A 72089-nucleotide genomic window follows, 5' to 3' on the forward strand; every position below is an offset into this window, starting at 1 on the left:
CTACCTGTTCATGTAGATCAAGGTGAACTAACGAGAGCCTTTTCTTAAGTGCTCAGTTCAGCAGGTGGGATCCCAGTAAGCGAGTGGGGTCTCGTGCGGTAGCTAAGCAGGACTCGGTATAGGCGAGTCTGCAGTGAGCCTTCAGTTACCCTCTTCAAGCCTTGCTTGATAGTTTGCACTGCTCTCTCTGCCTGACCATTGGACGCTGGTTTAAACGGGGCAGATGTGACATGTTTGATCCCGTTACGGGTCATGAATTCTTTGAACTCAGCACTGGTAAAGCATGGCCTGTTGTCGCTCACCAGAACATCGGGTAAGCCGTGAGTGGCAAACATGGCCCGCAGGCTTTCAGTAGTGGCAGCGGACGTGCTTGCCGACATTAGCTCACATTCAAACCACTTGGAATACACGTCTACAACCACAAGGAACATTTTACCCAAGAACGGGCCTGCATAGTCAACGTGTACCCAAGATCACGGTTTGAAGGGCCAAGATCATAAACTTCGCGGTGCCTCCCTGGGTACATTGCTTAACTGCGAGCATGTATTACATCTGTGAATGCAGGACTTTTAAGTCCGCATCGATACCGGGCCACCACACGTGGGAGCTGGTTGTCGCTTTCATCATTACGATGCCTGGGTAGGTACTGTGGAGGTCATTGATGAAGGTGTCTCTGCCCTTCTTGGGGACCACTACTCGATTGCCCCACAGAAGGTAGTCTGCTTGTATAGACATTTCATCTTTGCACCGCTGGAACGGCTTTATCTCTTCTTGCATTTCCACTGGGACACTGGACCAGCTCCCGTGAAGCATACAGCTTTTGACTAGAGATAATAAGGGGTCCTGGCTTGTCCAGGTTTTGATCTGCCGGGCAGTGACGGGTAATTGCTCACTCTCAAATGCTTCCATGACCATGGTTAGATCTGCGGGCTGCGCCATTTCCACCCCCATGGTGGGCAATGGCAGCCTACTGAGAGCATCGGCGTAGTTTTCTGTGCCTGGCCCGTGGCGGATGGCATAGTTATATGCGAAAAACGTGAGCGCGCATCTCTGGATGCGGGCCGATGCATTGGTATTTATCCCTTTACTCTCAGAAAACAGGGATATAAGTGGCTTATGGTCAGTTTCCAATTCGAATTTTAGCCCAAACAGGTATTGATGCATTTTCTTTACCCCATAGACACACGCTAACGCTTCTTTCTCAATCATGCTGTAAGCTCTCTCAGCCTTAGACAGACTCCTGGATGCATAAGCAACCGGGTGCAGTTTCCCAAAATCATTAGCTTGTTGCAATACACACCCAACGCCATATGACAACGCATCACATGCTAGTACCAAACGCTTATATGGATCATACAACACAAGCAATTTGTTTGAGCATAACAATTTTCTCGCTTTTACAAAGGCATTTTCTTGGCTTTTGCCCCAAACCCATTCGTCCCCTTTTCGTAGTAAGACGTGCAGTGATTCTAACAGTGTGCTGAGACCCGTTAAGAAGTTACCAAAGTAGTTCAGGAGTCCCAGAAACGACCGCAGCTCTGACATGTTCTGTGGCCTCAGTGCGTTCTCGATTGCCTCCGTCTTCACGTTGGTGGGCCTGATGCTGTCCGCCGCAATCCTCCTTCCCAAGAACTCCACTTCAGGTACCAGGAAAACACACTTCGAGAATTTTAACCTGAGCCCCACGCGGTTGAGTCGACTAAGAACCTCCTCCAGGTTCTACAGATGCTCGACTGTGTTCCGACCTGTGACCAAGATGTCGTCCTGGAAGACCACGGTGTGTGGGACCGACTTCAGTAAGCTTTCCATGTTTCTCTGGAATATCGCCACCGCTGATCGGATTCCAAACGGGCATCTGTTATAAACAAAAAGACTTTTGTGCGTGTTGATGCAGGTGAGGGCCTTCGATGATTCCTCCAGATCCTGCATCATGTAGGCTGAAGTCAGATCCAGCTTCGTGAACGTCTTTCCTCCCGCCAGCGTTGCAGAGAGGTCGTCGGCCTTTGGTAGTGGGTATTTGTCCTGTAGGGAGAAACAATTGATAGTTGTGCCGTCTCCCATGAAGAATGGGATGATAGGACTGGCCCACTCGTTGAACTTGATCGGTGAAATGATGCCCTCTCTTTGCAGCTGGTCTAGCTCGATCTGTACCCTTTCTCTCATCATGTACGGTACTGCTCTCGCCTTGTGATGGATGGGTCGCACCCCCGGAATTAGGTGGATCTGCACTTTTGCTCCTTGGAATTTCCCGATGCTTGGTTCGAACAGCAAAGGAAATTTGTTTAAGACCTGGGCACACAAAGTACCATCAGCGGGCGATACTGCTCGGCGTCGTCCCAGATCCAGCATATCTTTCCCAGCCAGCTCCTGCCAAGCAGCGTGGGACCATCGCCCGGTACCACCCAGAGTGGTATCTTGTGCACCGATCCATCGTAGGAGACCTTTACGGTAGCACTGTCGATTACAGGAATCAGTTCTTTTGTGTAGGTTCTTAGTTTCGTGCAAACTGGAGTTAAGACTGGCCTTGAGTCCTTGTTGCACCACAACCTTTCGAAAGTCTTTTTGCCCATGATGGACTGGCTCGCGCCAGTGTCCAGCTCCATTGACACCGGGAGTCCATTTAGTTCAACATTCAGCATTATTGGGGGACAATTCGTGGTGAATGTGTGCACCCCATGTACCTCTGCCTCCTCGGTCTGAGGCTCTGGTTCGTCGTGATCCTCCGTGGATCTGTCCTCCTCTGCAACATGGTGGTTTGCAGGTTTAACAGGATTTTCAGCTCGCCTGCACATTCGTTGGAGGTGTCCCATTGTTCCACAGCCCTTGCAAACGTACCCTTTGAATCAGCATGAATGGAAACGATGATCACCCCTGCAACGCCAACAAGGTGTTAATGGCCTTGCATTCATCACCCTTGATGGTGGACTCTGAGACATCTGCGGACTTGCAGCTGCAGGTATGTGTGACCTGCCCTGTACATTACGATCCGAAAACATCACTTTGTTCACAGTACTTGTAGCAGCACTTGTGTGCTGAGAGATTTGCTTCGTATTGTCACTGGTGGCAATGAATGCCTGGGTAATCGCTGTGGCCTTACTCAAAGTTGGGGTCTCCACAGTCAAAAGTTGGCGAAGTATAGTTTCGTGGCCAATGCCAAGTACGAAAAAGTCTTGTGCTCCAAATGTCCTTCAAATTCACAATGTCCTGCAAAGCGTCTTAGCGGGTGCAGGACATTCTGAAATGGGAGGGAGAACAGCCAGTTGTCGTGGTGCACATTGGTACCAACGACATAGGTAAAAAAAGGGATGAGGTCCTACGAAACGAATTTAAGGAGCTAGGAGCTAAATTAAAAAGTAGGACCTCAAAAGTAGTAATCTCGGGATTGCTACCAGTGCCACGTGATAGTCAGAGTAGGAATCGCAGGATAGCGCAGATGAATACGTGGCTTGAGCAGTGGTGCAGCAGGGAGGGATTCAAATTCCTGGGGCATTAGGACCGGTTCTGGGGGAGTTGGGACCAGTACAAACCGGACGGTCTGCACCTGGGCAGGACCGGAACCAATGTCCTAGGGGGAGTGTTTGCTAGTGCTGTTGGGGAGGATTTAAACTAATATGGCAGGGGGATGGGAACCAATGCAGGGAGACAGAGGGAAACAAAAAGGAGGCAAAAGCAAAAGACAGAAAGGAGATGAGGAAAAGTGGAGGGCAGAGAAACCCAAGGCAAAGAACAAAAAGGGCCACTGTACAGCAAAATTCTAAAAGGACAAAGGATGTTAAAAAAACAAGCCTGAAGGCTGTGTCTTAATGCAAGGAGTATCCGCAATAAGGTGGATGAATTAATTGTGCAAATAGATGTTAACAAATATGATGTGATTGGGATTACGGAGACTTGTCTCCAGGATGATCAGGGCTGGGAACTCAACATTCAGGGGTATTCAACATTCAGGAAGGATAGAATAAAAGGAAAAGGAGGTGGGGTAGCATTGCTGGTTAAAGAAGAGATTAATGCAATAGTTAGGAAAGACATTAGCTTGGATGATGTGGAATCTATATGGGTCGAGCTGCAGAACACCAAAGGGCAAAAAATGTTAGTAGGAGTTGTGTACAGACCTCCAAACAGTAATAGGGATGTTGGGGAGGGCATCAAACAGGAAATTAGGGGTGCATGCAATAAAGGTGTAGCAGTTATAATGGGTGACTTTAATATGCACATAGATTGGGCTAGCCAAACTGGAAGCAATACGGTGGAGGAAGATTTCCTGGAGTGCATAAGGGATGGTTTTCTAGACCAATATGTTGAGGAACCAAATAGGGGGGAGGCCATCTTAGACTGGGTGTTGTGTAATGAGAGAGGATTAATTAGCAATCTCATTGTGCGAGGCCCCTTGGGGAAGAGTGACCATAATATGGTGGAATTCTGCATTAGGATGGAGAATGAAACAGTAAATTCAGAGACCATGGTCCAGAACTTAAAGAAGGGTAACTTTGAAGGTATGAGGCGTGAATTGGCTAGGATAGATTGGCGAATGATACTTAGGGGGTTGACTGTGGATGGGCAATGGCAGACATTTAGAGACCGCATGGATGAATTACAACAATTGTACATTCCTGTCTGGCGTAAAAATAAAAAAGGGAAGGTGGCTCAACCGTGGCTATCTAGGGAAATCAGGGATAGTATTAAAGCCAAGGAAGTGGCATACAAATTGGCCAGAAATAGCAGCGAACCTGGGGACTGGGAGAAATTTAGAACTCAGCAGAGGAGGACAAAGGGTTTGATTAGGGCAGGGAAAATGGGGTACGAGAAGAAGCTTGCAGAGAACATTAAGGCGGATTGCAAAAGTTTCTATAGGTATGTAAAGAGAAAAAGGTTAGTAAAGACAAACGTAGGTCCCCTGCAGTCAGAATCAGGGGAAGTCATAACGGGGAACAAAGAAATGGCAGACCAATTGAACAAGTACTTTGGTTCGGTATTCACTAAGGAGGATACAAACAACCTTCCGGATATAAAAGGGGTCAGAGGGTCTAGTAAGGAGGGGGAACTGAGGGAAATCTTTATTAGTTGGGAAATTGTGTTGGGGAAATTGATGGGATTGAAGGTCGATAAATCCCCAGGGCCTGATGGACTGCATCCCAGAGTACTTAAGGAGGTGGCCTTGGAAATAGCGGATGCATTGACAGTCATTTTCCAACATTCCATTGACTCTGGATCAATTCCTATGGAGTGGAGGGTAGCCAATGTAACCCCACTTTTTAAAAAAGGAGGGAGAGAGAAAACAGGGAATTATAGACCGGTCAGCCTTACCTCAGTAGTGGGTAAAATGATGGAATCAATTATTAAGGATGTCATAGCAGTGCATCTGGAAAATGGTGACATGATAGGTCCAAGTCAGCATGGATTTGTGAAAGGGAAATCATGCTTGATAAATCTTCTGGAATTTTTTGAGGATGTTTCCAGTAAAGTGGACAAAGGAGAACCAGTTGATGTGGTATATTTGGACTTTCAGAAGGCTTTCGACAAGGTCCCACACAAAAGATTAATGTGCAAAGTTAAAGCACATGGGATTGGGGGTAGTGTGCTGACGTGGATTGAGAACTGGTTGTCAGATAGGAAGCAAAGAGTAGGAGTAAACGGGTACTTTTCAGAATGGCAGGCAGTGACTAGTGGGGTGCCGCAAGGTTCTGTGCTGGGGCCCCAGCTGTTTACATTGTACATTAATGATTTAGACGAGGGGATTAAATGCAGTATCTCCAAATTTGCGGATGACACTAAGTTGGGTGGCAGTGTGGGCTGCGAGGAGGATGCTATTAGGCTGCAGAGTGACTTGGGTAGGTTAGGTGAGTGGGCAAATGCATGGCAGATGAAGTATAATGTGGATAAATGTGAGGTTATCCACTTTGGTGGTAAAAACAGAGAGACAGACTATTATCTGAATGGTGACAGATTAGGAAAAGGGAAGGTGCAACGAGACCTGGGTGTCATGGTACATCAGTCATTGAAGGTTAGCATGCAGGTACAGCAGGCGGTTAAGAAAGCAAATGGCATGTTGGCCTTCATAGCGAGGGGATTTCAATACAGGGGCAGGGAGGTGTTGCTACAGTTGTACAGGGCCTTGGTGAGGCCACACCTGGAGTATTGTGTACAGTTTTAGTCTCCTAACTTGAGGAAGGACATTCTTGTTATTGAGGGAGTGCAGCGAAGATTCACCATACTGATTCCCGGGATGGCGGGACTGACCTATCAAGAAAGACTGGATCAACTGGGCTTGTATTCACTGGAGTTCACAAGAATGAGAGGGGACCTCATGGAAACGTTTAAAATTCTGACGGGTTTAGACAGGTTAGATGCAGGAAGAATGTTCCCAATGTTGGGGAAGTCCAGAACCAGGGGTCACAGTCTGAGGATAAGGGGTAAGCCATTTAGGACCGAGATGAGGAAAAACTTCTTCACCCAGAGAGTGGTGAACCTGTGGAATTCTCTACCACAGAAAGTAGTTGAGGCCAATTCACTAAATATATTCAAAAGGGAGTTCGATGAAGTCCTTACTACTCGGGGGATCAAGGGTTATGGCGAGAAAGCAGGAAGGGGGTACTGAAGTTTCATGTTCAGCCATGAACTCATTGAATGGCGGTGCAGGCTAGAAGGGCTGAATGGCCTGCTCCTGCACCTATTTTCTATGTTTCTATGTTTGTATGTTTCTATGTTAGCTCGGTGACATAACTCACCACTTCCCGGCCTTCAGACCTTTTGTAGGTGTAGAACCGGTACCTCGCCATCAGAATGCTTTCCTTCGGGTTCAAATGCTCTTGGACCAGTGTGCACAAATCATCATACGATTTCTCCATGGGTTTCGTTGGAGTGAGCAGATTCTTCATGAGGCCATATGTTGGTGCCCTACAGACGGTGAGGAGAATCGCCCTTGGTTTGGCAACATTCTTTTCCCCATCTAGCTCGTTGGCCACGAAGTATTGGTCGAGTCGCTCCACAAATGTTTCCCAATCATCTCCCTCCGGGAATTTCTCCAGGATGCTCACTGTTCTCTGCATCTTTGGGTTCTCTATCTGTATCTCATCGCCAGTTGTTGTGTATGGAGAAAGAGTCAGACTGAACACTGTGAGCTCAAAGTAAAGTGTGACCTTAGTATTTTATTGCAGGTCTCCAGAGTGCCTCTCCAACCTATGAGGCCTCCCTAAATAGAAACAAAGAAAATAGGTGCAGGAGTAGATGATTCGGCCCTTCGAGCCTGCACCTCCATTCAATAAGATAATTGCTGATCATTCCCTCAGTATCCATTTCCTGCCTTCTCTCCATACCCCTTGATCCCCTTAGCCGTAAGGGCCATATCTAACTCCCTCTTGAATATATCCAATGAACTGGCATCAACAACTCTCTGCGGCAGGGAATTCCATTATGGGATCCCTTGGGACTCCAGGGGATGACCCCTCTGGTGGCTGTATAGAGTAAATACAAGTTTACATATATAACAAGGTAAGACTTTACTTTTCAGGACGGTCGTTAGGCCCGGCAGTAAATGGATATTCGTGATCAAATTTGCATTTTTGGGCCTTCTCCGATGGGTGGGCAGCATAGACTACTGCTGGCGGTAAATATTTTATGAACTTACTGCCGGAGGGAATGTGGGCAGTAATATTTTTTAATCAAATTCGCATTTCTGGGCGGTAAGTGGACGGTATTATGATTAATTTCTGGCCCCAAAGTCTCTATGCACTGTGAATTCTGCTGAAAAGATGACGAGGAGTCTCCTTGAAACCAGAAGAGGAAAAACAATTCTTAGAGACCCAAATAAAGGGCAAATTGTCCTCTGCTGCTGCATTGCATAATATGAAGAATAAGTAAAATATGAAAACTAGTAACCAGCAAATGTTTTGCTACATTCTGAATTCACTTAGTTTCGGATAATTGTTACATTGATACTTAAAACATTAGAACCAGTACATTTAAGGTGAAATTAAAACCAGAGGTTCCAAAATGCCTCATCACCCTAGTGTGATTATGTGAGCAAATATTTTTAGAAATTAAAGATATTATTTGTTGGGTTTTTGTGCTCATCAAGGTGAAAAATGCCATGGAACAAATATGTTTTTATTTGTTCATTCATTATCAATACTGAGCACACTCGGGTTAGTAAAAATATGGGCAATATGTAAAATTAATGTGTTCTAACCTCAATCTCAGAAGACCTTCTACACTGGTATGACTTGTTTCCTATTTTTCCACGTCAGCCACACTTGAGCACTTTGGCTGAATCGTGGGAAATTTCCTGTTGTAAACCTATACATATCAGGAACCAAGTTGAGGCAGCCAAGTTTAATTTAATGGAGGACCCACATAGCCAGTGAAGAGACCAGATTTTTATTCCATGAACTAGATATAAAACCAGGATCCAAAAGTGAAAGAACAATTTGTGAGGAGTAATGGAGTGTATCAGCCTTTTCATTTTTATATGCTGATTGAGAGCTGTGTGTTTTTTTGGGTGTTCTCTGCCAGTAATAATTTACTGTACAAATTGTAGGTCTTGATTGGCATATACAGAAATGATGCTGAACTCCAGCATTTTCTGTGAAATGTCCTCTAATAGGGCACAGCCATGTCGGCAGTGGACAATAACTCAAAATATCATTCTATTAGATGTGGAGCAACTTAATACTTAAGTAATAAAAACAGAAAATGCTGGAAATCTCAACGGGTTAGACAGTATCTGTGGAGAAAAACAGAGTTAACGTTTCAGGTCGATGACCCTTCGTCAGAACTGGCGAAAGTTCAAAATTAACAGATTCTTAAGGAGCTACCTGGACTACACTTCCTCCCACAACGCATCCTGTAAGGACTCCATTCCATTCTCCCAGTTTCTCCGTCTCCATTTCATCTGCTCTGACGACGCCACCTTCCAGACTAGTGCCTCTGATATATCTTCCTATTTCCACAGCCGAGGATTCCCCTCCGCCGTGGTCAGCATGGTCCTCGACCGTGTGTTCTATTTCCCGCACCTCTGCTCTCACTGCTTCCCCTCCCTCTCAGAACCATGACCGGGTTCCCCTTGTCCTCACCTTTCACCCCACCAGCCTCCACGTTCAACGGATCATCTTCCGCCATGTCCAGTGTGATCCCACCACCAATCACAGCTTCCCCTCCCCTCTCAGCATTCTGAAGGGACCAACCCCTCAGCGAAACCCTGATCCATTCCGCAGTCACCCCCAGTACCCCCCTTCTCTTCCCATGGCACCTTCCTATGTAAGCGCAGGAGATGCAACACCTACCCTTTTACCTCCTCCCTTCCCACTGTCCAGGGCCCCAACTACTTCTTCCAGGTGAAACAGCAATTTACTTATACGTCTTTCAATTTAGTATACTGTATTCGCTGCTCACAAATGCAGATTGGGTGTCGGTTTTGCAGAATACCTCCATTCAGTCCGTAAGCGTGACCCCGAGCTTCCGGTCGCCTGTCACTTTAATTCGCCGCTCCATTCCCACTCTGACCTCTCTGTCCTCGGCCTCCTACACTGTTCCAATAAAGCTCAACGCAAGCACCTCATCTTTCGTCTAGGCACTTTACAGCCTTCTCGACTCAACATCGAGTTCAACAATTTCAGACCATAATTTCTGCCCATATTTTGGTCCCTTTCCTCTGATCTGCCCATCCACACCCCCACCCCACACCCCCAATCTTATGTATTTTATTTCTCTTTGTTTCCCATGCAGCTGGTAATCCATCATTCACATCCTATCTGGACTCATCTTTTTCTAACTTCTGCCATTACCATCTCAAGTTGGCCTATCATCCTTTTGTCTCTCAAATCTCTCCTGTCTCCCGCCCTGTCACAGACCTTCCCTTTTGTTCTTTCCTCCCCTTCCCCTTTCAGTGCTCCTTAAGAATCTGTTAATTTTGAACTTTTACCAGTTCTGATGAAGGATCATCGACCTGAAACGTTAACTCTGTTTCTCTCCACAGGTGCTGCCTGATCCGCTGAGATTTCCAGCATTTTCTGTTTTTATTTCAGATTCCAGTATCTGCAGTATTTTACTTTTGTATTAATATTTAAGTATTTGATACATTACAGTACACAGCTATTATAATTTTTGACAAAAGAGCAGTTAGAAATGAGGCAAGGAAGGGAAGACGCACTGGAAATATTTTTCCTATACCTGTCGTAATATTCTTTGAACAATGCTGAAAAACCTACATGAATTTTTTGTTGTGGTAACTGAAAACAAAGTTGATAAAAAAAGAAGCCCGAATATACATAAACATATTTAGTTGTTCCTATGAGTCAGGAAATACAAGCTAATATATTAATAAATTCATCTTCATTAATTTACATGCAATATTATCCAGCACATTTGTTAACATTGTGTACTAATTATGTTATAAAAGGTCAACAGGTATTTAAAGTGTCATTAAGTAATAAATTTATCAATAATAACACAGGGAATTAACTAACACCCTAATGTACCATTATGCCCCAGGCATAATTTGTAGATTAAAAAACAAAGTAACAGAGCTTCAGTACTATTATACTCTAATTGGCAAGGATATCTCACAGAAATCTTTAAAGATTTTTTAGTACAAGGATCTTTAAACTATAACCCATGAGCTAAGTGCATTCCCAAGACCCTCTAAACCTGAACAGTTCAGTCCTATTTGCGCTTATATTTCTTATTTACTGTTTGTCCCTACTTGAATTTTGTGGACGTGCTGGTTTTTAGTGCTGTTGCCACATTGGTGGATTAATCCTAAACCAAAACACCAAAATCTGTTGGTATCAGAAATTTTAAATACATGCCATCCTCCGCCTGCTCCACGACGACATGTAAGCCCTGATCCTGACCAAACGGATCCACCACAGACCCAATCAACGTCCGAACCGGGGTCAAGCAACGTTGCATCACCACGCCAAACCTCTTAATCTTCCTCGCTGCAATGCTCCACCTCACACTCAACAAGCTCCCCGCTGGAGTGGAACTAAACTATAGAACCAGTGGCAACCTGTTCAACCTTCATCGCCACCAGGCCAGATCCAAGACCGTCCCATCCTCTGTCGTCGAGCTACAGTACGAGGACGACGCTTGTGTCGGCGCGCATTTAGAGGCTGAACTCCAAGTCATTGTCAACATCTTCACTGAGGCGTACGAAAGCATGGGCCTTACATTAAACATCCGTAAGGCAAAGGTTCTCCACCAACACTGCCCCCAGTCATCAAGATCCACGGCGCGGCCCTGGACAACATGGACCATTTTCCGTACCTCGGGAGCCTATTATCAGCAAGGGCAGACACTGCCTCCAGTGCGCCAACGCAGCCTTCGGCCGCCTGAGGAAGAGACTGTTCGAAGATCAGGCCCTCAAATCTGGCACGAAGCTTATGGTCTACAGGGCTGTAGTGATACCCGCCCTCCTAAATGGCTCAGAGACGTGGACTATATACAGTAGACACCTCAAATCACTGGAAAAATACCACCAACGATGTCTTTGCAAGATCCTGAAAATCCCCTGGGAGGACAGATGCACCAACATCGGTGTTCTCGATCAGGCCAACATCCCCAGCATCGACCAGCTCCGTTGGGCAGGCCACATTGTTCGCATGCCCAACACAAGACTCCCAAAGCAAGCGCTGTACTTGGAACTCCTACACGGCAAGCGAGCCCCAGGTGGGCAGAGGAAACATTTCAAGGACACCCTCAAAGCCTCCTTGATTAAGTGCAACATTCCCACCGACATCTGGGAGTCCCTAGCCAAAGACTGCCCTAAGTGGAGGAAGAGCGGAGGGGCACTGAGCACCTCGAGTCGCCGAGAGCATGCAGAAAACAAGCACAGGCAGCGGGAGGAGCGTGCGGTAAGCAAGACTTCCCATCCACCCTTTCCTCCAACGACTGTCTGTCCCACCTGTGACAGAGACTGCAGTTCCCGTATTGGACTATTCAGTCACCTGAGAACTCACTTTTAGAGTGGAAGCAAGTCTTCCTGGATTTCGAGGGACTGTCTTTGATGATGATGGATTAATCCTAAGCCAAAACACCAAAATCTGTTGGTGTCAGAAATTTTAAATACATGCAAATTAACAGGAACATGGATTTAAACTCCATGGTATAATGACAAAAGGCTTGGACACCCCACTTCGAGTAATGTGCAATACCCAAAAGACAGACATGCTTTATAAACAGCAAACCATTGTCCTTGTATGTGAAAACGAGGACATGGGCTGAAGTAGGTTGCAGAGGTAGGGTGGAGCAATGAAACATAGAAACATAAAAAATAGGTGCATAAATAGGCCATTCGGCCCCTCGAGCCTGCTCCACCATTCAATAAGATCATGGCTGATCATTCACCTCAGTACCCCTTTCCTGCTTTCTCTCCATACCCCTTGATCCCTTTAGCCGTAAGGGCCATATCTAACTCCCTCTTGAATATATCCAACAAACTGGCATCACCAACTCTCTGCGTAGGGAATTCCACAGGTTAACAACTCTCTGAGTGAAGAAGATTCTCCTCATCTCAATCCTAAATGGCTTACCCTTTATCTTCAGACTGTGTCCCCTGGTTCTGGACTTCCCCAACATCGGGAACATTCTTCCTGCATCTAACCTGTCCAGTCCCATCAGAATTTTATATGTTTCTATGAGATCCCCTCTCATCCTTCTAAACTCCAGTGAATAAAGGCCCAGTCGATCCAGTCTCTCCTCATATGTCAGTCTTGCCATTCCGGGAATCAGTCTGGTGAACCTTCGCTGCACTCCCTCAGTTGCTGTGTAAATGACTTGTAAATGAGAATTTTAACATAAAGAATGAAAGACTTGCATTTATATCGAGCCTTTCATGACCACCGGACATCTCAAAGTGCTTTACAGCCAATGACACAATACGGTGCATGGAACTATATTGACTTTTCTGCTAATGTTTAACATACTTGTGCACAATTTCCACCCAGATATTTGGGGTTGTATATCAATCATCACAAATAGGCTCCCACAATGGCTCAGTAAAGCTATCCAGTGATGCAACAGAGCTATACAGATTTGGAAGGTTTCAGGTTTAACATTCAGTCTTGTGCTGAGTTCGTAATCTCCAATACAGCAGCAGTAGGGGCACCACAGTTGGCTTCAACATGCTTAAGTTAGGTTGGACAAAATCAATGAGGGATTTTTAATACTTATTTTAATGAATACAATTCAAGCTCACCAAATAGTAATGATGGGCAAAACCTACCTCCAATGGAATCCACATCCAAAAGTAAACGAGATATAGGGGATATAAACAGAAAATGCTGAAAATACTCAGCAGGTCAGGCAGCATCTGTGGAGAGAGGCACAGAGTTAACATTTCAAGTCAATGACATTTCGACAGTTCTGACAAAAGATCATCAACCTGAAACGTTAACTCTTTCTCCACGGGTGCTGCCTGACCTGCTGAGTATTTCCAGCATTTTCTGTTTTATTTCCGATTTCCAGCATTTGCAGTATTTTGCTTTTATAGGAGATATAGGGGGTTATTTTGGCCAAAGGTCAATGAGTGCTGGAGTTAGCACACAATTTTTGCCCTAATTGCTGATTACTATCATTTGAACTTGCCTGGAGGAGCTAAAACAGACATCTGCAAGTTCAGCACTAAAGTGCTGATTAGACGCAATTTTCATGGAGCAGTCAGTAGATGTGGGCTCTTTGCACCCATTTCAACTGAAGATGTGGAATGCACCAGCTGGCACTTAACGGCACGTTGCAGGATGGCTCAGGGACCAAGGAAGAGGACATGTAGATTCTCGGATGCGGCACTAGAGGTCCTGGTGGAGGAGATCCAGAGGAGGAGAGAAGGACGCCACCTCATCCTCCTGTCCCTCTCACCTGCAGCCTGGCCTCATGTCCTCTTCCTAGTCCTTGTCCAGACCTATGCGGACCCTCCCTAGCAAAGTGTCCATGACCAAGCACTCACTTGCTCCTGGTGACTCCTATTAAGGTGGAGTAGCACAGCACTCTTTTTAGGTGAAGTCCTCAGAGAATTTGCAGAACAATTGTGGTGAAGTCTTGACAAAGTGTCCTGGAGGTCCTCTTCATAGCTCCAGCAGCAAGTGAACATGAAAAGGTGAGTATCCCTTTTAGTAATGCTTGAAATCGACGTCAACACTGTGTTTACTCCCAAACAGCAGGTCACTGTTAGGAGAGGGCATTAGGACAAGCGCTAGCCAACAAAATGCCGTGAGCATCTTTAATAAGTGCTAGCAGGCATTTTAAGTGGCAATCAGTTCCCTATCCGAGTGGCTGTTCCTAGAGCAGGCTTCATCTCCTTTACCAAGATGGTGACTTGCACTAAACGCAGGCTAATCCAGCATTTCATCTCAACAACCCACTTTGGCCACCTCTGAAGATCGTTAGCGCCTGAACGCACTACTGAAAATCGCCCCCAAATCTAGTGTTATTCCTAATTTAAGGCTCATACATGCCTTGTTCTGTTTCAATGATAGACAGGTTAAAGCAAGTATTAGTTAGCCTGCGAACCCAGGGCAAGGTATTTATCTTAGTCAGGAGGAGGGGTTTCAATTTGGGTGAACTATGTGAGTTTTGTTTGTAACCATCGCTCTGTATATGCATTTGTTATCTATAAAATAAAGCAGTTTAATGATTTTGTATCTGGCCTCCGCTCACAAAGGTGTTTTCAATCCACTTAATAAAAGATTGGTTAAGTGCATGTGAAGGCACATGTTAAGGACATAGGGTCATTTTCAACTTTGCCACCTTTCCGGTAACCTAGCAAAGCAGATTGCTTGTCCAATTTTCGTTCCATTGGGTTTGCCGCCCAGGTGGAGAAGTTGATAATTGCTCCTATAATATCCAATTTGGATCATAAGGGGCGGGGGTACTATTGTTACACTCTAAGAATTAAGAGCAGGAGTAGGCCATACAGCCCTTCGTGCCTGCTCCGCCATTCAATAAAATCATGGCTAATCTTCAGTCTCAAATCCACTTTCCCCGGGCAGCTATTCCTAGTGCAGGCTTTAACTCCTTTACCAAGAAGGCATCTTGCACGAAAAGTGGGCTAATCTGGCATTTCGGCTCAACACCCCACCTTGGCCACCTCAGAAGATCCTTAGCGCCTGAACGCACTACCGAAAATTGCCCCCAAACCTAGCGATATTCCTAATTTAAAGCTCATATATGCCTTGTTCTGTTTCAATATTAGACAGGTTAAACAACAACTTGTATTTAAATAGCACCTTTAACGTAGTGAAACGTCCCAACGCGCTTCACAGGAGTAATATGAGACAAAAGATTTGACACTGAGCCACATAAGTAGAAATTAGGGTTGTGACCAAAAAGAGGTAGGTTTTAAGGAGCGTCTTAAAGGAGGAGAGAGAGGTAGAAAGGTGGAGAAGTTTAGGCAGTGAATTCCAGAGCTTGGGGCCGAAGTTTCCACAAGAAAGAAAACGGGCGCCCCTCCGAGCTGGGCGTCCGTTTTTCGCGCCTAAAACGGCGCCTAAAAAAATCCTCGGTATTCTCCACCGACTTACAGGTCCTGTGGCACTCGGCGCAGCCAGCACAAGCTGTGGGGGGGGCGGAGCCAGGTCCCGGCGCTGAAAACAGTGCTGGGACCTCTGCACATGCGCGCTACAGTCGGCACGCAAGTGCAGTAGCTCCAGGCGCCGAACTGTGTGGGAGGGGCCCGAAGCACGCAGCCCCCCCCCCCCCCCGACCAGACACCCGCCTTCCCCCCCCCCCGGATCAGACACCCGTTCCCCCCCCCCCCCCGCCCCGACCCGACACCCGCTCCCCCCCCCGCCCCGACCCGACACCCGCTCCCCCCCCGCCCCGACACCCGCTCTCCCAACCCCCCCCCCGCCCCGACCCGAGACCCGCTCCCCCCGCCCCGACCGAGACCCGACACCCGCTCCCCCCCCTCCCCGAGGCCCGCTCCCCCCCCCCGACCCGACCCGACACCCGCTCCCCCCGACCCGACACCCGCTCCCCCCCCCCAACCCGACACCCGCTCCCCCCCCCCGACCCGACACCTGCTCCCCCCCCGACCCAACACCCGCTCCTGTTCCCCGACCCCCCCCCCCTCTGTTCCCCCCCTCTCTCTTCTCCCCCCTCCCCTCTCCCTTCTCCCCCCTCCCTTCTCCCCCTCTCCCCTCCCTCCCCTCTCCCCTCCCTTCCCTCTCCCTTCCCTCTCTCTCCCCCCTCTCCCCTCTCCCCTCCCTCCTCTCCCTCCCTCCCTCCCTCTCCCCTTCTCTCTCTCCCTCCCTCTCTCTCTCTCTCCCTCCCTCTCTCGCTCAGCGGCACGAACAGCTGCAGAATTCTCCCTGGCTGAAGCACTTTCACACAGGTAGGAAGATGGTTTATTTAATCTTTTCTTGGCTTATAAATGTTTATTCAGGTTGGATTTATTTGTATAATATTTGTAGAAGTATAAATAAGGATTTATTGTCGAATTTAATGAGATCCCTTCCCCCCCACCTCGTTCTGGACGCCTAACTTGTAACCTGCGCCTGATTTTTTAATGTGTAGAACAGGTTTTTTCAGTTCTACAAAAATCTTCACTGGCTCCATTCTACTTTAGTTTGGAGTACATTTTCACTGTGGAAACTTTCAAATCAGGCGTCAGTGGCCGGACACGCCCCCTTTTGAAGAAAAAATTCGGTTCTAAACTAGAACTGTTCTACCTGACTAGAACTGCAGAAAAAAAAATGTGGAGAATTGCGATTTCTAAAATAGTCCGTTCTCCACCAGTTGCTCCTAAAAATCAGGCGCGAATCATGTGGAAACTTGGGCCCTTAGAGTCTAGGCAACAGAAGGCATGGCCACCAATGGTTGAGTGATTATAATCAGGGATGTTCAAGAGGGCAGAATTAGAGGAGCGGAACATCTCAGTGGATTGTGGGGCTGGAGGAGATTAGAGATAGGGAAGGGCAAGGACATGAAGGGATTTGAAAACAAGGATGAGAATTTTGAAATCGAGGCATTGCTTAACCGGGAGCTATTGGGTTCCATAGGGTTCCATTGGAAACACAGGGGTGATGGGTGAGCAAAGCAAGTATTCGTCAACCTGCCAACTTCGTCATGAAGAGGGGTATCAATTTAGGTGAACTAAGTGAGTTTTATTTGTAACCGTCACTCTGCATGTACACAAGCTGTCTATAAAATAAAGCAGCAATAATGATTTTGTATCTGGTCGCCACACACAAATGTATTTTCAGTCCACTTAATAAGAGATTGAATAAGTGCACGTGAAGGCACATGTTAAAGACATAATGTCATTTTCAACTTTGCATCTGGCAAAGCAGATTGCTTGTCCAATTTTCGTTCCATTAGGATTACCGCCCAGATGGCAAAGTTGAAAATCTATCTATCTCAGCCTTGAATATACTCAACGATTAAGCATCCACAGCCCTTTGAGGTAGAAAATTCCTGGGTTACGCTATTGTATAATTAAATATTTGGCAATATGGGAATACTCCTGAATGTAAGATGCAGGAACCCAATAGAATATCTAACGATATCCAAAAATTGTAATATTACATTTAACTCTTAACACTGTATAAGTAAATATCCTTTCAACTCATAACAGTTCCCACTCATAATCCATCGATTTATGCTGGAAGAGCATTTGTGTGGATGTTGGGTGACATGGTCAGGTTCAGCTGAGACTCTTCTTCCATGGTTGAGTAGCTTGCCAACATTTGTCTTCAAAGGTTATGAATGAATAATTGTCCCTCGTGTGAAGTACTAAAGGTTAATTAGCATGTACTATACCCTAGCAAGAAGGGTCCTCCCCTTTAGGCAGAGAGGGGAGGAAATTGATCAGCATACATAGTCTAAGGTCATGGACCAATTTAGCATATTGTTTATTAATACAATAACTAAAAACTAACCAACATTCAAGCTTACAATTTCTATTTCCTCATTATATAATTATTTATACCAGCATGTTGCTCCTGATTTTTCATACAAACATTTATGCATAGATTTGTAGTTTTATTTCCCCATAAGGTGTTTTTTAGTATTCTTCTCTGGCTTCAGTAAGATAATGTAACATTTAGGGACAAATATGCAACCAAGAAGACCAGTGCTTGAAGAAAGAATAGCAAATATCTCTACAGCCACTGTGTACTTTCCAGGTGTACTGATATAAGCAGGTACAAAAATTAGCCAAACCACACGAAAGATAATCATGCTGAAGGTTATAAATTTAGCTTCATTAAAATTATCTGATAGCTTTCGAGCAAAAAATGCCAAGACAAAGCACAGACATGCTAATAACCCTATGTATCCTAACATACAATTAAAGGCTGTTACAGACCAACATTACATTCCAATATTATTTTAGCACTATTTTAGTGTTTTGTGTTGGGAGTGGAGGAGAGGTGACCAACCACAATAAACATATTATAACCTGAACACCAGTGGCAACAAACACGATGCCTCTCTGCTGTGTAGGCCCAAATCATTTTCGCAGATTGTTGTTAGGTACAGTAGCCTTAAATGCCATTAAAACAACAATTGTTTTCCCAAGAATGCAAGAAATGCAAAGGACAAAGGAAATTCCAAAGACGGTGTGTCGTAACATACAAGACCAGACTGAAGGCTGCCCAATGAATGCAAGAGAGCACAAGAAGCAAAAAATTAAAGACAGCAGGAGAAGAAAACCCAGTTCAGAATTGTTAGCCTTTACAATGGGAGTGTTCTTGTGAAACAAGAACACTGCTGCAACAGCTATCGTGATGCAAGTACCAGACAACGCGACTGTTGTTAATGTGATTCCCATGGTGGCTTCAAAAGTGAGGAACTCAATTTCTCTTAGAATGCATTGGTCTTGGTGTTCATTGGACCAGTAACGTGAGGGACATTTTATGCATTCAATGCATAATGCATCTGTAACATTCAAAAATCCACAATCAGACTGATTAAAGTGGTGTGCTTATTTTGCTCATATCATATAAAAGAATTCCAATTCCATAACAAATATATAGAGAAAGATCTGTGGCCATCAGTGTAATACTATTTTTCTCCATGGATATGGAGTGCTTACTTTTGCTTGTTTTGTTATTACCATGTGAAGGATGCACCAATAATGCCACCTCCACTTACGTGTAGTCAATACTTTACTGTTCATTTATATGGAACATTGTTCTCTTAAAGGATAGTTTGGACTAATGCTCTCAGTCTCTTACCTTATAGCAGAAGTTGCAGTTTGGGCTACATCCCAAATCGGCTACCTTGTAGATGGTGTTATAATTCAGACTATTACCTAATACACTTCAGCTTCCTTAGACAACGCGGTGCTTCTCGTGAACCAAAACTTGACCTATTGTGCAAAATATCTGGGATTGTGGGGTGTCAGGATGAACAATTAACTTTTTTTTTAACCATTGGGTATAAACTTGAAATTGCCACCATACACTCCAGAGCCCATATTTTCAGACCGACAGAGAGAGGAAATGGGGTGCGGATCGATTATGCTATCTCCTTGCATAATTCAATGATATTGCAATTTTCTGTAATCATTTCCCTCAGATGGCAGAAATGCCTGGTAAAAATTAAGCAAGTATATTTAAAGGAGGAGGCAATGAAATGGTGACATCAGATTTCCCATTTTCTGTCATTACCGCCTCCTTATAAGCCTCTTTGAACAAAGATGGCCCTTGTGTCATCGCAACTAAATCCTGAGATGGACCCACTCGAGGCTGCACCTCTTCTGTTGCTTTTACAGCTTGCTTCTTGCCTGGTGTGCAGGCATTGGAGTCTGGCAGGAGGACACCTATATTGCCGCTGGCCTGAGAAACACTTCCCATCATGTAAATATATTCTTGATATGCCTCTAGTATCAGGCATTCACCTTGCATGGCCACTGATCGGTGGAAAAGAAGACCAAATGGAACTAATGAGATCACCGAAGCCCTGAAAGATAATTGTCTGTATTTCAGCTTCAATTGTTTGGAGGCCAGTAGCGATAGGTCTCTCCAATCTGGTGCCATTGATCTTTATGGCAGCAGTCTAAACATCAATGACAGAAGCACAAACTGCCCTTACCACCCCTGTCATGTGGCCTTTGCTGCAGACATTCCTGGAGTTGTCACTTGTTCCAAGTGGATTATAGTATTGAGATCCATCATTCAGGATGCCACAGAAATGAGTTGTGGACCTCCAATTGACCAGTTAAATGCTTCACATTGTTGGAGACCATCTTCAGTTCCTGCACATAAGTTTCATGCTCTGCAAGCATACTTTTAAAAATAAGGCTATGAGATCTGCACCCTAGCTCTTCAGCTAAGAGATAACGGAGCCAAAATTGCCTCCCCTCCATAAGCTCCATTACCTAAGAGGCAGGAATGGAGCGGAGAAGCCTTACCGACCGAGGGCGGACGAATGGGCCGACCCGACCGAAATTGCCCCTGGGCCGGAAGCAGCAGGAACAGGTTACCACACCGCCCGTTTTCCTGCCGTGTTGGGTACGTGCCGATCCCTTACCGCCAGATGGTGACCCCCCATTCCGACCCCCGTGCGGAATTACATCACAGGAGTGGCACTGCCGCCAGTTGGTGCCACTGACAGCTTTCCCCAGAGGAGAGCCGTCTGGTTGGGCGGCGCATCCGCCCTCAAAGGGGAGGTCGCGCTACCGGCGATTACATGTTATTTTTTATTGTCGTTCGACTGCCAGGTCAGGCTGACAATTATGCCCACGGGTTCGGCTGTGGGTGTCTGGCCGCCGGTCCAGCCGAAACCCTCCCTGGTGGCCTAGTGTTTGCAGAGTTTGCAGCAGCCCTCCCCTTTAACTGAAGGGGAGGGACGTTGTGACGTGTCAGCACGGCGCTGATGACTTAGAGCAACGGCCGCTCCGACCCGCCCGCACTTCTGCCCGGTGACGATGGCTGCTCCAACCCGCCCGCACTTCTGTCCCGCTGATGATGGCTGCTCCGATTCGCCCGCATTTCTGCCCCTCTGAAGACTGCTCTGACCAGAAAAAAAATAAAGTCCCGAATTTTGTCGGATTATCCTTGCATTGGGGCAGACAGAACACTTACAAAATGGTAAGTGCACCCCATTTGGGGCGGAGTGCAATTTCGGACTCGACATCTCCTGATCAATGTTCCCTCTAATTTCTTTATTTTGTGCGTGGTCCTCTTAAATTTGCTTAATGACCATGTATGCATGGTATCTTTTCCAGGGGCAACAGCTGGTGTGTGGCATGTGCAGGACCTTTTAATTGCTGCACGGTCACACAGCTTAGGGGAAATGTTGCTCTTGACCCTCCTGCCAGCAACATCTTCCTCCTCCTATTTAACCCACAGCTCAAGTTAATTCATGCACTATACATCACTGTGTGCACTCCTCCCTTAGTTCAGGAGCCCGTGAGTAACAATAAGTGCTGTTGCAGAGAAGTTTGATGAAGAAAAAATATGCAATTTAGTTTCATATTTTCTTAAGCTTTTAAGTTTTGGGGGTCGAAATTCAGTATCGCTGATTTTGAGGCGGTGACACCGGCTGAGTGCAGATTTTAATACCAAGCGGCATTTGCCTCCTGGAACTGCGAAATTCAATTTTGCCGCCTGAAAAGTGGATTCCAGGGATAAATCCAGTCTTTGTTTGCTACTCTGGAGGCAGTAAACGGCGTTAAGTAGAGCAGCAACAGCATTTTTACAAAATTGGCATGTTTGCCATATTTTTCGGTTAATGATTTGCCACTTTCGGCCAATGCATTAAGCAACATTTGGAGCTGCGCCACCTGCATTCAGTTGAGGCGGTGATTGGGCGCCTCACCGCATCGTGGTTATATTCGCTTTCTACGCACTCAGTCAGATGGTGAAGATGGCAGATGCAGCAACAGCACACCAGCCCGCTTACAGCTTCTCGGATACTACCATCGATGCCCTGGAGAGGCGTCGGGAACTACTGAGGACAGAGGCTGAGAGGAGGCCACAGCCACAGGTCATTTGACGCCTATGGAAAGAAGTGGCTGAAAGAGTGTGAGTGACACGGTGCACAGGACAGCCACTCAATGTCACAAGAAGTGGAATGAGATGACATTGCTGCAGAGGGTGAGTATCTTTAACATTAACCCGACCATGCCAGGCTGTCAGCTCAATGTGCAGTCTGTCCTCAATGTGAATATATCGGGCCCCATGCTCTACGTGGGTGAGACGAGATGCAACGTTCGCATTCGCATTTGCAGCCTCACCCATTACAAGGGCCTGCAAGCGCTGGTAACCTTCCTCATTTGTTCTTCACACCCACCCCTCATCTTGTTACCTCCTCTTCATATGCATGTGGAAGATGGTAGCCTCATCATTACTGTTAGGTCCTGATGAGGAGAAATATTTTCTCTGAGGGTGGTGAACCTGTGGAATTCTCTACCACGGAAGGCTGTGGAGGCCAAGTCACTGAATGTGTTTAGGAGAGAGACAGATAGATTTCTAGAAACAAAGGGCATCAAGGGGTATGGGGAAAAAGCAGGACTATGGTGTTGAGATAGAGGATCAGCGATGATCATATTGAATGGCGATGCAGACTCGAATGGCCAAATGTCCTATTACTGCTATTTTCTGTGTTTCTATGTCCTCTCTTTCAAGCATTGGCAAACCAAGTACACGCAGCTAATCTAAGTTCCTCGACATGTTAAGACTCTCATACAGTAACATGTACTCAACTATGTAAGGCAGTTGAGACAGACCGATAGAAGGACACTAACTCTGATGTTCTCTTTAATCTTGCAGGCCAAGGTCGCCCACAATCGAAGGGAGCAGATGAGGACCGGAGGAGGGGACCCTGACCTCCAGCCCATTATTACGTTGGAGGAACTGATGGGCCCTCAAGTTGGTGCGATGGCAGTGGGTGAGGCCGAATCCCCTTGGGACAGTGACGGTATGTTGAGTTCCTTTGCAGTGCTTAGCAGGCCATTTAGCCTCGACACCACAATCCGTCAGCTCTTTCCATGAGACTAGTATTTCCAAATGCCTTTCCCGGTCCTGGCTCCATCCCCTGCAGGTAACCACTCTTCTCTGGCTTTGTGCTTTCAGATGATCAAGCCTGCACGTCAGCCTTCGATTGCGAGAGATGTTGCACCGGAGGAGGAGGACACATAGAAACATAGAAAATACATGCAGGAGTAGGCCATTCGGCCCTTCGAGCCTGCACCACCATTCAATAAGATCATAGCTGATCATTCACCTCAGCACCCCATAGACACCTCTACAGTCATCACACAGGAGACAGCAGCTTCAGAGAGTGGAGCGAGCAGCTTTCAGGAGGTGGAGGTGGGTGATGCTCCAGGACCCAGTGGCCGGCAGCAACGCCAGGTGGGGAGGGGAAATCTAGGGACCAGCTCCCTGGGAGAGTCCGCACCTGACTGATGCTCAACAGCACTCTGATGATGAGGCTGAATTTCGGGTTGTCGCAAGACAATCATTGCGGTTGCACCGCGATCTGCTGGGTGCACTGGGAAGGGTGCCCAAGAGTCTTGGAGCACTAGCTCTGAAGATGGAGGAGTCCGTCTCAAGGTTTGTACTTGCCTTTCAGCAGCCCACCAAGCCCATCCTTGGTAGAGACCAACGGATTGTTAGAAATCAGGACTTCAAAATGTATAAAACTGACACAAAGAATAAGAACACTATTTTTAATTGTTATTTTGAACTGGAGACAAAATGTCTCCTTAGAATGATAGCAGATGCTTAAAAATGCAATGTTTTGGTACCCTGCTGAGATGTTACAGCATTCTGCACTATGATAACCATTATCTGTGGTTTTCAAGTTAAAACTTTAGCTTTGTTTATGTATCTTTAAGACAATTTGTTGCAGAAAGACTTAGAATGGATGGAAGTTGTGAGAGTTAACGTAACATGTTGCTATGTCGTAAAGGAGATAATGACGCTGAATGAGCAGTTTTCTAGTTTGGCCTCATGAGATCAAAGGAGAGAATAGGGATGAGAGAGATGAAACGATTTCCACAGAAAGAAACCCTGGGTTAATGTAATCAGAGAATGACATGCGGTCAAAATCGTAATACATCTTTAGGGCGAGTTCTTGAAACAAGAATCAAGACAAAGAACTTGAAGTCCTTTTGGATATTAAGTTTTTGGGGAAACCTCTATAGGTCAAAAGGTCTTGTCAATATCCAGGGTCAGGCCCACCCCTAAAAAGAGAATAAAAGTAGCCTAATCAAGATTGACCACACAAATGGTGTGAGGAGAGAGTGAAACAGAAGTTGAGCTGGTCGAACATACTTCGAGTGATCCAATGCTTTATCAAAGGAAGCTCTAGACAGAGAAAGAGACTGCAAGCCAGAGAACTGCTCACGTGCGCCAGCCATTTGTCCGATCGGATCGATATCAACTATCTGTTACGGTCGTATGTTTTTGCTGTATATCTAATGTGTTATATTCCATCTTAAACTCTGATTAAACACAATATACCCACCAGACTGGTTTACAGTCGATCCTGATTATTAAAGTGACCAGAGATAGGCTTAAACTTGATTATTTCCAACAGGATGTCGGATGCAACAAGTGACCATGGGGTCTCAGACATGGTGGCATGGGATATGGCTGACATTGCAGTAGCCATTGAGCACTAGACCGACATTAATGGAGGCTTGCATAATGCAATGTCGTCAGTGTGTGGTGGCATCAATCAGCTCTGTGGTGTGCTTAAGTCGCAATCTGTGTTAATGCAGAGGCAAATTGATGCCACGGACACACTGATCACTGCCATCGTGTCTGGGACCCCATCAGTTCAATGGGGACCTAACGTTGCCGAAACAGGGCAGTAATCTGTGCTCACCAGAAAGCTTCGGATGCTGAGGCTCTGCTCCGGGGAGTAGCAGCGTGTTGGGCCTATTGGAACCTGATGTCCTCTCTCTGGATAACATCATTCCGCCTTTGCACCTGCTGCTCTCTGCAACCCATCCACACCAGACAGCTACCAGCCATGCTGAGGTGTTGCAATCCGCAGCCGGGCCTCAAAGTGAGCAACTGACTACCAGCCTTGCTGCAGGCCCAGACCCCATTGAGGAGGAGCAGTAGGCATGGGATGGGGGCAAAGGGAAGGGGTGGGAAAGCATTGGATGGTGGCCACAGATGCTGGTCTTGTAAACCTTGTTTCCATCTGAATTCATGCAAATAGTTTCACTTGGCTAAACCAGCAAACAATTGTTTGATATTTGCCAGAGATGGCTACCTTGTTGGAAAATGAACTCGTAAATCGTTGCACTTGGATGTCGCTGGGAATGTTTGAAGGGGTCTTGCTAAGGATTATGGCGTTCTGTTATGTTATTTTACAGTACACTTAGGGTTTTTTTGTTAAATAAATGAATTTTTGATTTTTGACCTTGTGTTGAACGTTATGTACAAGGAGGTTTGCAGGGTGGTGGGGGGGGCAATGTGTTCAGCAGATGCCAAGGTGTATAGAGTGGCCATTCAGCTCGTCTAGCATCATTCACTGGAATCGATGAGCGACGAGCAGGCCTTTCAGCCGCAGCAGTGTCAGGCTCCATCACCACCACCTTGCCTAACCAGAGGCGTCTTATGTATTGTTTCTCAGACATGTCAAGTTAAGAGTAATGCGCACGGTAAGCCCTGCATGTGTACAGCTTCTTGCCCCAACATCTGGGGCCTCTCCTCTGGCGTGGATCTACATTCGCCATAAGCCGTTTCTAGCCGCCGCCTTTGAAGTCTTCGCCGCAGGACGACGTGGTGTGCCATCACTGCCCCCATTAAGTTGCAGAGGTAACAACGAGTTACGAGTTGCCAATGTCAACGACCTGAAGCCCACAGGTGTTTGGGAAAGCCCAGTAGTCAAGCTGAGCAGTCTGCAGACACAGCACGCCAACACCTACCTACACACTGTGAGGACCAAACGCTGCATTGATTGCAACCTCTGTGCCCTGGCTGCAACTCCATTTAAATGCCGCCCTAAAATCCTAACCCGCTTTGTGAACACCAACTTTTTGTGGCGTGTTGGCAGCCAGCCGGTAAGTGAGGCATCAAAAGTGAATTTGGCGAGCTGTCATGATTTCCATGGCAGTAATCGGCGCGGCAGCAATTCTTTATGCCCTTCAGAAACCAGAACTGAATTTTGCACCAGGCATCAATTATTAAGGAAAAATCGATGTACCTTTTGCAATTGTGATACATGTATGGTCAGCATTCAGTAAACTGTTTCCTGCCAGGGATGCACAGAATAAGTTTGTGTGAATTCTTATGAAGGGCACACTAAACGAGTTAGAGGTTATGAGGGTACACATTGTGGTGTGTGAATTTGGGCAAGTACTTTGCATAAAAAGCTGTTCTGTAGCCTTACCACAACAACTTTCTTTGGACCTGACCTGCATCCAAATCCCCTTGGTTGTGAAAATAGCATTTAGTCTGCCGCAATTTACTGGAGTAACTGCTGGACCAACTGTTTTAGAGGAAGGTGCCCATTGTTTCAAACAGGACAAACCTCCTTTCCTGCATTTCCTGGGTGAGGAGCTGCAGTGCTACATTATCAACGCAAGATGTTCCCATTTGGCAGCAATGTCGAACTACCAAACAAATCTGTACTATAAACAGCTCCATGGGATGTTTGTATTCAAATTGAATGGTTTGATGGATTGGTCTGTTCAAAGCACTGGGATATAAATTCATCTTGGGTAGTAATGCAAAATGGGCGATAGCAAATCAGCAGCCTGTTTTGCACTCCGTCCAATTTTCATTTCTGCTACCTCCCAAGACAAATTTATATCCATTTGAGTAAATTATTAGATTGCTACCTATGTGCTTGAAATGGGAAGCCATCAACCCAGGCATTATCAGCCAGTCTGGGATGCGTATCTTCTGTAGCCTTCAGAAACAGCTTGCATTAACCAATTTTAACCTGATATGAACAGTAAGAAAGAATCTGATGAATAATATCTCATAGGCCAGAATGGTTTCAGATTGTCACAAAGTATATTTGGGTAGTTTCAATAATGAGCAGCTGATCCACAATGCCAGTTTTACATCTGACTGGCAAACTGAAAATCTACCCATGTTTATTACAATACTCACTGGTGCAAAAAAAAGCAGAGTGAAGTTAAATAAAATTGACCAACTCCATAGTATTTATTAAAAAACTCAAATTAGTAGAGTGATTTCAAGTTGTTAATCTCATTTCGGTGTTATAAATCACTCCCGCTTTCAGTTAATGATGTAACCTTAATCCTAAATTAGATTATTGGTTTATAATCATGTCTATTTTTTTAATGTATTCTGCATTTGTAATTGAATAAATATTTATCTGTTTACTAATTCTCACTTAATTATGCTGTTAAATCACTTACCTGTCTGGTTGTTAATCTCTCCATCAGCACATGGAATGTAATCAAAACAGCAAATTGGCTGTCCTTTCCTGACTCCTTTCCTGATACCTGGGGGACAGCTTTCACTACAGAATGACTTCAACACCTGTGCATAGAAAAATGCATATTGTAGCTCATTATTTATATTGGAAAAATATATTTTACCATTGGTTAAATTAAGTATGTTTATGAAATAACTACAGTATCATAATGAGAGATATTGCTCTGATATTGGTGCATTAATGGCTTTACCTCACAAATGCAAAGAATGCACGATTCATAAATGAAGCCATAATTGAAATAAACCACCTTAGGAACAGAAGTAGGCCATTGAGCCCATTCCGCCATTCAATGCGATCATGGCTGATCTGTGACCGAACTCCATACATCTGCCTTTGGCCCATATCCCTTAATAACTTTGGTTAACAAAAATCTATCAATCTCAGATTTAAAATTAACAATTGATCTGGCATCAATTGCCATTTGCTGAAGAGTTCCAAACTTCTACCACAGTGTGTGTAGAAGCGTTTCCTAATTTCATTCTTGAAAGGTCTAGCTCTAATTTTTAGACTATGCCCCCAAGTCCAAGAGTCACCAACCAGCTAAATAGTTTCTATCTACACTAGCTGTTCCCCTTAATCTCTTGAAAACTTTGATCAGATCACCCCTTAACCTTCTACTCAGGAATACAACCCTAATTTGTGTAATCTCTCCTAATTTAACCCTTGGAGTCAGAGTATCATTCTGGTAAACCTACGCTGCAATCCCTCCAAGGCCAATATATCTTTCCTAAGGTGTGGTGCCCAGAACTGCTCACAATACTCCAGGTGCGGTCTAACCAGGGCTTTGTATAGCTGCAGCATAACTTCTACTCCCTTGTATTCTAGTTCTCAAGATAAAAGACCAGCATTTTTGATTATTTTCTGTACCTGTTATTTTAATGATCTATGTACCTGGACCCCCAAGTCTCTTTGGACCTTCACTGTTTTTAGCTTTCCACTGTTTAGAAATTACCCTGTTCTATCCTTTTTAGGTCCAACATGGATGACTTCACATCTGCTTATATTGAAATCCATTTGCCACAGTTTTGCCCATTCACTTAATCTATCGATATCTCTTTGTAATGTTATGCTTTCATTTACACTGCCTACAATGCTGCCTATTTTTGTGTCATCTTCAGTGCAATTTACCATGGTCTGTCCTCCATTCCAAATAATTGACACTTCATTAATCTTAAGTTCCTCTGTTGGTCCTGAAGATGCGTCATATCTCCCGACATTTACATACTGAACATTGCCTTCCGTGTCTAGCTGCCAGTCTAGAATATCGTACGATGCAACTACATCTCCATATTCATCAAAGTATATGTCCTCTCCATGTCTGCTTTTAAATTTGACTTTCAGTGAATGTAGAAGCTGTACAAAGAGATCACAATTTAAAATAATTTATAATGAATTAGCTCTGTGCAGTTCTTTATATTAATATGTTATTATTTCCATCTGATATTGATTGGACAAACAATTCTTCCCTAATTAATTGTAAATTATTTCCCAGTAATAAAGTCACAAGCACCTTTAATGCTATTCTGTGCACTACTCAGTTGCCAATTTACCTACCAGTTTCTAAAGTGGAATGTACAAAACAAGTAACATTTCAAAAAGTATGGAATCAAAAATAAATGGTACTGAGCATCTGCTGCTCTCTTTTATCGTTGTTATTATTCCTGAGGAGAAATGAGGCATGTTTGTCCGCCAATAAGTAAAAAACAAATGAACCAGCTACTGACTGCTAACATGAAACGGCTTCTGCGTCTCAAACATTTTCTGAGCTTGGAAGGACCCAGGTGAAAATAGTAAGACTAACAAATTTAAAGACAAAAAAAGTAACAAACAAAAATAGACTGAAATATTGCAATGCTGTAATATAATTTTTAAATTCATTTTGTACCATAATATCACTTCAAGTGCATTGCAATCCTTGCATATTATCCATTGTTCTGTAATTATTAATACTGAAATCTCTTAAGACATGGCTAAATATCAAGCTTCATCTTTGATAAAGACAGATTCGTATAGGTATCAAGAATATTAATATCAATTGGTCCAATCAATATCTCTCAAATATTAAGTAGATAATTTTTACACAGAAAGTGATATTAGTTTTGTAAAGATGTGTGTCTAAAATAATTCAAGATAATAATTAGTATATATAACTATTATTTTAGAAGTCGAGATACAACTCCAGAAATAAAAAAAACAATGTTCTCAGTCTATGAGAACGTTGTTTCTAAATAAACAGATAATCTGAATTCAAGATTCTTTTGCAGACTGTTTTTAATGGTGAACTATTACCAGGGGACCGAGGGTCTAGTGAGAAGGAGGAACTGAAGGAAATCCTTATTAGTCAGGAAATTGTGTTAGGGAAATTGATGGGATTGAAGGCCACTAAATCCCCAGGGCTTGATAGTCTGCATCCCAGAGTACTTAAGGAAGTGGACCTAGAAATAGTGGATACATTGGTGGTCATTTTCCAACTTTTTATATGTTATGCATGTAACCCTTGGCAACCTGTATTACACCACCACCAGAGGGCCTACCTGTTGGAGTCCCAAGGGATCCCAACATCCCTTGGGAGCAAGGTATATAAGCAGGCCTCCCATGCTGTACCTGCACTCTGGAGTCTAATTACTCATTGGATACAGTACTCAGTTTCATCCTTTATTATGAGCATAATAATTGGTGACGAGGTAACGAACAACCACACGAAAATGCAAAGAACTGTTAGTATCCTGGAGAAGTTCTCAGAAGGGGAAGATTGGGAGGCTTTCGTGGAGAGACTCGACCGATACTTCATGGCCAATGAGCTGGAAGGGGACGAGAACGCTGCCAAATAAAGGGTGATCCTCCTTACTGTCTGTGGGACAACAACCTATGGCCTCATGAAGAATCTTCTAGCTCCGGTAAAACCAACAACCAAATCCTATGAAGAATTGTGTACGCTGGTCCGGGAGCACTTAAATCCGAAGGAAAGCATTTTGATGGCGAGGTATCGGTTCTACACGTGTCAACGGTTAGTGGGCCAGGAAGTGGCGAGCTAAGGCGCCTTGCAGGACATTGCGAATTTGATGGATTCCTTAAATAAATGCTGAGACTTTTTTGTGCTGAGCATTGGCTATGAGATAATCCTTCGCAAACTATTGACTGTTGAATCTGAGCAAAGTCATAACGATAGCCCAGGATTTATGTCCACCAGCGATAACACCAAACAAATTTTGCAGCATAAAGAGGTTTCGGCTAGTACTGTGCACAAAGTAACATTGTTTTCGAGCAGGAATATACATGGCAGAACGTACATGGCGGCTGCTGCACGACCTCAGATGACCCAGAGTCCGTCATCAATCGTTAATGCGAGGCAGTTAACACTTTGTTGGCGTTGTGGAGGTGATCATCGGGCCCATCAATGCCGCTTCAAGCATTATGCGTGCAACGGCTGCAGAACAATGTGACACCTCCAGCGAATGTGCAGGCGAGCGGCAAACCCTGCAAACCACCACGTTGCAGAGGAAGATCGATCCATGGTGGATCAGGCTGAACGAGAGACTCAAACCGAGGAGGCAGAAGTGTACGGGGTACACACCTTCACCACGAAATGTTAAATGTTGAACTGAACGGAATTCCAGTATCCATGAAACTGGACACAGGTGCGAGTCAGTCCATAATGAGCAAAAAGGCCTTCAATAGGCTGTGCTGCAACAAGGCACACAGGCCCAAGCTCAGCCCCATTCACACCAAGCTAAGAACTTATACCAAAGAGCTGATCCCTGTAATTGGCAGTGCAGAAGTCAAAGTCTCCTATGATGGAGCAGTGCACGAACTCCCACTATGGATCGTGCAGGGGATGGTCCCACACTGTTCGGCAGAAGCTGGCTGAGAAAAATCCGCTGGAACTGGGACAACATCCGAGCGCTTTCATCCGTCGATGATGCCTCATGTGCCCAGGTTCTGAGCAGATTTCCATCATTGTTCGAGCCAGGCATCGGAAATTTCACGGGGGCGAAAGTGCAGATCAACTTGGCTCCCGGTACACGATCCATCCACCACAAGGCATGGGCGGTAGCATATATGATGCAAGAGAAAATGGAAAATGAGCTGGACAGGCTGCAGCGAGAAGGCATCATCGCGCCGGTGGAATTCAATGAGTGGGCCAGTCCGATTGTCCTGGTACTCAAAGGTGACGGCACGGTCAGAATTTGTGGGGACTATAAAGTAACGATTAACCATTTTTTGTTGCAGGACCAGTACCCGCTACCCAAGGCAGATGACCTATTTGTGACCCTGCCTGGAGGAAAGACATTCACCAAGTTGGACCTGACCTCGGCCTACATGACGCAGGAGCTGGAGGAGTCTTCAAAAGGCCTCACCTGCATCAACACGCACAAAGGTCTGTTCATCTATAACAGATGCCCGTTTGGGATTCGTTCAGTTGGGGCAATTTTCCAACAGAACATGGAGAGTCTGCTAAAGTCAGTTCCACACATCGTGGTTTTCCAGGACGACATACTGGTCACAGGTCGGGACATCATCGAACACTTGAAGAATCTGAAAGAGGTTCTAAGTTGGCTAGATCGCGTGGGACTCAGGTTGAAACACTCGAAGTGTGTTTTCCTGGCGCCAGAGATCGAGTTCTTAGGAAGAAGAATCGCAGCAAACAGCATCAGACCCACCGATGCCAAGACGGAGGCCATCAAAAATGCACCGAGACTACAGAAAGTGACGGAGCTGCGGTCGTTCCTGGGACTCCTTAACTATTTCGGTAATTTCCTACCCGGGTTAAGCACCTTGCTAGAACCCCTACATACTGCACAAGGGAGACGACTGGGTATAGGGGAATTCACAAGAGGCTACCTTTGAGAAAGCCAGAAATCTGTTATGTTGAAACAAACTGCTTATTCTGTATAACCCATGTAAATGATTAGTGCTAGCTTGTGATGCGTCGTCATACGGGGTCGGGTGTGTGTTACAACAGGCTAATGAATCGCGGATTTTGCAACCAGTCGCCTATGCGTCCAGGAGTCCAAGGCCAAAAGGGCTTACAGCATGATTGAAAAAGAAGCTCTGGCGTGCGTTTACGGGGTAAAAAAAATGCACCAGTATTTGTTTGGTCTCAAGTTTGAGCTGGAAACTGACCATAAGCCACTCACATCGCTATTCTCAGAGACCAAAGGGATTAACATCAATGCCTCTGCCCGCATCCAAAGATGGGCGCTCACGCTGTCGGCATACAACTATGTAATCCGCCACAGACCGGGCACAGAGTACTGTGCTGATGCTCTCAATCGGCTACCATTGCTCACCACCGGGGTGGAAATGGCACAGGCTGCAGAATTGCTCATGGTGATGGATGCATTCGAAAACAAAAAGTCACCTGTTACGGCCCGCTAGATCAGGATCTGGACCAGCCAGGATCCTTTACTGTCCGTGATAAAAAAACTGTGTCCTCCATGGGAGCTGGTCCAGCATCCCAGCGGAGATGCAGGAAGAGATTAAGCCGTTCCATAGGCGCAAAGATGAAATGTCCTTACAAGCGGACTGTCTTTTGTGGGGTAATCGCGTGGTCTTGCCCAAGAAAGACAGAGACACGTTCATACGCAACCTACACAGCACCCACCCAGGCATTGTAATGATGAAAGCCATAGCCAGGCCCCATGTGTGGTGGCCCGGCATCGACTCAGATTTAGAGTCATGCATGCGCCAGTGCAACACTTGCTCTCAACTGAGCAATGCACCCAGAGAGGCATCGCTAAGTTTGTGGTCGTGGCCCTCCAAACCGTGGTGTAGGATCCACGTTGACTTCGCTGGCCCATTTCTAGGCATAATGTTTTTGGTTGTTGTGGATGCTTATTCAAAATGGATTGAATGTGTAATAATGTCTGTAAGCACGTCCACCGCCACCATCGAAAGCCTACGAACCATGTTTGCCACACACGGCCTGCCTGATGTCCTAGTCAGCGATAATGGGCCGTGTTTGACCAATGCTGAATTCATGACACGCAACGAGACATCTGGCCCGTTCAAGCCCGCATCCATTGGCCAGCCAAAACGAGCAGTTCAAACCATCAAGCAAAGCTTGAAATGCGTGTCAGAAGGCTCCCTGCAGACCCGACTGTCCCGAGTCCTACTCAGCTACCGCACCAGACCCCACTCGCTCACCGGGGTTCCCCCAGCTGAGCTGCTCATGAAAAGGATGCTCAAAACAAGGCTCTCTCTTGTCCACCCTGACCTCCATGATCACTTCGAGGGCAGGTGGCATCAACAAAGCATGTATCACGATCGCACAAACTTGTCACGTGATATTGAGGTCAATGACCCTGTGTTTGTACTCAATTATGGACATGGTCCCAAATGGCTTGCTGGCACGGTCATAGCCAAAGAAGGGAGTGGGGCGTTTCAGGTCAAATTGGCCAATGGACTAACGCGCAGAAAGCATTTGGACCAAACCAAATTGCGGTTCACTAACAGCTACGAGCAACCCGAAGAAGACACCACCAACTTCGACCCTCCAACACACACACACAAGTGGCAACCAACATCACGGTTGACCACGAAGCCGAACTCACCATCCCCAGCAGCCCAGCCAGGCCAGCTGCCCAGCAGCCCAGTAAAGAGCCAACTAACTCACCCACACGTGCATTTGTAATGAGACGATTGCCAAGGGAGGAAAAGCCCCAGATCGTCTCACCCTGTAAATAAGTGTACTATTGACTTTACAAGGGAGTGATGTTATGTATGTAACCCTTGGCAACCTGTATCACACCACCACCAGAGGACCTACCTGTTGGAGTCCCAAGGGATCCCAGCATCCCTTGGGAGCACTGTAGATAAGCAGGCCTCCAATGCTGTACCTGCACTCTGGAGTCTAATTAAAGGAGCTAAGGTCACACTTACTCATTGCATACAGTACTCAGTTTCATCCTTTATCATGAGCATAATACTATAGACTCTGGATCAGCTCCTATGGATTGCAGGATAGCTGATGTAACCCCACTTTTTAAAAAAGGAGGGAGAGAGTAAACAGGGAATTATAGACCGGTTAGCCTGACATCGGCAGTGGGGAAAATGTTGGAACCAGTTATTAAAGATGTAATAGCAGCGCATTTGGAAAGCAGTGACAGGATCAGTCCAAGTCAGCATGGATTTATGAAAGGGAAATCATGCTTGACAAATCTTCTAGAATTTTTTGAGGATGTAACTAGTAGAGTGGACAAGGGAGAACCAGTGGATGTGGTGTATTTGGACTTTCAAAAGGCTTTTGACAAGGTCCCACACAAGAGATTGGTGTGCAAAATTAAAGCACATGGTATTGGGGGTAATGTACTGACGTGGATAGGGAACTGGCTGGCAGACAGGAAGCAAAGAGTAGGAATAAACGGGTCCTTTTCAGACTGGCAGACAGTGACTAGTGGAGTATCGCAAAGTTCAGTGCTGGGACCCCAGCTATTTACAATATACATTAATGGTTTAGACAAAGGAATTGAATGTAATATCTCCAAGTTTGCAGATGACACTAAGCTGGGTGGCAGTGTGAGCTGTGAGGAGGATGCTAAAAGGCTGCAGGGTGACTTGGACAGGTTAGGTAAGTAGGCAAATGCATGGCAGATGCAATATAATGTAGATAAATGTGAGGTTATCCACTTTGGTGGCAAAAACAGGAAGGCAGAATATTATCTGAATGGTGACAGGTTAGGAAAAGGGGAAGTGCAACAAAACCTGGGTGTCATGGTACATCAGTCATTGAAAGTTGGCATGCAGATACAGCAGGCGGTGAAGGCGGCAAATGGCATGTTGGCCTTCATAGCGAGAGGATTTGAGTATAGGAGCAGGGAGGTAGAAAACATAGAAAATAGGTGCAGGAGTAGGCCATTCGGCCCTTCGAGCCTGCACCGCCATTCAATGAGTTCATGGCTGAACATGCAACTTCAGTACCCCATTCCTGCTTTCTCACCATACCCCTTGATCCCCCTAGTAGTAAGGACTACATCTAACTCCTTTTTGAATATAATAGAAAACTGCAGTCTTATTGCAGTTGTACAGGGCCTTGGTGAGGCCACACCTTGAATATTGTGTACAGTTTTGATCTAACCTGAGGAAGGACATTCTTGCTATTGAGGGAGTGTAGCGAAGATTCACCAGACTGATTCCCGGGATGGCAGGACTGACATATGAAGAAAGACTGGATCGACTAGGCTTATATTCACTGGAATTTAGAAGAATGAGAGGGGATCTCATAGAAACATATAACATTCTGATGGGATTGGACAGGTTAGATGCAGGAAGAATGTTCCTGATGTTGGGCAAGTCCAGAACCAGGGGTCACAGTCTAAGGATAAGGGGTAAGTCATTTAGGACCGAGATGAGGAGAAACTTCTTCACTCAGAATTGTGAACCTGTGGAATTCTCTACCACAGAAAGTTGTTGAGGCCAGTTCGTTATATATATTCAAAAGGGAGTTAGATGTGGCCCTTATGGCTAAAGGGATCAAGGGGTATGGAGAGAAAGCAGGAATGGGGTCCTGAAGTTGCATGATCAGCCATGATCATATTGAATGGTGGTGCAGGCTCGAAGGGCCGAATGGCCTATTCCTGCACCTATTTTCTATGTTTCTATGTTTCCATTTGTAGGTTTACATATGAACTTTTAAAATGCACTTTATTGTAAGTATATTTGAATTCCAACAGTGAATTGGGATGCGCATTTATCCTGTGGTTCAATTTATTTTCAGTTGGAATACATTTTTTTCTTACTAAGTTGAATATTAACATAAAATGTTTCATTGCATTCAAGTAAGAGGCAAATATAAACAACATTCTTAAAATTTTCCTACCTGTCCTGGTTCCATGTTTAAAGTATTGCCACATGTTCCATTTGTAAATGGCCCTTTTCCCGGCACACATGAAAGCAAATTATGCAGAGCGTGTGCTATAGAATGAATTGCTTTGTACATGTTGTATGAAATTCTCAGCTGAGATACATCAAAATATGTGTTTTTTTGTTTAGTTAGATCTTCAGAGCCAGTACAGAGCTGTTGCGGATATCCAGACATATGTTGTGCCATTTTAACTGTACAGTTTAATAGTATTTCCCAAAATTCTCTAACAAACACATTAGCAAAGGATTTAAAAGGCTTGAGTCTAAGGAGAAACTTTTTCAGTCCAGGAATATCTACGCCTTGTATTGCAGCTCCTATTGTTCCACTCATCACCAGAAGGAGTTCTTTTGTCGATAATATTCCTGAAATGATGGAAGATTCACTGGCTATCCATTGTCGACCAGTAATGTTTTGCTGCACTAATTCTTTTGCCACAGGAAAGAAATCTAAGTCATTGGAAAATATAACAATGGCTCTTGCTGAAGACATTTTTGTAGTATTAACAATTTGTTGTGTCTTTGTTTTGGAGTAGATTTTGGGGAGTGATTCAATAAATGCAATGCAGGCACCAGATTCTTGGATTTCAACCCTGAATATTTCTAGTCCGTATCGACCATAGTCATTATCACTTGCAAGAAAGCCAACCCAAATCCAACCAAACCTTTTCACAAGTTGGGCCATAACCTTGATCTGATATTTATCACTGGGTATTGTTCGGAGAAATGTTGAGAACTCCAGCTTATTGCTGAGACAGGTACAAGTTGCATAATAACTGAGCTGTAAAGGAAATGACAAAAAACATTGTAAGGAAAACAAGGTATGTTTAAAAAAGTTACACTCTTGGTAATTCTGTGTCCAATATCTACAAGTAATTTATATTGAAATATTGTTTTAAGAGGCCGGTCTCTTGTGTCTCAATAGCCAGCTTTTTAAGAGTTTTATCAAGGCTAAACCTATAAACAGTGCGGGTGTCACAATACATTGCTTTTTTTAAAAAACATCTTCACAACACAGCTATTGCTTTCTTAGTCACAGACATCAGCAAGACAGGAAGGGGCATTCTTTCCTTTTATTTTATCCAGATGTCATATAAACAGACAGCATAAACTCTATATTCTCAGCCTGGCAATGGTGTTAAGAAAACATGACATTGAGAGCTCGGCATCCTCTACTAGAAAGACGAGCTTTAGTTATTTCCACACTTAGTAACATCATTCAATCTTGAAAAAAGCTCTCTTTTGTTAATAGGCAAAAATTAATTAAATTTCTATAACATCCCTCAAGACATCTCAGAGCGCTTTACAGGCTGGGGAGAAAGAGCGGAAATTGAGTGGAATGAAAAAAAACGAAACAGCAAGGATAAGACTATGAGACCAAAGCTTGGACAATGAGAGGATTTTTAAGAAGCCTTTGAAGGCTGGAGAGGTCGCAAAGCAGAGTTTAGTGATGGAGTATCAGAGGGCAGGAACATAATAGCTGCTGATAGATTAAAAGAGCAGGGGACAAGAAGTAAACAGATATCAGAGGAGCAGAGGATGTGTGCAGGGATATACAGCTGGAGTTAAGATGATACTATGGAGGGTTTGAAGGCTAAGATGAGAATCTTGAAATCAATTTTTAGAACCAATGAAGCTTGACAAAGTTGGGATGATGGGAGTGTTAGACTTTGTGTGATTAAGGATATGGGCCTCACCTTTCTGAATAACAAGTAGCTTTTGTAGGGTTGTTGTGGGAAGGCCAGCAAGGAAAGCATTGGAGAAGTCAATGCTCAAGTTGATAAAGGCAAAGCTAAGGCAGTAGTGGCCCACTAGCCTTAGTGCAGAGTCTGAGTATGGGAGTGTATTGCCCACTGAAAAGGTCTGCCTCAATTTCATGATGTGCTCAGGGTGGGAAACACATAAAACCTAGTAACCCCCTATGTTTCTGCCATACAATTGCTGCTGGCATAGTGCTCTATGCTGACAGCACATAGGAAGAATTTGCAATTTGCAGGAAATGAGTTGGGGAACAAATTAATTCACTAGTAGTGTGTCAATATGTCAGCAACAATTAGATGTTCATCCTTTGGAAGTTTTTATTTCCCTTTTGTATTGACACTAACAGTAACTCAAGTTTTCTGATGAAAACAAGCTATTTATAATCTCCAAGATACAAGTCAGGAATATTCTCCACTTGCCTGGATGAGTGTAGTTCCATAAACACACAAAAAACTCAACACCATGCAAGACAAAGTAGCTCGCTTGATCAGGATCCCATCCACCACCTTAAACATTCACTCCCTCCACAACCGACGCATCGTGACTGCAGTGTGTACCATCTGCAAGATACACTGCAGTCACGGTGCTTCTTCGACAGCACCTCCCAAACCCATGACCTCTACCACCTAGAAGGACAAAGGCAGCAGATGCATGGGAGCACCATCACCTCTAAGTTTCCCTCCAAGTTACACACCTGACATGGAAACATATCACTGTTCCTTCATCATCACTGGGTCAAGATCCTAGAACTCCCTCCCTAACAGCACTGTGGGAGTACCTTCACCACACGAACTGCAGTGGTTCAAGAAGGTGGCTCACCACCACCTTCTCAAAGACAATTACAGATGGGCAATAAAGGCTGGCCTTGCTCGCAAGGCTCAAGTCCCAGGAACGGATGAAAAAAATACAGTATAGTAATAGGTAATGGAGAGATACAGAGTGGCAAACGAGACTAGTTTCTTTGCAAGATAGATACCTAAAAGTAAAATAGGTATGAATGGGTTAAATTAATACAAATGAAAACCAAGAAGCAGTTTAAACTGTAGGGTCCTTTACAGTCGTAATTATTGTATCTCTTTCATTAGAAAGGAAATGATCTATAAAAGCAAATCATTTCTCAAAATGTCAAAGCACCTACACCTACTAAATTATAATTCATAATTTATTATACTAAGGGGTATCTGATTTCAGAACTGCTAGAAATGCATTAAGAAAATAATTTTAAATAGAAATATTGCTTTATTGTTTGTTAAAGCACATGTAGAGAAATAAATAAATAGTTACTTTAAACCTTTTAACTTCAAAGTTGATTTCTGTAACCTCTTACCACAGGAATCTGAAATGGTGCTAACGTTTGAGATATAATCATGCACTGTGTTGAGGAAGGATCTCCGATTATGACAGGCACATCACTGGCAGTACATTTAGAATTCAACACTATTTCCTCTTGACCAGTAACAAAATAGATAGCTGCTCTCAGTGTCATGGGGTGTTTTCCACTGGAGTCATAAATCTTGTAGCTCAGTGTGATATTCGGAAGTAGTGTTGAATCCTTGTTGATTTCTTCTATTGCAAAGATCATTGTTTGTGCCCAGCGAAATGCTCTAAAATTGAAACTACAAAATCGATTAGATGCAATTTGTGTGCAGTTTTTGAAAATAGTTTTTAACGGTCATCAAATTATCTGAAATCAAGTGAATGAGCAGGAAATGAAAGCACAAAATACAAATGAAGAGATTCTTGGAGTTAAATACAATATAATCGCTAAAATTCTAGAAAGTGACTCCATGTACCGAATTCCTACATGTATCTGATCATTTATTGTTACGTCCAACAACTTCAAATGTTAGAATTAATGATGAATCAATAATTAATCTCATTAGTCCACCCAATCAGTACAATTCGAGTTCAAAGTGATGTGATGTTAACAATCATCCAGATTAGAAATGTTAAAGACTACATCTTGTTCATTTGTGTAGCAGCCTACATTTTACTGTGACCAGTAATGACTCTTTCAAGAAACTAATGTAAAGTATATTAAAACAGTGCATTTGATTAGAGAGAAATGATCCTTGTGTTTTGCTTACCTTTCGCATCCTAAGATTTTTGGTTGAGATTTAAAGGCCAAATCTTGAATAATGACTTTGGTATGAATATGGAATAGTTCACCTAGAATAATGTCACCATCCATAGACATGTCAGGTAAATCAAAATATCCTTGTATTTTGCATGCAGTCTTCTCTCCTAACACACTAGTGCCTAAAGAAATCATCAGTAATGAAATGAGATGGTAATACATATTATTACTTCACAAGAACAAAATAAACTGCTTTCATGTGAATGTCTTGTTTATATATCTAGCACTATACCCAAATGTCAAATGTTTAATGAAAATTAAATTCTAAAAATGAACAATCCCAAAAGAACATTTTAGAAGATGGTGGGGAGTGTGTGATGGGTAAGATGTTTATCATTTATTCCTCTGTGAGTAACGACTTCATCCAACTTGTTTGCCTTCCGACTGCAGGCATAACAATAAATAAATTAAGCAAATCATCAAACTATCTCCCATAAGAATAGTCTCATTAACAATCACTAATTATTTTTTCTTGTGTTTCATATATTAGCATGCAGGAATATTAAGTGTTTTGGCATGTTTAAAATTTTGACAAGCGATATGGATCAATTATTTTCCTCTTTGTTTAATTGTTTTCTCTTTGTCCTGTTCAATGCAACAGTCTCTGACTGGGAGAGTCAGCAGATCACCTGCTCTTTTGTTCTTTTATGCTCATCATCATCATAGGCAGTCCCTTGAAACGAGGAAGAATTGCTTCCACATCAAAAAAGAATGAGTTCACAGATGTTTCAATGAAGGACCTAATATTCCAAATCCTGAACTACATCCTGAAGGGTGGAAGATGCCTGTACATGGATTCTTTTAACGTGTGGTGGCCGTTGCACACTAGCCACCACACGAGCTTGACAGAGCTTGGTCTTGGTCCAGTGGCAAGGGTTATCCAAGACGACTGGAGACCTGCTCTGCTGCACGGGCCTAGTGCGCACACATATCGGTGACACTACTCTGGCACTGGCTACTGGATGATGTATGAGAGTGGTCCAGGTTGATCTTTCTGGCCATTCCGCCTTCCTGTGGCGAATTACCATCTCACTCGCAACTCCTCAATGGCTCCATTGAGAAACTGGGAGTGCAAACCCACATCTTTCCACTTTGTGGCACAGCACATAAGAACATAAGAACATAAGAAATAGGAGCAGGAGTAGGCCATATGGCCCCTCAAGCCTGCTCCGCCATTTAATAAGATCATGGCTGATCTGATCTGATCATGGACTCAGCTCCACTTCTCCACCCGCTCCCCATAACCCCTTATCCCCTTATCGTTTAAGAAACTGTCTATTTCTGTCTTAAATTTATTCAATGCCCCAGCTTCCACAGCTCTCTGAGGCAACGAATTCCACAGATTAACAACCATCTAGAGAATAAATTTCTCCTCATCTCTGTTTTAAATGGGCGGCCTCTTATTCTAAGATCATGCCCTCTAGTTCTAGTCTCCCCCATCAGTGGAAACATCCTCTCTGCATCCACCTTGTCAAGCCCCTTCATAATCTTATACGTTTCGATAAGATCACCTCTCATTCTTCTGAATTCCAATGAGTTGAAGCCCAATCTACTCAATCTTTCCTCATAAGTCAAACCCCTCATCTCCAGAATCAACCTAGTGAACCTTCTCTGAACTGCCTCCAAAGCAAGTATATCCTTTCGTAAATATGGAAACCAAAACTGCACGCAGTATTCCAGGTGTGGCCTCACCAATACCTTATATACCTTACAAGACTTCCCTGCTTTTATACTCCATCCCCTTTGCAATAAAAGCCAAGATACCATTGGCCTTCCTGATCACATGAAACATCGTGGGACAGATCTACTTCTTCCTATACCTGGGCCTTTTGGATCATCCTGACAGAGTTGCCAATCCTCATGGATTGTCCTGGAATCTCCAGAAATTAAAGATTAATCTCTGCTGCAAGCAATTTGGGAGATTAGCACACCTAATGATATCATAGTGTGCGTCTCTCAGAAAATTTCCACCGCCTCTGCTCTGCCTGAAAGCACCTCAGTTTATCACACCATACCTTTCCACACTACACAAAGCCACAGCACACCAACCTACATAAAACAAATAGAAGGAGTCCTACAGTGCTCTAAATTGTGTGATAAAAACCCCTGGAACATGTCTAACTGGAGTGGGCAATCCTATCGCCTGACCACAGGAAAATTGGGTGGGATGGGGCACACACCCCTAACAAAACCTGCCCAATTTTCTGCCTATTAATTTAAATAAAGTGTCAGTCTAGATTATATGCGCAAATCTCTTGAGTGATGCTTGAACCCACAACTTGTGACTCAGAGGTGGCAGTGCTATCCCTGAGCTGAGGCTGACACGAGAATCAGACATAGTTGGTGTAAGAAAGTTGCAGCTGGTTCTCCTAATACACATGGTTCCCAGAACTGCACCAATATGCACAGACTTTGTGTATAAGCAGAATCAGGCAAAAGCTTTTCAATATATTTTCAACTGGATTGATTCTATAGTCATGACTATCAAATAATAATCTGGATTTTGTGGGGTAGGGGAGGGGGGAAGCTGGTCTATTGTGTTGTGCAAGGAAGATCCAAATAGCAATCATGTTTAGCATAGCAGAATCATGGTCGTGCAGATGTTATGAGCTGTGGTGGAGTTTCAGATCAGCTCAGGTATATTCTGGGAAACAGGTGTCGTTTTGCGACTGGAGAACAAGGTGATGTGGTTAAGGTGCCTTGAGAATGGACCTGATTGGAAACTTATCCTCTCCATTCTTTCTAAACTGACCAGATTATTGCAGAATTTCTGCCCCTAACAGTAATTTACATTCAAAATATGCATGAATTCTTTTTAGAACATGGTCCATGTTGGATCTTAGATCTAGCATCGGATCAAATGATTTCTCATTTGCATTGGACTGGAATTTGAACAGAAATCTGCCATATGAAATAATACACAGCTGCAAGGGATAGGCTTAAACCTGTTCAAATTACTATCTCAAATTTGTCCCACATCATTCTCACAAAATAATGTATGCTAGAATACAAAAATGAATGTTGGAAGTTTAGAGATCTATAATGTTTGTCCATTTGGGGATTTTGCAATTGATCACTTAAGGTCTACATTCTCAGATACTGACATATATCAAAGGGCAGTGTTACAAGTTCCAGGTATGCATTAGATATTCTCTCTGGTTCAGCATCGCCGTTCTCTACCATAAGCAGACCTGCGTCCATCGGAGTTTATCTTTACTGCCCAATATCTAGCCATATGATAGCCTAATTCGAGGTGTCGTAACAATGAAACCCATTGTTACGTTATTTCACACCTGGCCCCATGTGAAAACTGATGAATTAACGTGACATGGCCAAATGTAAGCCAAGAAGCTGGTTTATTTTATGCAAAATACAAGTTTGAACAGAACACAGTCTTCAATGAAATTCAATCTAATCTCTATTGCTTCTTGTAACATTGAAAATAACAAACTACACAAACTTAGCTACTGACACAAGCTCAGCTTCATTTTTGCAAGTCAGTATTTGTTGAGCTGACTGGTTCCACCTTAAAAAGAATGATCTCACCCTCTTCATTATTGTTTCCACTCCAATCAAAGACTGATTCTGTAGCTTATGTGGCCAGGAAATTACTCTGAGCTGCTCCCGCTCTGCTGACGTTACTTCGGGATTTCCGCCACACCTTTGACAGAATAACACCATTGGAGTGGAGGCATCTCTGAGAAATTCCCTGGCCTCGGTTTCTTTCTTAACTGGTCAGGAAAACAAAGACCGACCCAATGCTCCCCGTATCCAGGGATTGGCAAGTTGAGCTGCCAATCAAACTGGCTACCACCTTTCTTAAGTGTGAGCTTCCCTGACAGAACCCTTCTCGCCCATAACACTAAATGGAGTTAGCTCGCAGCTTAGCTGTGATCTCACTGAATGGCAGAACAGGCTCGAGGGGCTAAATGGCCGTACTCCTGTTCCTATATTCACCAGCACCACTGGGATTATACAAATGAAAACATTTTGACATTTTGTATGAAAATTACTAGGAAATGTTAGAATGTATTAACAAATATCTGATTATCTCAGCTTGGATAATAATGTTCGATGGGTGGTCCATTATCTTTCACAAGAACTCTATAAAATGCATTGTCCCCTTTGTTCTAAAATAACTTTTCCCTGTGAAGTCATAAAAACGATGCTGGACCTTTAAGAATTAATTCTTAGAATCCTGAATTTGATTTGGTGTAAAAATATCTCATAGCTTAAACCAAAAATTCCCTAGACCATATAATCAATAGTATTGCCGAGGCCACAAAGTCAATAGTATTAAAATGCAACAGGTGGTTCCAACTCAAGTAAAAGAATAAAAGCGTGTAAATAAATAAAATGCATTTATATAGTGCCTTTCACAACCTCAGAATGCCCCAAACACTACAGCCAATTAAGTACTTTTGGAGTGTAGCCACTGTTGCAATGTAGGAAATGAGGCAGCAAAATTGCACATAGCAAGCTCCCACAAACAGCAATGTGAAAATGACCAGAAAATAGCCGCAAAATTGGAGCTGTTAGCGCCGGCCATTAAGACCAATTTGGAAGAAAAATGGCGGCTGCCGCACTTCTATCCACTGACGGCAGGTCCTGCGGCAGCCGCCATTTTTGCAGGTCAGCAGCACTGCGCTTGTTGCAGAAATGGAAATGAGGCAGATCGTGATGTCAATGAGTGTGCAACGCTGATTTGACTTACGATCTGCTATATTGGACATCGCTGCTCCATTTAATATCTTCTTCTCATCACAACCAGCTGAACATGAAAGGACCCCCACCTGCGCTATTTAAAGGAATCAATAACAACTTGGAGCTGACTTACTTTTTCATTTCTACTGGCTCTGTGTAAGTTTATGCAACTGTTTGGAGCTTTCTAGAGTTGTTTAAAGTTGCTGAAGTCGCAGGGAGTGGTGCTGCAAATGGAGATGCCTTGTTTCTCATTTAAAGGGTTCTGCTCACATCACTTGCTCCCAGTCATGAAGGCTCTAGTTTCAGCCTCCCTCACGCTCGAGTATGACGGGAAAATGGAGCAGAGGCAACGAATAAGAGAACAAGATGCTCGCAGGGGGAGGTGGAAGAGGAGCAGGAGTGCTCTCAGCCGGAGGCCTTATCCACCTAGGGTCTTCTGAGAGCACTTTTCCTACCTGCAATTAAGCCAGGAGCAATATATGAGAAGGCTCTGCTTCACCAAGGAGGTGGTCGCAGAACTGTGCCATCTCCTGCAACCAGACCTGCAACGTCAGAGCAGGGGGACGATGGCTCTCCCTGTCAACCTCAATTTTATCTTCACCGGATCCTTCCAGTTTGAAGCAGGAGTCATAGCTAACATCTCCCAGCTCATTGTTCATCACTGCATTTGGGAGGTCACAGAGACTGTACTCTAGGAGAAGGGACTTAATTGTCTTCTCTATGAACAAAGAGACGAAGGAGGAGTGCGCATGTGGCTTTGCCAGGATATCAGGCTTCCCCATGGTGAAGGGCGCCATCAACTGCACACATGTGGCATTGCGGGTGCCGCAAAACAATCCTCAGATGTTCCGTAATCGCAAAGGCTACCACACATTTAATGTGCTGTTAGTGTGTGACCATGGCCAGCGCATCATGATGGTAAATGCCTGGTATCCTGGCAGCAGTCATGATGCCTTCATCCTGTGCCAGTCTGGTGTGCCAGCAATCTTCCAGTCACCACGTCAAACCCAAGTTTGGCTGCTTGGAGACAAGGACTATCCGCTCTATACCTGGTTGATGACTCCTCTCTGTAACCCCATCACTTGTGGCCAGCAATCATGCAAGGACAGCTATGCTGCCACGAGGAACCTCTTCAAGCAGACCATCGGAGTTCCGCTGCCGTGACCACCTGGGTGGAGCCCTCCAGTACACGGATGTCCCATTTTGTGGTGGCCTGCTGCATGCTCCACAACTTGGCCATCTTGAGGACATAGACCTTGTCACCATGAGATGACTATCTCAGGAGGAGGAGAAGGAGGAAGGGAGGAGGCAGGCAGCAGATATCCATTCTGGACAGGCTGCCCGTGAGCACCTCATCAAACTCCAGTTCCAATGAATGAAACCCTCAATCTCTGTTGCTTACCACTTCCCCATCTTACCATCCTTCTGTCATGGAACATCACTGCATCCTCCTGGGCATTAAGCTGAAATGAGAGTCACCACAAAATAAACATTCCAAACATAATTTATACATTATCAAATTCAACTCAAAATATCATCATCATCATAGGCAGTCCCTCAAAATGAGGATGACTTGCTTCCATGTCAAAAAAGGATAAGTTCACAGGTGTTCCAATGAAGGACTTAAAATTCCAGGTCCTGAACTACACCCTGAAGGGTAGAAGATGTCTGTGCATGGATTTTTTTAACATGTGGTGGCTGTTGCACACCAGCCACCACACGGGCTTGATAGAGCTAGGTCTTGGTCCAGTGGCAAGTATTACCCAAGACGACTGGAGACCTACTCTGCTGCACAGACCTAGTGCGCACACATATTGCAGTGAGGGCTGGTTCGTGCTGCCCCTGAGCTCCTGGCCTCGAACTCTCGCCTCTCCTGGGCCCCATCCCTCCACAGTCTCTCACCGCTCCTGCTGTATCTGCCCACGCTCCATTCACCGACCTGGACCTTGATGACGTCACTCTTCGCTGCCGTCGCAGCTCGTGCTGCTCCCTGGAGTAGTATGCCTCCACGTTGCTCCCGGGGCTTCCACGCTGCTCCTTTTATGGCCCTGACCTGCGGCTGATGTTCTTACGCAGGTCAAAATAACAAAATAACAAAGTCAACTAATCATTTTTGTGCATTCCCTTAGTGTCTTGTCTTTCATATTGCTTTTCCTACTGTAGTGCTCCAACAAAGTGCTCTCCCAGTGGCTGCAGCATGGCTGGTGGAACACTGCTGACTTTCAGTGGCGGAGACCGCAGATGGCCTTGAAGGACGACATTTAGCAGTTCTGGCCCTAGAAGGTCCGGCTGTAGACTGCATCACCTCAGTATGGGCAGCTGCAATCTGGGATTGCTGGATGACCGGCAGCAGCAAGGGTACTGGCAGAGTGGCAGTGGTGGGAGTACGAATGCTGTCATTCTGAGCAGGTTCTTGTTCCATGGAGCCACTGCCACTCTTGCGGGGCGGCGCCTCAGTATTCATAGTCATCTCTTGGGGGACAGATTGCTGGAGTGCTGTGAGACACTGTAAGCCCCTTTCCACATTCATAAATTCAGCCATGATGGCAGCAGTCGGATCTTCTACTGCAACAATGCAAGCTTTGGGTTGCTTCTGCCTGTGCTGCAATGGAAGCTGCGACATTACCCATCACATGCATCATCATGGCTGGGTCCATTTGAAAATTTGGCAGATGGAGTATAATGTGGGATCATGTGAACTGATCCACTTTGGTAGGAAGAATAGAAAAGCAAAATATTATTTAAATGGAGAGAGACTACAGAATGCTGCAGTACAGAGGGCTCTAGGGGTCCTCGTACATGAAACACAAAAAGTTAGCATGCAGGTACAGCAAGTAATTAGAAAGGCAAATGGAATGTTGGCCTTTATTGCAAGGGGGATGGTGTATAAAAGTAGAGAAGTCAGGGCATTGGTGATATCACACCTGGAGTACTGCATACAGTTTTGGTCTCCTTATTTAAGGAAGGATATACTTGCATTGGAGGCAGTTCAGAGAAGGTTCATTAGGTTGATTTGTGGGATGAATGGGTTGTCTAATGAGGAAAGGTTGAGCAGGTTGGGCCTGTACTCATTGGAGTTTAGAAGAATGAGAGGTGATCTTATTGAAAAATATAAGATTCTAAGGGGGCTTGACAGGGTAGATGCTGAGATGATGTTTCCCCTTATGGGGGGAATCTAGAACTAGTGGGCAAGTTTCAGAATAAGGGGTCGCCTATTTAAGATGGAGATGAGGAAGAATTTCTTCTCTCAGAGGGTCGTGAATTCTCTACCCCAGAGAGCTATGGAGGCTGAGTCATTGAATATATTCAAGGCTGAGCTAGACAGATTCTTGAACTATGGGGGAGTATAGGGTTATGGGGAACAGGTAGGAAAGTGGAGTTGAGACCAAGATCAGATCAGCCATGATCTTATTGAATGGTGGAGCTAGTGCGAGGGGCTGTATGGCCTACTCCTATTTCTTATGTTCTTGTGGTCTCTTATGGAGTTGCCCATCATTTCCATCTTGGAAATCACAGACTCCAAGCTCCGTGCAAAGCCCCGTGCAATGTTGGAGTTGGACTTCTCCATGCTCCTTTGACACTGACAAGAGGCTCTCTGGCAGGCTTGCCATTACACCTAGCATTTCGGTGTGTGTGCCCATCACCCTTCTTCTGAAGGCCACCCCATCATGGTCATCATCTGAACATGTAGCAGAACTCATGCACGAACTCACCCTCCAGGGAGCTGGCACCCGAGCTACCCTTTCCTCCTGGCCTGGTTGCAGCCCACTCATGCCCAGTGAATCACCATTTTGCAGATCCCACCTCCATACTACTCTCTAAGGTCTGCACAGTGCCATTTTCTGAGCGGGTGCCTGCGAGTATCAGCTGCAGTGATGGTGTGTCTTCTTCTCCTCCTTCACTGTCCTCCTCCAACACTTCAGGGACTGGCTGGCCAGGTTGGAGTTCTTGGGTATCTGAAAGGAGAAAGGTACAAAGATCAAGTTGTGGTGAGGGGAGGGGGAAAAGCAAGATATCCATGCATACACCATCAGCAGCTTGTGAGTGAGATAAGATTGTGGGTTGAGGGAGAAGTAGGATGTGAGAAGCAGGATTAGGAATGAGCATATTGTCACCATCAACAATGCTTTCAACTTCCCCGCTTGCCACAGACTTTGTGACTGTTCCTCCAATGATGTATAGAACTGCTTCCTCCAGCTCCATCAGGTTCTGCAGATGGCCTTCCTCTCCACCCATCTGCTGCTGCTCCCGACAGTTATGTGCAACCTTTGTCTGCAAGAGAAAAGGAAGTGTGTCAGTGAGTGTGGAGCAGTGTGTTTGGGTGATATACCTGCCATGGTTGAATAGCTGGCAGTGTGCCCAAGATGTGAGTCTTCCAGCAGTGGCAAGTGTGTGAGGGTGAAGTGAACCTTTTATTGTGAGGAATGAATGGCGATTGCTGGTGATTGCTGGTAGGTGAGTGATGGGGCTGTGATGCATTGAACAGTGTGTGAAGCTGTGGTGCAGATGGTGGGATATGATGCATTCATTCACCTTGACCACTTGTGTGAGGTCACTAAACTTTTTGAGGCATTGGATTCAGGTCCTGGGGACAACACTCGCAGTGACGGCTTCAGCAATCTCCTCCCACAGTCTTCTGGTGTTCTGCCTTGAAGGCTTCTTGTTCCCTTATTGGTAGAGGACCTGACAGTGTCTTTGCACTGGCCTCCAGTGCCACATCTGAAAATCTCCTCACCCTTTCTCTTGGCTGTTGGGCCATGACGCTCTCCACAATAACAATGAGGAGCTTCTGCAATAAAGCACCTCCCCTTTAAGTAGTCCAGAGAGCCTAGGCCAAACTTTATTGCCCAGTAGACGGCACCCGATATTGGCCCCCTGTTCAGCACAAAGCCAATCAGTACCACGTTGCAATCATTATAATGAGTGGGCAACATGAATTTTGCGTGCTGCCTGCACCACTTTGAACGGGCGTGGGCACATAGCACTTCGCGCCGCCCACCCCCGTTTTCGGACCGTATCCAATTTATAGGCCAATCTGCTTCAATGATGTTAGTTGAGGAATAAATATTGGCCAGGACACTGGGAATAACTCCCCTACTCTTAACAGCCTATTAGTATCATAGATTAGCCAAAAAATGATATGATGATGCTTTTATTGATTTAAGGAATCACAACATTGCATATGGTGCAATATTTAAATTTAGCTATTCAACAAAAGCAGTTCCTGAAAATTTATCAATAGTTCTAGGCAATTGTTCCTAATGTGAACAAAATAAACAAATACATTACATTGCTCATTAACATTTGACAAATGACGGTTACAAAGCAGTTTGTATTATTCTATCTGCTGGCTGTAGCTGCTCTACCCATCAGATGTTGTTTTGTGTTCTGATCTGGCTTCAACAAAATAATGTAGCATTTAGGAGCAAAATTACAGGTAGCCAGACCAAAGCTGGATGACAAAATTGCAAATATTTCAACAGCTACTGTATATTTTCCAGGTGAGCTAATGTAAGCTGGAATGAAAGTTATCCAAACTGCAGAAAAGATTAACATGCTAAAGGTGATGAACTTAGCTTCATTAAAGTTGTCTGGCAACTTTCGTGCTAGAAATGCTAATACGACAGAAATAGCCGCCAGCAAGCCAATATAACCCAACACACAACAGAATGCAGTTACAGAGCCAACATCACATTCCAGGATTATTTTTGCACTTTGATACTTGGTGTTTTTTACTGGAAATGGAGGTGAGGTAGCCAGCCATAGAATGCATATTATAACTTGAAGAAAAGTACATGTAAAAACACTGGCTCTTTGCTGTAGGGGCCCAAAATATTTCATCATGTTATTGTTGGGACGTGTAGCACTAAATACCATTAGCACCACAATTGTTTTTCCAAGAATGCAGGAAATACACAAAGCAAAGCTTACTCCAAACACCGTGTGTCGTAATATACAGGACCAGACGGATGGCTGGCCAATGAAAGTCAGTGAGCACAGAAAGCATAGAACTAATGAAATTAGCAGAAGGAAACTCAGCTCCATATTATTAGCTCTCACAACAGGAGTATTTCGGTAATGGATAAAAATGGCTAAAATTACAATGGTTATGCAGGCTCCAAACAGTGCAATGGTTGTTAATATGATGCCCAGGATGTCTTCAAATGAGAGAAACTCTATTTCCTTCAGTACACATTGATCACGTTCTTGATTTGACCAATAATCTATGGGGCATGTCAAACAATGTATGGAATCTACAAAATAAAAGTAGTTAGTAACTTTTTCTTGAATCAGGAAAATATATTCAATCATATAAATGACATCCATTAAAGTCCACAAATCTGCCCTTTATGCTTCTATTTTTTGTTCCATTTATTTAACCTAATATTTCATGTAGGTCTGGGAGTGCAGCCGGTTAATTACTTTCTTTCTGATTTACTCTTCTTTCCTTTGCAGAAGTGCTTAGTCTTTGCTTGGCAATTCTCCACAATGGTGTGTCTGAGTTTGGTAAATCAGAGATATGGAACACTGCCATCACAATGTTATGTCCCATCACTAATGGAGTTGGGTATGTGCCTCTACGATGTCCATTATGGTACTGGTTCGACCTCCGAAATCCAGAAACCTCGGGACCGAGGCCGTTCCAGATTTCGGATATTTCCGGATTTCGGAACATATTTGCGACGTCCCAAATCCGGAAACGCACGGGCCAAGGTTCGGGTATTTCCAGATTTCAGAACCCTTCGGCCGGCCGTATTCTAGGTGAAAAAAAACGCCTAAGAAAAACCTGCGTTGCAGCACCAAGGACAGCGGTAGGTATGAAGATCTGCAAAAAAGGTACGTTTGTTTTTATTTTTTAATTCTTTTTCAGTGATTCAGTCGTGAAATGTCTTGTGAATGTTTTGTGATTTTCTTTTGTGTTTTCCCCCCTCCCAAGGCCCAACTCACAGCGGTAATTGGCCTTGGAGTAAAGTTGGTGAGGACTGACCACGGTTTCTGCTGATTTTTACCGCTGGGCCTTTAAAAAAATAGCGGAGTGTTTAGCAGTATTTTTGGCGAAAAATACCAAAAAAATACTGCTATCGCTGTTTTAAAAAAAATGTCTGGATTTCAGAACATTTTACGGATTTCGGACGATCCCTCCACAGATCAGCATGATGTCCAGATTTGGGAACTCCGGATTTGGGAGCGCGAAGCTGTCCTGTGCTTTGATGCATTTTAATTTATTCCTGCAAACATAGTGAGCTCAGCTGAGTAGACAGGCCATTCGGCCCAACCAGTCCATGTCGATGTTTTTGCTCCACTCGAGCCTCCTCCCGTCTTTCCTCATTTAAATCTATCAGCAGAACCCTCTATTCCCTTCTCCCTCATATACTTGTCTAACCTCCCTTTAAATGCATCTATACTATTCACTTCAAACACTTCCTGTGGTAGAGATTTCTACATTCTCACCACTTTTTGGGTAAAGAACTTTCTTCTGAATTCCCTGTTGAATTTCTTGGTGACTATCTTATATTGATTTCCTCTAGTTATGCTCTTCCCCACAAGTGGAAACATTCTCTCAGTATTCACTCTATCAAAACCTTGCATAATTTTAAAGACCTCTATTAGGTCACCCCTCAGCCTTCTTTTCTCATGAGAAAAGAGACCCAGCCTGTTCATCCTTTCCTGATATATATATGCAGAGAGCATCGCATTGAAACAGACAGCTGATTAGTAGAAATCTCTGCTGGCAAGCCCATGATAAGTCTGTGGGCAACTGTACGGGAGGTGAATGACGAAAGTTGTTCCTTCGCCACTGAGAGGAAAATCCGGGCCAATGTGTACATTCTGCAATTATTTCAATGTCTTTGATATTACAAAATAATGCCAAGTCAATCATATAATGCTACTATTCATGTGAAAGATCAGATTCTTCTTCAGCACTAAAGCGGAAAGTTAACAAAAATAATATTTCCAACCAATGTATAACAGCACATATCGTGGTACAAGCAAAGGTGTTTACATGAAATATCTGGGATTTCTGTGGCTTTACCACCAAAGTTACGCCAGGCGCTAGAGGAGCTCCCACAGAAATTCACCGCCATATGTCGCTGCACATCTGCCCTCATGTAGAATCATGTATAAAAGACACATAAGAAACTTCTTCCCAAAATCACTATGCATATTTTGCTTGTCATTTAGAAATGAGACAGAATGACAACAACAGGAAACAAACATACTGAGCCCTATAGACTAACATATACATCACCACAATGACAGTCTGGATTAGTGCTGGTGGGAAAGGGGTTCACGGAAAATGAAAGATAATAGTAGTGTGTTTTGAATGACTCCGATTAAATAAAATGAGACTAAACTGAATAAATATGCGAGGGAAAACTTTTATTAATTCTTGGTGAAATATTTTGTGCTTATAAAGATCAGGAATGCCAGTGCTGAGAAATTGAACTCTCTTCCTTATTCAGTAATTCAAGATCAGTACTAAACACTCTTAGGTCAGGTAAAGCACAGCCAGATGCAGATTTACTCTGCCAGCTGAGGTAATTATTTTATAGATTACATGCTAAATATTAAATTAAAATTGGAGTAAGGATGGTGCACCCAATGGTAGAAAAGATATAGATGATGTTATGTCATTTAATATATTATTTGTGTAATGGAAAGAAATGTGCAAATAATACAAGCAATACATAACAACAACAATAACTTGCATTTATATAGTGCCTTTAATGTAGTACACATCTCAAGGCCCTTCACAGGAGCGTTATCAAACAAAATTTGACACCGAACCACATAAGGAGATATTAGGACACAAAGAGGTAGGTTTTAAGGAGTAGAGAGTAATAGAGGTGTTTAGGGAGAGAATTCTAGAGCTTAGTGCCTAGGTAGCTGAAGGCACGGCTGCCAATGGTGGAGTGATTAAACTCGGGGATGTGCAAGAGGCCAGAATTTGAGGTGTGCAGAAATGTCGAAGAATTGTTTCCTCCTAACTAATCCTCAGTCTATTGCTGTAATTATTTAGGAAAGAAAATATGGAGTAGGTATCAATTATCTGCCTTGGCCTCTCTTGTTTGGCTCATTGCTCAATTCTGACTCTAGCTTTTCCTGCTCCATATTGGGAGCTTCTTCTGTGTCTTCTGATACCCCCACAAGATCCTGCAAATCCCCTGGGAGGACAGGCGCACCAACATCAGTGTCCTCACCCAAGCTAACATCCCCAGCATTGAAGCACTGACCACACTCGATCAGCTTCTCTGGTCAGGCCACATAGTTCGCATGCCAAACATGAGACTCCCTAAGCAACTGCTCTATGCGGAGCTTCTTTACGACAAACGAGCCAAAGGTGGGCAGCAGAAAAATTACAAGGACACCTTTAAAGCCTCCTTGGTAAAGTGCGACATCACCACTGACACCTGGGAGTCCCTGGCCATAGACCGCCCTAGGTGGAGAAAGTGCATCCGGGAGGGCGTTGAGCTCTTCGAATCTCAATGCCGCGAGCGTGAAGAGGTCAGGCGCAGGCAGCGGAAGGAACGTGCGGCAAATCAGTCCCACCACCCCCCCACTTCCCCCGATGAATATCTGTCCCACCTGTGACAGTGTCTGTGGCTCTTGTATTGGACTGTTCAGACACCAAAGAACTCACTTTAGGAGTGGAAGCAAGTCTTCCTGGATTCCGGGGGACTCCCTATGATGATGATTACTATTTCTATGTCTCCTGCTTTGCTCTATCCAGCAGATTTTTATACATCATGAAGATTGAAAATGTCTCCCTTTATCTTTTTCATTACTTACATGGCCTGGCAGGGCTATAGGGAGAGACCAAGATGGTGGGAATAGTTCTGGATTGATCTAGCAAAGAGCCTGTATAGACACAGAGGGCTGAATGGCCTTTCTCTGTGCAGTAAACTTCTATGGCTTTATGATTCCACTACTCCTGATATACACATTACATGATCTAACAATATTTTCTTTTTATTTGTTTACAGAATGTGCATGACCAGATTTATTGCTCATTTCTAGCTGCCTTGGTAATTGAGTGGCTTGTAGGCCAGTTAAGAGGATATTAAGAATCAGCCACGTAGTGCAGGTGAAAGATACGTGTAGACCAGACTGGGTAGAGATGGCAGGTTCCCTTCACTGAAGGATATTAGTGCACCAGTTGGATTTTTACGACAATTCAGTAGCTTTCATGGTCAATTTTTCTGGTGCTGCTGCACAAATGGCCATGTTTATTAAATTCAATCTCACAACTTGTCCTGATGGTGCAATCTCTGAGTTGCCAGTCCAGTACTCTACAGTACTAGCTTATTTTTTTCTGTTAAGTTGCTCATTTTTTAAAACAAGTATTCTTTAAATTAACTTTTAGAACCAGTTTGGCATTTTTGGTGGAAATAAAATTGTTGCAAACAAATCTGTATAAAGTTTGCCTCCAAATAGATTATGCATTGAAAGATTCTTTATATGGCAAAGATGACATCTAGATCATTAAAGCTTAGTGATCTGGCCAGAGGTAGGTGACTTGTATGGAAAGAAATTTCAAGGCACTTTACTCAAAATAGAATTACATCTGAAATAAATTTCAAGAATCCGAGTTAAAGAGTTAAAACTATCATATGAAATTTTTACACACCTGTTTGATTGCTAATTTTTCCCTCGGGACATTGCAAACAGTCAAAACAACACATCGGTTTCCCTTTTTGTGCTGCTTTCCTTGTACCAGGAGGACAACTTTCACTGCAGATAGAGCTTGGGATCTATCATAACACAGGCATAACGGCAAGAGGAAATTTAGTGGTTCAATTCAAATCTGACCCATTATTAAAGTAACATGTGATATATAGCAGAGGCAATTCACTAATCAATGAATATTTTTTGATAAACTTGTTGTAATAATGCAATGAACTGTTGATATCCTCATGTGAATATCACCACACTTTGAGAACATGCAATACACTGCAAGTCAGAAACATGCAACAGCTGCAATTGTCTAGAAACGGACTCAAAATAGAACACAAATTCCCAATGTAATTAATCATTTAACAAATACATCCCAGAGTTTAGAAGACAGACATATACTGCTCAAAGTTAATTCTTGCAGTTTGTTTGCAGTCTTGACCTAGTCAATTATCTATCAGATGCTCAACATTCAAGGGTGTATGGATGTGAAAAGAATATACTTTATTGCAAGTATTAACTGGCTTCAGTAATTGTTATACACGTCAGGAATTGTTTAGTTCATGCAGAAATTCTGGTTGGGGCACATCTCAGAATAGCAGTTGCACAACATTACAAATCTTTCCTTTATCTTGAGAACAGGGAAAGCTATTTGTCAGTTGTTGCTTGTAGAATTCTGTGTAGGGTATGGATTTGCTTTATACAACTTTTATTCTTGGAGAAGTCAGCATCGTTATCTTTCAGATTTCAACAACATTTGTACTGTTTTTATTTGTATAATAATGGAATTTTACACCAGTGTCAGTGGCTGATATTGGCATGAGAATGTGAGGGCAGTATTACTGTCTGATATTGTAATGAATATGTTAATATGTTTTTATGAAAGTTTTTTATATACTAGTTTAACACATTAAAATTGGTTAACAAATATACAGAGGAACTTCATACAAGCAAACTTCTGTGTTTGTTACAAATATTGCTGAGAGCAATTTCATCCCTAAGGTCTCAGTATTAAGCTGTCACCAGCTGACAAGAGATTTGACTTTTGGGACTTCCTGAGTTAATGCAGGGGAACAATTATAGCTGTTTTCCATTGTTTGGGATTGACATTGTTGTTAAACATATATAGTGTAGATGTGTTCCGATGTACATTATGCAAAATCTCCATATTTAAGATATAATACTGACATTTATGTAATAAACGTGTTAGTTTGTTCATCTAAAATTCCTCTACACACTATGTTAATGCATGTGTCAACCCATCTAAAGCTGACAAATGTATTAACATATTGTAAAGAGGCATTTCATGTGCACTCTCATTTGTTACAAATACTGTTGAGAGCAATTTCACTTTTGTCATTACAGAACTCCACTTTGCCGCATTTTACTACCTTGGTGATTTGAATTGTTCCTGGTTTTACCAGTGGATCTGTATCAGTAACATATGGTTATATTTGGCAGGGATAGTTGGTGAATCCAGATTTAGCAGAAATGAAAATTATACATTATTTATCAAGGATGCTCTATCCATTTTGTGATCTTGACTGTTTCTATCCAATTCCTTCACTGTGAAGTTCTCTTTCTTTCACTAACTCGTTTAACTCTTCCAGCAGGATTCAAAGCTTCTTCCTCCATCTGCTGGATATTTTTCAAATACTTGTCCAATTATATACTTGGGTATGCAGGTCTTACTAGGCCACGCATATATTGTTATTGGATATTAATTTCTGATTTAAGATGTTCTTCAAGAACATTCTCAATTCAATTTAATCATGTTGAGCAAACTATTAGAAATTAGGCTTTTTAAAGTCACCTTTATAACAGAAGATTGGAAAGAGTAAGTAGCTATAAAGACTTCTTTGGATTCATTTTTAATACACCTTACTGGAACCTGACTTCAAGTTGAGCAAATTTAGGCTCTTTGGGATTCAACAACAAGTATGATAACTTCTTATATCATGTGTTATGTTAAATATTCATAAACTTGCTCCTTGCTTCAGGACTATTATTTCTATGCATTTTCCCATCTGTTGTTATTTTAGAAAGCGTTCTTCTTCATCAGGCTTTTCCCTAAACCCCTGCCTCTTTCTATATCTCTGCTTTCAAAAAGTAGCTTCTTTGGGAACTTAAAAACTTTGCACAGAAAGTTGTAAGTGAGCATTTATTCCAAATAAAAACTAGATATTATCTTGCATCTAGCTTGATCTGCCAGGATTGTGAAATACTGATCAACTTATGCTAAACTGTCTTATAGCTCTGCCTGCTTTCTACTCACAAATGAAACTAAGTATTATAGTTTGAAAGGGAAGTTAGCTCAACATTGTTAGGTACAAAATATATTCAATGTTATTTCTCTACATTCAGAGTTTAATAAATGGCATAATATATTTACCTTTGTTTGCCCATCACTCCAAGTAACAATGTCTTCATTAATTAAAAGTTCTTGCCCAGGAGCTGCTGATGCATCAAAAAGGCCAATAGTAACAATTTTAACAGAACCATCCGCATCCATTTGCCAGTTCATGATATCATATGATGCAATAGGATCGCCATTTTCATCAAAATATACTTTTTCACCAACATGGTTTGTAAAGGTAACGTCTTTTAAGTAATGGAGAAGCTGTATGTTGAGGTTGAAAAATGATATGATTATTTTTAACCTTTAAAAGAGTAGAAATGTCATTATTCATAAACACTAATAGCGTAAAACTTGAGCATGCATAATATACATAAAATGCCTTACTTGCCATGGCTCAAAGTGTGAAATGTTTGCGCAGATTTTGTTCAGAAATGGTCCTTTATTTGGTTCACAGGTTACCAAATTATGAAGTGCATGAGCTATCGCATACACTGCTTTGTAGACATTATATGAAACTCTCAATTGTGACACATCACTATATACACTATCTGATTTCTCTATGTCTTCTTGTCCTGTACATATTGGTTCCAAAATAGTGGTTGTAGTGTGTCCAGTGGTGTTATCTGGTAAATTAAGAGTACATCCAAATAGCTTTTCCCAGAATCTATTTACTAAAGAATTACCAGGGATTGAGGATGGGCGCACCTTAAGAAGAAATTCCTTGAACTGTGGAATTTCTCCTTTACGGAAGGCAAACCCCATTGTTCCACCAAAGGATCTAAAGTTTTGTTTAGTTGCTAGCAGTGCTGCTGTACTCCATGTTTCACTTGCTATCCACTGTTTATTAGTAATATTCTGTCGCACCACTTCATTGGCTAAAGAGATTATATCCCCTACACCAGCAAACAACACAATAACCTTTGCTGTGGACTTTTTGATGGTGTCTACAATCTGAAGTATCTTTTGTCTGGAAGGAAGTTTTGGAATTGCCTCAGTAAAGGCAAGGCATATGCCGTAATTCTGAATCTGTTCATTAAATAACTGAACTAAATATTGTCCATAATCATCTTGAGTTGCTATAGACCCAACCCAAGTCCAGCCAAAATGCTTCACAAGTTGGGCCATAGCTTTGGCTTGAAAGCTATCGCTAGGTATTGTCCTAAAAAAGGTAGGGAATTCCAGTTTGTTGCTAAGACATGAGCATGAAGAAGAGTAACTGACCTGAAAAATAGTAGAACAGATTGGTGAAGATTCAATGAAAGGAGGAGACAGAGTTAATTTGCTGCTTTAAGAACATTGTAAACCTTATGTTAAAGTATAATCATCTTCATATTAAAATAGGAGGTAGTTTTTCAATGTGTGTAATTTAAGACCTGTCATTCAAAAATGATATATTTGAATACTATTACAGCACATTTTTCTATTTTACTTGATGTCTTACAAGTTGAAAAAGAGATGTAAGATTTACTTATATACATTGCATTTTTGCACATGAAAGAATACTTCTGCATCTACAGCTTCTCCACTTGCAGTGTCATTGCTTGTGACGAATGAATGAATGCATCACTGTTATGATTTTAAAATTAAAATCAATGCCTACAGTACATGAATGAATCTTGGCATAGAATTTATTAGAAAAGTTGCAAATAGATGTTAAATTCATACTTATTTACATGTTGAAATATTGTATACAGAAAATGAGATAGATTTTAATCTGCTCCATATCCAGAGAATTTTTGTTTTTCTTTGGCAAACAAAATACCTTCTATCAATCTTTGATGATTTGTAAGTATTTTAAGTGTTTGCCAGTAACCTTTCTTACCATAGGAATTCTGAATCGTCCAGCAATTCTTCCAATAATAATGGATTGTGTTGATCGAGCGTCACCAACAATTGCAGGGATGGGAGGCGATCCTGTACATTTATAATTCTTGATACTGTTATCTACTCCATTAAGAAGTGTGAGTGCTGCTCTGACAGCCTGCGGTACTTTACGGCAGTTGTCATAAATGCTGTAGCCTAATCTTATACTTGGAAGTAATGTTTGATCTTTGTTTATTTCTTCAATAGTGAAGATCATCATTTGTAGCCACCGAAATGTTCTGAAATTAAAACTGTTGAAGAACAAATGATTTAATCTTACTCTTCTTGCTTTATAAATTGGAACACAAGATGTTGTTTCATTTCATCTCTCATAGAAAAAGAAAAAAAAAAGAAAGAAAGACATGGATTTATATAGCGCTTTTCACGACCACCGGACGTCTCAAAGCACTTTATAGCCAATGAAGTACTTTTGAAGTGTAGTCACTGTTGTAATGTAGGAAACACGGCAGCCCATTAGCTGCATACAAGCAAGCTCCCACAAACAGCAATGTGATAATGACCAGATAATCTGTTTTTTTTGTTATGTCGATTGAGGGATAAATATTGGCCAGGACACCGGGGATAACTCTCCTGCTCTTCTTTGAAATAGTGCCATGGGATCTTTTACGTCCACTTGAGAGAACAGACTACTTGGTTTAAAGTCTCATCCAAAAGACTTCACCTCCGACAGTGCTGTGCTCCCTCAGCACTGCACTGGAGTGTTAGCCTGGATGTTCTTTTTGTGCTCAAGTCCCTGGAGTGGGACTTGAACCCACAAACTTCTGACTCAGAGGCAAGAGTGCTACACACTGAGCCATAGCTGAAACTGTAAATAAAAATTTAGTAAATAAAAATGCAAGTGATATATAATTTAAGCATGTATTCAGCATACACACCCCAGCACAAGTAATAGAGTGTTTAATTTCAAAGTTGCGAAGTTGAGTCCCAGGGCTACTTGTCTCAAGCAAGTCAATTTTATCAATGGTCAACTCTTAACTGAGTCAATAGAGGGAACTTTGCATGACAGTGAGATATCCCATTTTGCAATAAAATTACTGGAGAAGCCAGTTAATTGCTTGTTAATTAATTATGGAGAATTATTGATGGTAACCATGGAGAAGCCACAGTATGTTAGGTCTAATGAAGGGAGTTGCATGTGAATGGATCAATGAGAAAATTTTAATAAATCAAAAATCTAATATTTGCTTCTGTTTATAATAACCCATTGTGCCAGTGCAGTTCCTGTTCATTACCTGCACAAATACTGAATCAAGAAACATTTGTTTTTACCCCTAATTTTCACTCCAATTTTCCCCTTACAACTGTAGTTGGCAACTCACAATGGGGCAAGGTTTCTTTGGTCTGGTACCTCACCCATGTAGTAGCCATACCTTATGTATGAATCTGAATAGTGAATATGGTTCACGATTTAAGTATGGGGGTCACCACAGCAGTGTCCAATAATTTGTGACATCCAGTCACAGGACTGTCAAAAGGATTCACTTGGCAGCAATCAGAAACAGGTACCAAGACTGATTTTTTATTTCCTCTCCTTAACTGGGTGATGTAGAGACTGATTGTAGCACCTACATTAGCACCCTTGCTGATACTGGTGAAAAGCACAAACCTGGACATTCCTGACTGGAATGGTTCAATACTACGCAGTCATCATCATCATCATCCATCATCATAGGCAGTCCCTCAGAATCGAGGAAGACTTGCTTCTACTCCTGAAGTGAGTTCTTTGGTGGCTGCACAGTCCAATACGAGAGTCACAGACTCTGTCACAGGTGGGACAAACATTCGCCGAGGGAAGGGTTGGGTGGGACTGGTTTGCCACACGCTCCTTCCGCTGCCTGCGCTTGACCTCTTCATGCTCTCGGCGTTGAGATTCGAAGAGCTCAACGCCCTCCTGGATGTACTTTCTCCACCTAGGGCGGTCTTTGGCCAGGGACTCCCAGGTGTCAGTGGTGATGTCGCACTTTACCAGAGAGGTTTTGAGGGTGTCCTTGTAACGTTTCCGCTACCCACCTTTGGCTCATTTGCCATGAAGGAGCTCCGCATAAAGTATTTGCTTAGGGAGTCTCGTGTCTGGCATGCGAACCATGTGGCCTGCCCAGCAAAGCTGATTGAGTGTGGTTAGTGCTTTAATGCTGGCAATGTTAGCCTGGACCACACAATCATCTACCCAGTGATTCATCAGGAAAGGAAACATTTAAATGAATCTCTACTTTTTTAAATTCTCAAGCATAAATTATTAAATTGGGTTAATAAAAGGGATTTGAACTAAATAACAGTTTATGGATTTAAAGATATAAGATAAGATATAAGTAATGTTTTCCATTGATTTTTTTTAAATTGTACTCTCTAATTATGAATACAAAAGCAAAATACTGTGGATGCTGGAATCTGAAATAAAAACAGAAAATGCTGGAAATCTCAGTGGGTCAGGCAGCATCTGTGGAGAGAAAAGTAGAGTTAACGTTTCGGGTCGACGACGTTTTTTCAGAACTGGTGAGTGTTTGAAAAGAACACATTCTTAAGAAGCACTGAAAGAGTGAGGGGAAGAAAGAACTAAAGAGAAGTTCTGTGAGAGGGTGGAAGGCAGGAGAGATTAGAAAGACAAAAGGAATGATGGGCCGAATTGAAATGGTAATGCCAGGAGTTAGAAAAACATTAGTCAAGATATGGTGTGAATGGCAGAATAATGACCAGCTGCCATTGAAGACAAGGAAAAAACACATAGGCTCAGGGGGAAGGGAGCCAAAGATGGGCAGAGATTATGCTCTGAAACTGTTGAACTCGATGTTGAGTCCAGAAGGCTGTAACATACCTAAATAAAAGATGAGGTGCTGTTCCTCAAGCTTGCATTGAGCTTCGTTGGAACAGTAGGAGGCCAAGGACGGAGAGGAATTACTATCTGATGCCAATAAAAGTAATTAACAAGGATTTGCTTTTAAAATTATTTCCTTCCAACTACTTTCAAGTCCCATTCATTTAATATTAAGCAGTTATTTGAAAAAAAGAATTCCAAGCAGCTACCTTCACTGAAATTTCTCCTTTTTCTGTCTTGTCTCCTTATTACAATCAAAGCCATAATTATCAGTCATTTCAAAAGCCATGTATTGCAGTTTTGCCTGTTTTCTATTTCTCAAACCATATTATGCTCAATGTGTGCAAATTCATGGGAACACAATTATTTAAATTCAATTTTTTCATCAAAATATTTTAAATCTCGTTCAATTTTAATAATTCCAATTTTGCATTCTAAAAATATAGTTTTTCAGAATACTCTGTATTTTGAGATTTGTACAAACACCAGAAACATTAAAATCAATGCAGTTGCTCATGAATGAATCTTGGCTTAGATTTTAATGACAAAGTTGAAAATATTATTGCATTCATTGCCACTTACATATATATATATTGAAATATTGTAAATAAAAATCAAGAGATAGATTTTAATCTGCTCCGTATGCAGTGAAAATCTGTTTTTCTTTGGCAAACAAAATACCTTGTCACTCTTTGACGATTTACAAGTATTTAAAATATTTAACAGTAACATTTCAATTTATTTGTGAAGAACATTCAAACTCACCCTTCACATTGTAGTATTGCAGGCTTTGTCTTATAGGAAAGTTCGGGCACAGTTACTGTAAAGTGAATAGGAAATAATCCACCAATAATGATGTCTCCATTCTTATGGACTCCATACAGATTAAACTTTTCAAGTAGTTTACATGTTGGATCCATGATCCCAAGCATGGAGAGGGACAATGAATACATCAGGACAAAATGCACTTTGAAATTCATTGCTACCTTCATCACAAGATAAAAGCAGACTGATCTAGTTCAATATTAGTTGCCCTTATATACAGCTGGTGCATTTGGCAGAACTCATCATTTTTCAAGAACTTCAAAACTAAAATATTCCCCAAAGAATTCAACAGTACTGCATGCTTTAATCCACCCTGGGAAAACACAACAGCAATAGCAATGAAAGGAAATCACCATGCTACGTGTACAACGTTGCTAAATCATAGCAACTGAAAAAAAGTCTTCCCCAGAAATAATCTGTGGGTGAAGGAATGTGAATAATAAGAGGTACAGAGATAAACCAGGCTAAAGTTAGTAAGTAATGGATTATAATGGCTTATATTGGAGTATGGAGGATGAAATACACAGGGTTGCAGACCACATATATCCCTAAATTGGACGACAGCATTTTAAGAATATGTATTATAATTGCATAGTTCTAACATACAAATATATATACAATTACTCAGCTTTATTTTAATTTCTGGTTCATTGATTCCTCTAATACATTTATATATATGATTTAATTAATTGTCCAAAACAAGCTGTTTAAGACATATTAATTGCTTTAATCCATTGGTAGTAAAGAAACTGTTTGTTTTTATCCTGAAGCGAACAATTGAGGTTTAGGTGATAATGGAAACAGGATAATAGGTGCTAAGGAACAAATAAATATATAACCAAACAAAGTTAGACTCATCTACGTTGTAACAATTGTCATATGTAATATTAATGCCTCCATAGGTGTTGTTCTCCACTGGTGTCTCAATCGAGAGACCATTGTTTACTTGTGTTGACAAGTTTTTTCAAATGTAGCCGCGATCACAGCGAAGCCCAATCCTGTCCTCCACAATGTCCACACACACTTGTCAGTGGAGGTCAATAGATGGTAATCGGGAGCAGGAGGCCTTGGCTGATTTTCCTCTCTCTAGCCTGCACAGAGGACAACTATTGCACCTTACTGCTGAGATTAGCTAACTCAGGGCAATGTAGGAACTGAACGAGCGAGCCTTTGATCTGTATGGCTCAACTGGACATTTCCTTTACCAATTGAACCGTGAGGGGAGCTTTTTTGCATTGGATCTTACTGCACATTGTATCTTCTTTGCCCATTGTCCACCACCTTCTATAATTTTGTGGGTTTTAACTCATTGGTGTATTTTACTTACTATCTGGATTATTTTATCAGGCCACTCCTCTAGATGGATCTAATTCCATATATTATAAGTAATACAGGGATAATGTTAAAAAGAAAAAACTATGAATCCGGACATCTGAAATGAAACAGAAAATGCTGCAAATACACAGCATCTGAAAGCAAATGTTTTGGATGGGGCCCTCTATCAGAACCCAATATGAAGAGCTCTTAGTGTATGTGCTAGTGCTCGAGGGATTGATTTTTGGAATGTCAGGAATGTTGTTGCTGATTTAATGCCAATCAGAATGCAGCACTCCAGTTTAAGCTCATTCTTGCAGTATTTGCACAATGTAACTTTTTCTGATGTGTGTTTACTACCATGGTGAAAGCTTATGTTAGTAGGCTGAAACATCAGTTGAACCAATATTAGGTGGAACCCCAATTCGACAAGTATACAATTTTCAAGTACCTTAACACCTATATAACTGTGTTAAATATCTAAGCGAAATTGGGTTTTAATAGCGTTGTAGGTCAAAAAACCATTTGCAATTAGAACTGAGTTATCAATAAAAAGACAATGGGCTCACAAAAGATGAGGAGAAATGGGACAAAGTCTTGTAACCTAGGTAAGGATATAATGGCTCTGGATAAAATACTTTGCTGCTTAAAGCAGTAATATGTCCTCAATGATAATGACAACCTATTTATCACATTTTGAGCTAGATTTTCGGTTGTTGGCGAAAATGGTATTTTTACGCCAAAATTACCGTTTTCACTGCCTAAATTTCAGCCTTTATGTCTCAGTAAAGTTGGCATTGCACGAGGATTCGCGGCACAAATTGAGAGTTTCGGCAACTTTAGTCCGAGGCCGGTAGCACTGCGAGAGAGGCCTTGGTGTGGGGGGGGGGAAAGAAATTGCAAAAAACATTCAAAAAACCCTTACCTACTAAATCGCTGGAAAATAATTAAGAATTAAAAACTTTAACTTGCCTTTTTTTGTAGGTCTTCATGCTTACTGCTGCTGGCAGGGCTGCATAGACAGGTTTGCCTGTTGGTATTCTGGGCGTGGCAGAGTGTGCCAAAAGTACGACGGTAACGCAAACCGAGGCGTTGCACGTCACGTCAGCGCACCCCTCCCCGGTGGTACGTGGAAGTGCTGCCGCAATAATGTGCCTGAAGATCCCGGCGACCGGGTTTTTGCCGCAGAAGGTCAAATCGCGGTGAAAACCCAATTGCAAAGTCAGCAAAAAATCCCAAAGCACTTTATATCGGGAGATAAGAAAAAGAATAGGTAAAAGAAGTAAGGGAGTCGATGTTGAGCTATGGTGCAAGAGTTAGGGAGAGGTGACTATATGTTTTGGTTCAGTTAGGTGGCCATTTTCAAGCTGTGTCAAATGTTGGGATCTGACTTGGAGGGGTCCTGAGTGACATCTATGTTTAGCTAATGGCTATTATAAATTGATCTGGGCATGGATTTTTTCTAGAGACCAGGAAGTGACTTTTACAGAATTAGCCAGGTATCCATGACCACCTGTGTGCAGGAAGTGATAAATGCACTGTCCTGAGGCTGGCAGGTTTATTAATTTCTCAAAGAGTGCAGATAAAGTGTTGTCCACACAGCAAAGATTCGATCAAACCAGAATGCTCAGGTGTAGTGGGCTGTACTCTTGTGGCGATCTAGGTAACACCAATGAATTCAATAACATAGACTAACCATAAAGAGCTCTACTTCCTCAATATACAGGTGATGCACAATGCCCCAAAAATTATTATCCTGGTGACAATACAAGTCTTGGCAATCCTCCTGCAAAGCAAAAGAATCAATTTAAAGCTGGCTGTTGGGGAGCAATTGTTATTAATAAAACCACAGCTGATGATGTCCTTAACTGATTCAAGATACTGGTTGAGTATTGATGTAACAACATGAACAAAGTGGAGTTTAGGTGCTCATGGGTACTCTACGGTATGAACCAACGAAAGTCTGTCAATTTTCTCATGTGTGCTGTACATTGCAGTCTTGCCATTCAGAGGAAAATTCACAACGATATCATAGATGAATTCATCCGCACTCTGTTAATATTTCAATAGGAACTTCAACAGCCTGTGCTTCTGAAGGAGGAGGGGAGCAATCTCTTTGCATTGGTAAGATATGGAGCAATATCACTAAACAGAATTTAGTTTGAAGGAACTTGTCTTGTAACTGCAATCTGCATCAAGACATAACATGTATATTGTTGTGTGATCAGGATTAGTCCAGGTGAGTGCTAATATAACACTGCTGTTATTTTCATGGAAAGAAAAATGAATGGAGCAAATGGACAGAAGTAACTGACAAATGATTAATTTTCCAAATATTCACTATGTCTGTGTCCTGTTGCATATATTTTCATTTTGTACATGATGAAACCTTTCCATATCCTGTCAACTGAGTACCTTTGTTTTTCATAGTGACACTTATGACTGCCCAATGGCAAGAGTACCAGGAGTGGAGAAAGTCACATTCAAATGAAAATTTTCAGGTTAAGTTGTGTGGGCGATGCAGAGATCACTGACATTCTCTAATGCCTACAAATCAGAGTATAGAATGGCTTCAGGTATCTCCAATATCTGCTAGGGTTGTATGGAAAGGTATATTGCCATGTCTCTGGATCATCTTGACCAGATTGCTGACTGGACAGCCAACACCTGACTATGATGCTTTACATTTTGTAAAGTAATGCTTTGCAGCAGCGCAAGGCTGGTGTTGCTCTGTCTAACACCAGATTGAATTATAACCCTAACATCTGTTCAATCTATCATTACTGATGACCACAATTTTTCGTTAATCTATTTTCTGACCTTATGACAGCCAACTTTCATGTCTTCATCACCTCTAGACTCAACCTCCCCAATGCTCTCCTCGCAGCCTCGTGTGCCCTCCCTCCCCTACATAAATTCTAATTTGGCAAAATCTCAGCTGCCCCTATCCTATACCCACTCCTCACTGGCCTCTATTGTCTGCCAATGCATTGAATATTATTGTCCTTATTTACAAACCCTGCCATATCCTCGGTCCATCCTACCTCTGAAACCTCCACCAGCCTTATGTGAAATTTTGCATCCTCTTCTCTTCTAACTCTATCCTTCTTTGCATCTTCCCCACCATCAATGGTAGAGCCTTCAGCAGTCTGGGCACTACACTCTGGAACTTTCTCCATAACCATTTTTCCTTGCTTTCTCACTCCCTACCTTCAAAAGCCTCCTCAAAACCTAAAACTTTGACCATACCTTCGGCCACCTTCCCTAATTCTTCGCCCACTACTTTTTGCTATTGGCTCTGTAAAACACGTTGCTTTAACACCTGTCTAACAAACCTTCCTGTGCAACAGTCTGTTAGCAGCTCTCTCAGTTGCAAACTTTGCTTTTTATCAGTTTCAACACAAAAACATATTAGGCTCAATCTTTGTTAATCAATAGAGATCCCCCAAAAAGGTACTTCAATTATGATGTAGCCAAGTTGGAGATAATGGGAGCAATTTATCCATGAAAATAAGCAGCGTCATAATGGAGAATGTCAGAAAATTCTGGCACTGAGGCCTACTGTGACCTCTCTGCCCTGACCAGGATCACCCTTCTCCTGTCCTGCAGAGACTGCCACTTCACCACCTTCGACATGCAAGTGGTGGATGTTTCTTCTTTCTGCCCTGGTTACCACCAATTCTGAGGACTGACCTTTGGAAGATGGTGGTAGACCTTAGGAAGTTGTGTTAAATATCCAGAGTTCCCCCCCACTGGAGGAAGAGTTCATTATAGTGGCCACCTCTCTCTCCAATTGGCCCCAAAGACATACATGCTGAAGTATTCCGTCTCTACCAAGACCTTTAGTAGGAGGCTTGCAACCATGGGGAATCTCCGCTCTTGCAGGCTTACTCTTGATGGTGGGAATCCACTGCATATGGAATGAACTTTGATCCAGGAAAATGGGTTGAGGCTGGGAAAATGGAGAGGCAGTCAGAACTCTGCCCCAAAGAACAGAACTCTCCCTCAAATTGACTAAGCAAAATTTTGTTCAAAACAAAAATACTGTACTCCAGATAACACCAATATCATCTAAAATGCACCATTATAATACACATTCAAATGATTATCATTGTACAAATCTGCAATTTCCAACACATGAATTGATTTGATGTTGTGATAGTGTAGCAGAGTAGGAGCTAGAGGAAGCTAATGAGGATATTCAGCTCACTCCATTGTTGCTGTTGCCTTTTCAGAACTCGGACAGATCATTTCCATCTTCTTCTTGTTTTGCACAAAGTATCTCTTCCCCCTGTTGAATCCTGAGCCTGTCAATCGTCTTGTTCAATAGCAGTCAATCTTCATTAAGCTAAGATGCCAATTTCTTCACAAATTTAAAGTAGAAATCACTCATTCAATTAAACTCAGCTCATTGTTTAAACACAGAAAATACTGAGAATGTACTGGAGTCGGATCACCATGAGAAAAATAAATTTTTGTTGAAGGGGTACACTTGAAAAATTAATTTATTTTTCTCTTTTACTTCTTGATTGATCTCTTTGCATTTCCAACATTTTAGGGAAAAAATTCAGCTGCTTTGTGCCTTCCGCTAGTGCCTGGGAGGGGCGGTAACGGGGAGCTAAGGGGTTAGCGATCGGGCGCGGTGAATTCAGCGACGCCCACGAACTTCAGTGGTCTGGTACTAACACTTACTACCTGGGTCCCTAGGGCCTCACAGATCGTGATATCATAAAGTGTGCAGTGCCACATTGCCGCCCCGGATGTGAAATTTCTTTCCACTCCCTGCTGTATCGCTGAGTTGTATTGTCTACTCGGCTGGCCGATTGGGGAGCACTAATTAAAGGAAATGGTTTTCAGGTAGGCCAAACATTATTCTTTGCACCAGTCTGGTGCCCGATGAAAGTTTTTGATTTTTCATTGCTGCAAGATGTCCAAGCCCTCCACTTTGAGAGAGTGTTTGGGGCTATAATGGCAGTGGCAGTAGGAGGAGGCGTATGTAGACATGCTAGTGTCCATGCTCCACACACGCCTCCTCCTACTGCCACTGCTATTATAGTGTGGGGCTATAATGGCGAACACTAGCCTAGCCCCACACTATAATGGCAGTGGCAGTAGGAGGAGGCGCGTGTGGAGTGTTTCAAGGCAGAAATCCCAAGAAGTAGGTTGTGTACCATCATTGGTCCTTCCCTTTAAGCGAGGGAAGCAGGTAACATTTCATTGAACATTCTTCAGCGCTTTGCCGCCACTGCCCTGCTCTCGCATTTTAGCGCCCTAAGAGAAATGGTTAGCGCTTGATTTAGCACTTCACTTCCCTCTTGGAGTGTTATTTCCCGGGAGCAGAAAATCATTAGCACATGCTGCTATTTTTTCGAGATTTCAAAAGTTAGTGCCCCAAACGCGGCGCTACGAAATTTCTCGTCTTTCCAGTTTTAATTTATATTTTCAGCATTTGCAATTTTCTTTTTATCTCAACTCACTGATTCTGTTTCATGCTCACTGTTCAAAATATAATTGCAAAACAAACTATTTTTGTATCTGTATGCCATTTGTCTAATACCGCACATGGAGCTGAAGGAGACATTATTCTCAATAAGATTTTCCAGTGTGGATGTACATAGGCAAATTATCACGTAACCAAATCAAGGCTCTCCGTTTTGGAGTGGACATGTAGGCCTTGTGGTCTGCAGCAGGTCTACTAAATAAGGGTCGTGTTCACCAGAAAACAGTCCATTATTTTTTTCTCCTAGGTCAATAAAAATAAGCAGAAAATTTTAGCTGCATATCTCCATCCAACTTACTATATTGAGCAGTATTACTTTAGAACAATTTTACTTAATAAGTGAACCAGATTGTTTCAATCTCCCATGTGATTTAAAATTAATTATCTGTCACTCACACACCTGTGTTCCTTGTATTTATTTTACAACACCAACTGGAAACTTAACCCTCAGAGGAGAGAACATTGTACACATTCAACTCAGTGTTGCTACTTGTGTGATAGAAGTCTGAGGTCTATCAGGGATGGTTCGTTTAAGAGTGCAACATCTGGGTCCTCTTCTCCTTTAGGTTAGCAAGAGCCTGCCAACTCTGCTTGTCACGAATCATCAGTATGTTCCAAAACTTTATTTTGATGTCATGAGTCATTCATTTATTAGAACACTGCCTACAATGTCAATCATAAAGCTGAATGTTGATAGATACACAGCAGTGCAAAAGTCTGCCAAAGTCTCTTAGTTTTTAACATTGGCTCCTTTTCAATTATTATTTATGATTGTAATTGAAATAGGTATAATCATTTTTAGAGCAACTTCAATAACATTTCAATAGAGTAGTGCATCTATTTTCTGGATCAGTTAGGTTGATGATAACCATGGTGTTGGGTTTCTGTGTGTAAAAGTCTCCAAACAAAGTCACTGAAACCTTCACACTCTCTCGCTGTAGGGGCAAATAATATTTATGTCCAGTTACTTTAGGTACAGGTTGGCAGAGCCAAGGCTAGCACACCCTCAAGTGGAAGCTTCCAGTCAGGGCCACCCATCACATTATGGTATTTACTTGTTTTACAAATTAACTTTTGCATATAAATTTAGCATTGTTTATTTTGTATATTTACAATGATAGGGACTATGGAATTACAAAGTATTTACAGCACAGAAACAGGCCATTTGATCCAACAGATCCATGGTAGTGTTCATGCTCCACACACGCCTCCTCCTACCCCTCTTCATCTAACCCCTTCAACATAACCTTTTATTTCTTACCCCTTCATGTGCTTATTGAGTTTCCAATGCATCTATGCTGTTCGCCTCAACAACTCCCTGTGGTAGCGAGTTCCACATTCTAACCACTCTGAGTAGAAATGTTTCTCCCAAATTCCCTATTGGATTTATTAGTGCCTATCTTATATTTGGTCTCACCTGCAAGTGGAAACACCTTCTCCATGTCTATCCTATCAAACCCCTTCATAAACTTAAAGATCTTTTGAGGTCATCCGTCAGTCTTCTCTTTTCGAGAGAGAAGAGCCCCAGCTGGTTCAATTTGTCCTGATAGGAATAACCTCCCAGTTCTGGTATTATTCTAGTAAATCTTTTTTGCACCTTCTCCTGTGCCTCCATGTCCCTTTTTATAATATGGAGACCAGAACTGTTCACAGTACTCCAAGTTTGGTCTAACCAAGGTTCTTTACAAATTTAATGTAACTTCTCTGCTTTTCAATTCTATTCTTTTGGAAATGAGCCCCAGTGTTTTTTTTTACTGTTTTTATGGCCTTATTAACCTGTATCACTACTTTTAGTGATCTGTGTATTTGTACTCCCAGGTCCCTCTACCCCATTTCCAAGCAGTATGTGACCTCCTTATTCTTCCTGCCAAAATAGATTACCTCACACATATCT

At 42.9% G+C, this 72089-nt stretch overlaps 1 protein-coding gene and 1 pseudogene across 1 annotated transcript; both read right to left on the bottom strand.

Annotated features, from left to right (window-relative positions):
- Window positions 1–17970: 17970 nt before the first annotated feature.
- On the bottom strand, window positions 17971–45609 carry LOC139266240 (extracellular calcium-sensing receptor-like; annotated as a pseudogene).
- A 4558-nt stretch (window positions 45610–50167) lies between these two features.
- LOC139266241 (extracellular calcium-sensing receptor-like) lies at window positions 50168–59958 on the bottom strand. The gene is made up of 6 exons (XM_070884069.1): window positions 59683–59958; window positions 58245–59081; window positions 57894–58121; window positions 56554–56556; window positions 55458–55581; window positions 50168–51081 (listed from the first exon to the last, which is right to left on the bottom strand). The coding sequence occupies exons 1-6, from the start codon at window positions 59941–59943 to the stop codon at window positions 50168–50170; spliced, it is 2367 nt and encodes a 788-aa protein (XP_070740170.1). The 5' UTR covers window positions 59944–59958.
- Between the last annotated feature and the right edge of the window lie 12131 nt (window positions 59959–72089).

This window comes from Pristiophorus japonicus, chromosome 6 (assembly GCF_044704955.1).
Source record: "Pristiophorus japonicus isolate sPriJap1 chromosome 6, sPriJap1.hap1, whole genome shotgun sequence".
Lineage (NCBI taxonomy): Eukaryota > Metazoa > Chordata > Chondrichthyes > Pristiophoridae > Pristiophorus > Pristiophorus japonicus.

Bases quoted from the DNA above. Each gene is read 5' to 3' on its own strand.
- LOC139266241 (XM_070884069.1), bottom strand. From the start codon at position 59,943: ATGATGATCTTCACTATTGAAGAAATAAACAAAGATCAAACATTACTT. The intron at 59,082-59,682 runs GTAAGAAAGGTT...ACTATTTTTCAG, and splicing joins GACGATTCAGAATTCCTATG to GTCAGTTACTCTTCTTCATG. The intron at 51,082-55,457 runs GTGTGTAAAAAT...TTTATTTTGTAG, and splicing joins AAAAATTAGCAATCAAACAG to ATTCCATACATTGTTTGACA.